This window comes from Tauraco erythrolophus, chromosome 6 (genome assembly GCF_009769465.1).
Source record: "Tauraco erythrolophus isolate bTauEry1 chromosome 6, bTauEry1.pri, whole genome shotgun sequence".
Classification (NCBI taxonomy): domain Eukaryota; kingdom Metazoa; phylum Chordata; class Aves; order Musophagiformes; family Musophagidae; genus Tauraco; species Tauraco erythrolophus.
In genome coordinates this window covers 31955828-32019829 of record NC_141470.1, presented here as the reverse complement: position 1 = coordinate 32019829, position 64002 = coordinate 31955828, and the positions used below count along the sequence as shown (strand labels likewise).

The 64002-nt window shown below is 41.0% G+C and overlaps 1 protein-coding gene across 1 annotated transcript; it reads right to left on the bottom strand.

Annotated features, from left to right (window-relative positions):
- Positions 1-7796: 7796 nt before the first annotated feature.
- Positions 7797-31551, bottom strand: MIDEAS (mitotic deacetylase associated SANT domain protein). The gene is made up of 12 exons (XM_086613501.1): positions 30094-31551; positions 24139-24459; positions 22824-23169; positions 22293-22359; positions 15473-15615; positions 14509-14612; positions 13036-13111; positions 11758-11846; positions 10450-10599; positions 10070-10246; positions 9459-9658; positions 7797-8022 (listed from the first exon to the last, which is right to left on the bottom strand). Exons 1-12 carry the CDS (start codon positions 31549-31551, stop codon positions 7797-7799), a joined length of 3357 nt encoding a protein of 1118 aa, XP_086469627.1.
- Between the last annotated feature and the right edge of the window lie 32451 nt (positions 31552-64002).

The window sequence follows — 64002 nt, the reverse complement described above, 5'->3', positions numbered from 1 at the left end:
AGAAAAGTACTACTGCTATGTGGGGAAAAAAAGGCAAATAAGTTAAATAAATGGCTAGTCTTTCTTCAGTACAAAATTACTAATTCACTTTGAATTTAAGTTCTGTTAACAGCAATATGTTATTGATTCCATTAGAGCAGGACAAGAGAAGGTTAACTGATTAATAAACTTCTGTAATAGAAGCTTTAGCTTCAATAGACAGTGTTACTGAAATGTAATTTTCAAACTCAGATATAAAGAAAAAGCTTTCTACGCCACAGTCCACAGCAGTCAGTCTCAATAATGACAAGAATAATATCCTGCAATGACTTTTGTAACCCTATCTAAAAAACATACAGGGAATTACTGCAGAATTCATCACAACACCACTAACTCAAAGCTTACTAATCATTAAAACGCTTTATAAGGTCTCTCTCAGTAGTTGAAATAACTTCCAGAAGCTTGGGCTTGGATCCATCAAATAAAAAAAGATGAAAACCAAAATGCCCAAACTTGTGAATTTTTTGATCCTCCCAAGTTTGTTTGCCTGGCTTCAGATTCGTAGTACAAAGCAGTGAACCTTTAGCACTTGTGCCAGTTGGCTTTGACAGGGAGGCAAATCCATTATTTAAAGCCTTAACAGAGTCTGGGTCTGCTCTCCGAACTGAAGATTTTGGTGTTCCCCATCTCTTTTGCCCACCAAGCAAAATACCACTTGCTCCTCCAAACGCTGTTGTGATCAACACAGGAGTAAGTTAAAGCAAGAACTTCTACACCGAGCTGAAAACGAGCATTTTAATGTCTTGGGCTGAGTCTTTCTCCGGCCAGCTTTGCCAAGAATATTGAAATGAAGATTTGTCTGCATAAGTTAACAACTGAAAAGAGAACAAGTGTGCTGCCTTAGATGCTAACTGAAATCTAGCAGGGGCCAGTCAGACGCTGATAGATGTTTCTACCATCTGCTTTAGGTAGTGAAACGTTTGCAGCTTTTAAAGACTTCATGCCTGTAGGTGTGGGAGAAGACACTTGTGTAGCCTAGTTAACAGAAAACATTTAACTATGAAACAGAAGGAACCTCTGTTTTGAGGATGGATGGAAGCATATTAATATTTAAAATCCACAGCAAGAGATCCAGCTACTGCCAGAGGAAAGGAGATGAGTGCTGTGTAACCAAAATGTTTTAAAACCCCCTTAAATTCAGGTAACAGACAAGTCCCTTTAAGACAGTATTTACTAAAACATTTTTTAAACTCTACCATTGAAAAATATGATGCAATATGATTTACAACTGAAGTCGTTTCTACAACTAGCAGACTCAACTACTAAACAGCAGGAAAACGTGAACTCATTTTTTCCAGCAGCTCTAGATTCTCTTCAGTCTCTACTTTCTGTCCCAGGCACAGCCATCCAGGAAATCAGATCTGATACAGGCCCCTCAGGTACTAAGTTATTCCATGCTGCCTTTGGTTTGCCCAGCGTCTTTGTAGTTGTTTCAGGGAGTGTCAGAATCCAGCTGGCCTTATTTACAGCCCAACGGACCTAGAACTATTCCCCATGAATTTCTAACACACTATCAAGGTCGTTACTGGCATTCTGGGAAGCGCTTGGCATGGAGCAGGACACACACCATCAACACTTCTGCAAAACAACTGGAGCTGCATCTGCCAGTCACCTTCTTGGATGTAAGACATAGAACATGTTGCAGGCTGGTGTCTTCAGGCAGAAGTTTACATTGACGAACAGCCTCGAGGATTGCTATGGAAAATACAGAGGTGGGTACGATGAGAGAGCAGATCAGATAGGACAACTCCAAACTGCTTCCTTTGCATGAATGGATCACAGTCACTATCACCCCGAAACTCCCAGCCACTCCCTCATACCATCAAAAAACTCAGTTAGGAAACTATTTTTTAAACCTCATTTAATAAAAGGTTTTTGAGATATATAGAGGATATTAAGTAAATAAGTTACATAGTACATTACAATCACATCAGCAAGATTTCCTTTAGTGTATTAATATTTTATAAAAAAAGCACACAAAAAATAAATTCAGTCCAGTCTATCACAACTGTACAGCAACAGGTAAATATATTTATATATGTACATTTTAAACATGTAACAGTCTTTTAAAAGGTGCCCTAGGCAGCAAACACACAAGAGGAAGTGTCTGCTCACTTGTTAAAATAAAAGTAATATACTTTATTATAAAGCATTTATACAGTAATTACAAAGGCTGACTGCTCCTGTACAGTACACCAAAGCTTTGACTACAAATTTAAAAACAGAACATAAAAAGAACGAACACAAAAAAGTTCATATCAAATCTGAACTACAAGGAGAAAAATACGTGTGGAGAAGCTGCAGGAAACTGGTTTTTAAAATATACATTATGTTTCTATAAAAATATATGTTGTCTTCTAATCTGAAAGAGGGTTAAGGGCTTTTTCAGGTTCAGCTGTCAGCAGCATCCTAGTCTTGGGAAGAAAAATCCTTGGACAGCTGAGGATTCAAAGTTTGTGTCTCCCTAGCATTTGACACAGGAGAGAATGAGGGCAAGGAAAGCAGCTGAGCCCAAGAGACAAATTTACATAGAAACTCACCCCCACAAAAATAAAGCATGATTTGTAGACACTGCTTCTCTGTCTCTTTAAAGCTTTATAAACTTCCAGACATACATCAGAGGATAAAACAGGGAGAAAAGTTTGTGTGGGAAAACGTGGTTTAGAATAAGGTGTCTGGCAGAGGTACTCATTGGACTAAAAGTGCCATTGTATGGAAGCAGACAAGACTGGTAAAGGCTGTAGTCCTGCCTACTCTCACTTCCTTTAAAACAGGATATGTCTACATAGGAACTTTCTAGTCCGCTGCCTGAAAGAGAATTAAGAAGTGTGTAAGTGCTGAGAGTGAGAAAGCTCACTTTTTGTGGTTTAGGAAACACTTTTCTTTGAATCAGTTTGATAAATCAGAGGGTACTTTTAGCCAATTTGGACTTCACATTACACATCTAGTATGGGATTAATAGATGTGTTACCTTTAAGCTCTAGAATGTCCATCTTTGCCCCGCCTTTAAACAGCTATATTCCTACCTGGTCCTAGCTAGCAAAATGCCAAGGTCCTGCACAGCCGATTGAAACTCTGCAGGCCTTCAACCTACAGAGTTGAGTTCTCTCAGATACTGTTACCTGTATCAGTAAATGGAAAAATATCAAATAAATTAAAATGCAGAGAAGTTGTTCTTGCAGCTAGACTGCAAAACACCTGTAGCTATATCAGATATGCATCACAAGTGCATGCATGTATGTAGTAATTATATACACGTACAATCTCACAAAACTGAGATGCTATCCCATGCAGATCACAAACCTGAAAGACTGAACGTGTCTGCAACAGGCAGACAACACAGGCAGAAGTACGTGATCAGGGCACAATGTCACCTGTCGCTGCATCTCCGCAGCGCCCAAAGCTGGCATCGAGACTCAAAGAGGTGATGGTTTTGAAATACAGCCACCTGACTACTGGGTATGTGACCACCTGAGGCCTGATCTCGCACGGTAAAAGGCAAATCTATTAGTACACATTTACAGAATTGCAGTCTATAAATCTTATATTTGTTCCCATAGAAAAGACGGCTAAAGCAAAGAGACGCCTTGTTCAAACTCAACTTAATGACTGAGCGTATACTGACTTTTTTCTAAACTAACAGCAAACCCTTATACTAAATGGGGATCAGTAAACAGGGCTTTCAATGATGGAAAATAATGAGCACAGGGTTTTAAAATGAATAAATCGACAGAACATAGCCAAGAATTTGTTTGGTGTTTTGTTTTTTGTGGGTTTTTTTTAAATCGTAATTGGACCAACATAGCCATAAATTAACACTGTGCTGCCACTGAGCACCACTCAAGTTATCTTTTCCCCTTGCTAAAAAGAATAACAGAATTAATGCCAGATTAGACAAATTCAGTTCAAATGCTTTGTCCACAGCAATTGGGGGTTGGTTGGTTTGTTTTTTAAAAAAATTTTCTGCCAACTTTTGCTAGTAAGCAGGATCTAATTCAGATGCAGGATCAATTCAACACTCCTACTGCAAGCAAGTGGGCAGCAGGTTTGGTTTTGCTTGTTTGTTTTTAAACAAGACGTTCAGAGGAGCACTGGTACTTCTTACCATGACAGAAAGGTGGCTACTAGCAATATGTAAACATGCTCAGAAATATTTCCGTTTGATGCCACTTACTTGGAACATTTACCCGATTTTGGTCAGCTGTGCTAACCCACAGCTGTAAGAGGTTATCCTCAGAAAAAGCCCTTTTCTGATTTTCTTCCACTGACAGACCTCACTGTATCAAATCTTCCTGTTCTCTTCTACTTCTACTGCAGCAGGATGTTCGAGAGGAAACAACCTGTACTGGATTCAGTGGGTAATATACACAGCATTTTTGTGCAATGGAAGAAAATCTCTGACTTGTTCTTATCAGCACCTCAATGGCTTATCCTTCATGAGAGGAAAAATTACTCTTATATCAATTTCCTAAAACAGGGAGAATCAGTGAAAGATCTGGTCTTTGGAAGACTATAATAATGTTTGCATTCAAGCATCATCATATCTGAAAGAAAGTTAAATTGGCATTGAAGCAGTTCCACGGTTTGCTCTCTAAATCTTTGCACTTCATTTCATCTGTTCAGTTGTTTGTTACCGTAATTTGCCACGTGGTATCTAAAAAACTCCTGAGGGCCATGACTAAATCTTTGCTCATTATCACCCAGGCATACTTCCAGATGCTAAAAATACCAGAGTAAACACAGGTGATACACAGAGCAGAAAAGTAAAAGGCAGAGAAATGTCCCAATTTTCTGCCCATAAGGAGAACAGCACATTTCAGCACAAACCTCTCTGCAGATTTGCCTTACCAGAGAACACGCGTAAGTTCTTCTAGTTTAACATCTTATTTTCTAGCTGGAGCTACACCTGCTAGTCCATAGTTGTCCCTTGCTTTTTTGCAAGCATCTGCTCCTGATCGCTGTCAGAAACAAGACCCGGAGCTAGACAGAGCTTTGGTTTATCCCAATAGAACAGTCTCTGTTTTTTCCTAAGGGATTACATACTGATCGATTTTGCACCGTGTTAGCAAGGACAGTGAAAACGTTTTCCTAAGACAGTTTGATTAACCTTATTTTAGTCCTCAAGTTTAATTAGATCTCATCTCCAATCAAAAAAAAAACCCAAACCAACTTCATTTTTGCCATGTTTCTCAATGTGTGCCAGTTCCACCTCCATCTCCATGTTTTTATTATGCGTCTCCAGGCCTTCCCAGTCTTTAAGTAGCTGCACACCATTCTACTGCTGCATCGCCGGTACTCCAGGCAAACACATTGATTACCACAGTGTCATGATATCTAGATTACTTTAAATCCTTTTTAGATATACTCAAAAGCCCTGCTTGTTTTTGAACTGTTGCCCTGCAGTTCTCAAGATCTGGAAACTATTGGAAACTTCCCAGAAACATACTTCAAGACTTGAAGTTTAATTGCATCATTGGATTTTACTGGAATTAATCCCAGTACTACAAGTAGACCATGAGGTCCGGCTGCTTCACCTACTGTCTGTGCTGGCATAGTGTGCTAAAGCTTCTGTTCTCTCTAAGGGCCCTAGGATAACGGTAGACAAGCATTTTTTCCAATATTTACAAAAGGAAAAAGATAACAATCAACATTGAAACTCTTAATAGGAAGACTAATTCGCTTAAGCTTCTTTTTAAAGTTTAGTAACTTTTAGTTCTTTGCAGTTTTTGCATTATTTTAAGTTCATGACATGCCATCTGCTTCCACAGCCTAGTTAGTTCAACAAGAGCCGTGCACGTCGGGACATGGAACAGTCATTCAAATGCTGAAAGGAAACTCAGTTTTGTTAGGAATGAAAAATACAACCTTGGCAGAAAATTGAACATTTAAAGGCGAAAGTGTCAACACTGAAAAAAGTGCAGTCCTTAACGATACTCTACTTATTTTGGAGGAGTAGTAACTGTTTCTGCTATTAAGAAAAAGGATTCTATCCAAAGGCATGTATATGTCAAAGCAAACATGGTACAATACACAGCTCCCAGGCTTAGAGAGTGAAGCCATCATGGTTGCATAAAACCATGGGGCAGGAAAAGATTGCCGGATGGCACGCTAGAGTTAGTTAACCTGGAATTTATCTAGCAGCTTGAAGGGTCAAGACTTAAAACCCAGCCAGTCAGGAACACTCTGTGGATCATGTACAGCAACCCCACTAGGATCCCTGCTTGGGAACGCAGGAGTTTGGAGTTGCAGCACTGGAGCAGCACACATGTGAGCTGACGCAGTGCCGGCACCCAGGAAGCTGAGGGATCAGCGCTGCTTCTAAGCACTGGCTGGAGGGAGGGAGCTGGGCAGCCAGGGTACGGGGCTGGGACTGACCAGCCGTGAAGCACAAGTGATCCAATTCTCTACACCCTTATGAAATAACGGTTAATGTACGGAACAATCCTGCACAAATCTAACATCTATGTCACCTGGACCACTTCTTCTTAACTCTCTTTCACCAGCAGGCTTTTGGTGGCTCCACTTTTCGGGCTATTAGCATGCGTCAGTTCGGAAGGAAGAGTCAGCCCTTCAGCAAAGAGCAAGGCTCATAGTGGGACCACCCAGCAGGCAGGGCTGTCCGGCCGCCAGCGTGGAAATAAGTGACAAGCTCCTCCTGCACGTACATACTGTTTGACAGGAAGTATTTGGGAAACTAGGGCCCCACTGCACAAGATCTTGCTGATGGCAATTTCAAGGAATAAATGAGGGCTGCCACAGGGAAGAGAAGGATATGTTGAGAGGTAAAAGCCATTCACAGAGGGATTTCTGCTGGAGATGAGAGTCCCGCCCTCCCACCTCTGAGGTGCACACAATCCAGCACAAAAGAAGGTCTTGGTTCATTTTCACTAAACAAACTTGCTCCCATTTATGCAAAGTCAAAACCAGCACTTTTCATTTCAAATTGCACTTGTGAAGCCCAGACTGCTTTCCATTAAGTTAATGAGAGGCAGACTATTTTGTTTTCCAAGATGAGACAACCCGCAAGGCCTGTGGCTACTCTAATCCCACAGGACATTTTTATATCCGTTGTTGCATTCTTAATGGCATAAAAGAAACCACCTCAGGCTTCCTTTTGAAAAATAAATCCTCCTCTCTGTCGTGGGTTAGGCAAGGAAGAAAAGCATCTTGCTCATCCCACTTTTCATTTTTGTGAAGCAGAAGCCAAAAGTGCACCCCATCTTTCCACAAAACCTGTTGGCTGCCTGAATATACGCTCAGAAAGGCAGTAAAGTGTAACAGGAAGGAGAACTTGCTGAGAAAGGAAACATCTAGAAATCACCAGTGTCATAGTATGTGAATACACATAGCTCAGAGCAGAGCATCATTTTCTTGCTCCAGTCTGGAAACTTTTATATCCAAAAGTCCTGTTATCATGACTCTTGACAAGCACAAAAATAAAGGTCTGGCTGACCTGAGAGAGAACTTACTTCCACTGCAGGTGACATTGTTCTATTATGTACCTCAGGTATCATTCTAAATAGAATAGAAATCTTATTTGTTTAAAAAAAAAAATCCAAGTTGAAACAAATCTTTTCATCCACCATTCTGGCTTGGTCAGTACTGGCAAGGGGAAGTGGAACATGTGGCATGAGGAAACGGCAGCGCTGAAACCGAGACCTGATGGTTCAGGTAAGAAAACTGCAAGCAAAAAAACCGAGACCACCAAGAGGGAGGTTGGGTCCAGCCTTGCTAATCCCTCCATTTCTGGTCTGCTGCTATATTTCTCCATCTTCATCCGAGCTTGCGCTGCTGCTTCCACTGCTGCTGCTCCCACTCTCGCTGCTCTCTCCCTGCTGGGCTTGGCTGTGGGCTGCTGCTGCTGCCGCCGCTGCCACTGCTGCTGCCGCCTCTCTCTCTTGCTGCTTCAGTGCAGCCGCCTTCTTTTCCTGCTCCGCGTGGCTTTTCATGTGAGCACTGCGGCTCTTCACCTTGTAGAACACCCTGCGGAAGCACACATGTACATCAGCATTGGTCTCTCCTACAGCCTCCTTCATTAATTCTCCAAAAGAGCTTCTGCTGCTCCAGCCTCAAGTTTCCGAGCTTTGGCACAGGACCTCACATTGGCATTGCAACAGAGCGTCTACGAACACTGCTTCCGACTCAGCGCATGCCGCCAGCAGTAGGCGGAGTGCTCGCAGGAGATCCTGAGCGCCCTGGAACCATTCACTTCGTTTCTTAATACAGCCATTTCCTCTTATTTCTGATGCAGCTCAAATTTTCTAAATTCATAGGGGCAGCACTGGTATCTGAAATACGCATATGCTGCTTATCTCAACAGGGCCCTGGTTTTTAGGCATTCCTCCTATGCTGCAAAAACACAATAAACATCGAGGTGAAGAATGGCCAGATGCCACTCCTGACCCTTATCCACACTGCTGGAAACACCTGAGCTTTTCCTTCTGACTTTGCACTTTTCTCATCTATTCCTCCACCTTTCACCATTAACTATTTGGATTTGGCACCAAATGCCACAAGACAGGTTTAGACACCATCAAGAACCCTAGCCTGCTTCTCCTTTGTCAGTGGTCAGGACCAAATCCCAACTGCCTGAATTCTCACAGCACTGCCTCTTCCAGTGCCACAAGCTCCCCGAGGAGACAGAGACAGGGCACCTTGGCAGGGCCAGCTAAGTCCCAGCCACAGCAGGAATCTGTCAACAACCCCAGTGACATAACTAGACAGAGACTGCATTTTCTTGCCATCCTCTAGCTTGGTGCCTTTTTTTAAATAAAAGGATAACCACTGGTATTACAAGACTCTCTAGTGTTTTAAGAGCAGGCAACTTCTGTAGGGAACTGAGTTTTCTCAACATTTATGAATCTGCTAGCAACAAACCTACAAAAACTTCTAGAACTGTGTGAGGAAAGACAAATATATTTTACAGACACAAAAGATGGTTTAACCAGACGAACTGTGTACCCACTGGCCTAATATCTCCTGCTGTAACAATGGCAGTGTCTTATGTTTCTACACCACTGTTTTTAAGTCAGTCTATACCATGTTCTTAATATGTGATCTAAAAAATACATAGAAATTACTCATTACAAAAATGTAGGCATTACAGAAGGGTAACAAAGCAGCTGTTTGAAAGTGCAGCTTAACACCAAATACTGCACAGCATTGAGATGCAGGTGGTGTATCATTCCATTTGAGGAAAAACAGTCAGCAGTAGGTAATTATCCCAGTAGTAGTATCTTAACATCAACATATGTAAAAATCTCTAATCTGCAAGTATTAGTGGAGTAATAAATCATTGACATTATTGACAGTGTTTCTGGCCTAAGCAGAGAGAAGGAAAGCTCATTTGAGAACAAGCTTCCACAGGAAATGCCCTACTGCAATTCTGCGACTATTGCTGGAAGCAGAGTTGCTCTTACCTGCCACATTTTTTACATGGAAATGTGTCTTCTGTGTTCTGAGTTTTACCAGTAGCATCTGATTTTATCTTCTGTTTCCGCCTCCTCCTCTGCACTGGAGCAGTAACAGGCTTTCGAGGCTTCACTGTTGTCTCCCTTGGCTTCCTTCCAATTCTGCCTGTGACAGTTGCCTCTTGACTCCTCATATTGGCATCGCTGGCCTTTGGAGAGAGCGGAACAGTTAAGGCAAACTGAAACTTAAACCCAGCGTCAAAAGGAAAACAATGGCTAAGCTCCTGTGCTTCGTTTGTTCCAGATCAAGGTTTTATTTAATGAGAATTCTTCAGGATATGTTCAGGACACTTCGCATCATAGTCCTATGTGTGCACCAGCCACAAAGAATTATACTGGGGTTTTTTTTTCGCCCTTACTCATCCCAGTTCTCCCACCACAGCACACGGTCTGGTTGCTAGTAATACTCTAAACTACTTCAGCCCAGTCTCTTGGTCTGAGTGAAGTTAGAGGAGGAAACATTTTTACATCTGGAACTGTCTACTTGGTATTTAGAATTCTAAACTAGGTGCCAAATGAAGGTGGCACAGAAAGCACAACATGCACAATGCAGCACTTACTATTACACCATCTTGTAGTGTCCGTTCATCTTTGAATGAAACTGTGCTCTTCTTTCTGTTATCCAACCATTCCTCTTCCTCCTCTTCTTCCTCCTCTTCCTCCTCCTCCACATGATCTTGTTCTTCACTGTAAATGTCCCTTCTGGGAGGAAGAACACGTGCAAACCTATGGGAACTCTTCACCAGAAGATAAAGGAACTGTTAATTTTGCTGTCTGTAAGTAAAAGTCATATGTGACACAGGACACAAGCTCGTTGAGTCTGGACGACTCCACACTGGTCAGATTGTTTCTGCTTTTGATTTACCAGCAAATGAGACAACACACAAAACCAGACTTCACACCACAGCCCAAAAGAGGTGAGAGAAATTTAGGAAGTTACCTTGATGTCAACTTCAGCTTCATCTTTCATAGATTTCTCATTAGCAACATCAATGTCCCCAAAGATTAAGGTCCCATTCCGACCAATTTTCACCTGTTTCTTGTATGTGTAGTAGAATTCCACACACTGAGCCACTGTTTTGGTTTTTATCTGGTGTTTAAAAACATAAAAGTCCAATTGATTACATGATTTCAAGAAGGCTTATAAATAATTACTAAAGGTGCAATAAATACACTTTGTGATTTTCTTTCCCCAGCAGTCTTCGTTCCACGACACTGCTGTTAAAGTGGTCTTTTCTGTGTCACATTCGCCTGTACGCCCAGTCCTACAGCCCATCCCCTATTGCCACTGTTATTCACGGAGAACTACAGGACCAACTTCCCAAAGAAAAGCTGGTAAATGTAAAGGTGAAAGAACCTGGCACTTTGTAAGCTTAATGCACCTCCTAGCCTCCCAAACATTCCAACTGAGCTGCTGTCAGGCTTGAGAGCAGCCTTTCAGTTTTATGGGGGAGCTTTATTTTCCAGCAGCACTTCAGAGAAGACCAGACCAGAATACCGATCCAAAAATGGAAAAGAAGGTCTGCAGCCCTTTCCCATTTTGGCCACATGCATTTCGTACACATACGGTGGTAGACAATTATCAGTACAGACCTGTGACCATCTACATATTCTCTATCAGTGATTTTTCTGAAAGTTTTGGAATATACTCTTTCTTTCTGGGCTTTAGCAACTGAAATGTCTTCTGGGATTTTTTTTTTTTTCAGAAAATATGTATGCAGCTCCTGGTTTTGCACTTTCTTTCAGTGATTCCCCCACACCACATGAAAATAGATGGGAATGATCATTTTTACTGTCATCATCACAGAAAACTGGAAAGCGAGATGCTAAAGGATGCGTCATTCACATATCCTTCTTTGGTCCTTTTCATCAGTAGCAAGGATGTGTTTCTATTTAGTTTTACAAGCCAGCCATACAAGCCACACTGGAACATTACCAGCACTCTATAAATACACCCTGTACAAGTGATATGTGCAGCGCGGACTCATGGAAGTAATGCAGTAAGTACAGGGGTTAAGTAAACAACAACAGCAAAACAAACACTATTGTTACAGATATTTAGTGAGACTTTGCTGTACCAGATGATAAAATTTCTCTGAAAATTTTTGAGTGCAGGACTTAATGCTTAATATTGAGGTTTCAGAAGAATCAAGATTGAACTCCCTGTATTAAATGCTCAATAAATGTGTAAGATTGTACCACTGCTGTCACCAAAAAAAACCCCACAAACAAATAAAAAGTAACTTACAAGCTTTTGGACCAAGAAAAAGTCCTTCTTGTAGATTGCAATGCCTTTGTTGAAAAGTTTTTTTTCAGCAACTTTCCACTTGTCTGATCCTGTAGGAAAAAAAAAAAGCTGTAACCAAAGCCCTTGCAATTTCAAATGTTTACTCTCCTACATACATTTTCGTCACGTTCACCTTAAATAAGATCAACACACACATGCAAGGGTGCAGTCTCGCATCACACCTAATCTACCCTAACTGCAGACTGCTGTTAACCCCTCCCCTCCCACTCCACTTCAGCCCTCCTCATCGCTTCCTTTGTGTTAGATCTAGTGCTCATCACACCACAGGTTAACCCAGTTCAGCTTGCTAAAACGAGACAATTAGAAGAACTAAGATGTCTTCCAACAAAACAGGAAGGTGAATAGACATCTTTGTGGTGGCCCAGTCATCAGATTTTATACAAGAGAAACGGTAGGGTAGGAGAACAGGATCTTGTCTTTCAGCAGCAATCCACTGTATTTGAAGATTTATTACATCTCAAATATTCCTACTATCCTAGCACTCTTACCTCGAATAACAAACACATTTGGGAATCTCCTTCTGCCTTATAGCTATTACCCAAGTAATATTTCCCAAGCATTATAGTAGGAGTGTGTAATAATGAAGAAATGCTATTTCTACGCCTTGTGGCGCCAGCTAGCGGATGTCTCTCTGCCCCATCACATCAGGTCTTTCAGGTGGCTAGGGTCACTCTAGATCACTAAAGTTAGTGTCATACGGCTGACTATTTTCTAATTAGGTACAAGACTACAAAGGCAGTTTACAATATTTAAATTTTGCAGAAGCATTGACAGGCACCAATAGTTGGCTGAGCTTTCTTCAGCAAGCTTGAAAACTCTTCCCATAAAACCCCTTCTTAACTCCACCCGGGAAACTCATACCAGAGAGGCTGTGGTTCTGAGGTTACCACAGTCTTTCTTGTACATACTAGCTATCTTTCTGCATTCTCTGTGGCTTAGTGTAAGGGATTACATTCCCTTTTCCCCATAAAGAAAACCAGAAGACACACATATACAAATACATACATGCATATGTTATGAGAGAGGTAGCGATTCTTACATTTTAAGTGTCTCAATTTGCACAGGCAAAGTTCCTGGCAAGTCATCACTTGACTTCCCAGACAGAAAAGTGGTCTTTTAATCTTACTGTAACGTTACAGAGTTCTCCAAAAGAGCAGAAAAGGAAAGAAAAATTCCTTTATGATCGACAGGCAGCACAAAGTTATTCTGGGAACAAACCTGTGTAGTGATAATCTGCCAGAGGGTGGGTAGGCAATCGTACTGGTGTCTTCAACAGCAGTTTGGTCAAAGCTCCCTAAAATTAACACAAATAAAATCATTGATTTAATGTTTGGGGTATTTAAAACAAAGATCAGGCAGCTGTTAATCTTCTCCTTTCTGGCAAGCTAACTGAAAAGAACCATAGCACAGTTTAACGTTTGGGACAGGGAATGTGACTCACAACTTTAAAATTGCATTCTTGAGTATCTACTGAGTCTTGGGTACCACAAGAAAATGGTAAGCTCTCTGCACCTCTTCACGTCTCTGTGAACTGACAATTTCCAACGCAACCACCATGGTATTCAGAGAGAGTTAATTCCATAGTCCATGCAACAGTTTCCTCTAGATTACTGAAGGTCTAAATTGCATGCTCACATCCAAAAAACCCTGCCCTAAATGAGGTCTGTCTTTAACATCCTAGTCATTGTGATCTTGTCTCACTTCACTAAGCAATATTTCAAAATAAAACAGAGTGGTTACGTGACTGAAAGATTCCACACACACAAAAGTCCCTCTTAAGCTGCTTTTTACTTTGCATTCCAACTGAAAGTGCTTTCGAAGTTGGCAGAAAGGAGAGAATGGAGTCATGCTTCCATTAGCAGTTTAAACCACCTCAACAGTGAGCTCCTGCTGCCAGGGGCATCCAACAGCATTCACAAAGGTGGGCTGGCTCTCGGAACTTATCTAGAAGAAACCTAACACACATACACACAAAAATTGCTTTTTATTTGTTCTCTTCTCCAGTGTAGGTCAATACAGTGTCACAAATGTCTGTGCTGTCACACTACAGGCGATGTGAAACAAGCAGCCAGGCAAAAAAGTCTGGGATGCTCCTGACCACAGAGCTGGTTTATGCCAGGTTAAATCAATCATAGAACTATAAAAGGGTGACAACCCTGTGCCGTATGCTATGCTCTGCTCTTTGATATTAACTCCTGGGGTGTCAAAGGGCATTTATGAAAGTGTATAATGTCTTACAATATTGACATAAAATTAGCAGCACAGTCATTTTATAGACATGCACAGAGAAGTTAAATGGATCTGCCAAAAGTAAGAGGAGCAAGACGCTGCACTTTACGTCTCAGCTTCAGTCCCAGCCCCTTATTTTTCCTTCCAACATGGTCATCTTCCCAGGGAGATAACATTTAAGATCCATTCAGCAGTCTCAGTTCACTTGCCCTGGTAGACTCATAGTCTGTTAAAAAGCCAAACATGTAAAACTTTGAAATGTGCAAGATAGTAAGTGAACATGGCACTGTGTAGCAGGCAGAACCCGCTTTAGGGACAGCAACACCGCCAAGGGACACTAAACAGTGGGAGCCAGATGCATAGGAAGGAGTTCGCAAGGCTCCCCCTCTCATGAAGTGACAGGTTACCTGGCCTTCATTAACATCTTTGGCCACATCAAGATAAAAAGCTGGGAAGACTCACCAGAATGCTTCCCTTCGCTTCATGTAAGAAATGCAGCGCCAGCTCCTGGTTGGTTCCAGCCCCAGGAAAAATGCTTGAACAGGCAGCAGCTAGCAGGTTTTCCACTATTTCCACAGAAGTACCAAACAAATTCAGATAAGAAGATTAAAATGGAGTTTCCTACAGGATTCACATCATTAATTAGCTCTTTTGAAGCAGAGCTAGACATAACAGAAAGTAAAACTCTCAGAAGTTGAATGTCCTTGCAAATTCATCTGGGCCAAATTTGGACACAAGAACACATTAGACCGCAAGGTCACACATTACTCTGCACGCAGGACTATTTACACATGGAGTTTCTTGCAAATCTCCTCCCTGCTTTAATGTGTTCCCATTGCCCTTCACCTCAGATTTCCTGAATTCCCTCTTTAATACATTATGAATTTCCATTTCACAATACCCTTCTTTCGCTTTCATCAGAAAAATGTCTTCCAAGCCTGCCCACTTTCTCTTCCCTTCAGGATTTATACATGCCACAGTCCATGTGCACTAACAGCGGACAGCTCCCCAAGTCTGCTACTAGCTGCCACAACTCCTGCTTCCTCATCCTGATTTCCGTCTACAACTTGCTATTTCCAAAATACTATTATGTCTAGAACATCCCTTGAAAATACAGGAGTGTGTATGGCGTTCAAATCTTAACAAATAGAAGGAAGCTGCACTGAACAATAGGCTGCTCTTTGCCTGATCAGTAACAAATGGTCCTGTTCTATCTCAATTAAAAAAACCAGTCCTATCAACTTTGCCCCCTGCCACACATAACCTGATAAACAAGTTTTACTCCTGAGGCTTTTTTCAAGGACACTCAAACACACCACTTCACTGGCAGCTCAGAGATTTGAAATTATGCCTACAGTAGATATGTAGTTATCCCTACTACAACACTGACAATTCAGTCCCATTTACTAGCCTTCCACATTCTTACCATTCTCTTGGGTGACTTTGTTGGTTTCCAGGTCACCCCACGGCTGCCACACCAGCTCTGCTTTATGTTCATCAACTGCTGCCAGAGATCTGTCCTGGAGTGATGGGATTTCTGCTTGAAAGCGAGTTCCTACATTTATTCGCCTGCAGAAAAGGTAACAAGTAACGGTCAGGCCCCCTTTTTACAATATTCAGAAAGTCTCCCTCTCTAAGAGCACTAATTACGAAGAAACGGAAATGCAGCAGGCTCTTGGATATAACATCAAGAGCTGTATGACTCAAAAGGTAAGAGGTTTTATGTCCATTACCAGTTTCTATTGTCTTATCAACAATGGCTGGAACTGTATTTAAATTAGGATGTCCTAACAACTGCTTAAAACAGTTACTAGCTTCCAATAATCATCACTTCTTGAGATGCTGTCACATGGACTTCTCCTGTGGCAAGGAGGATAGATGCATGCATAAGATAGATGAGCCTTTTTTAGTATTAACATTTTGCCAGCCCTAACTACAGAATCATAGCATCATGTAGTCTCCAGAAGTCCTTTTCAACCTATCTAGTCCAACTCCCCATTCAAAAAGCAGGATCAATCTCAAAGTTTGGTTCTTTTTGACCTTGACACAAGCTAGTATCTTCTAGAAACTATTTCTAACAACTGAAATCAAAAATATAAAACAATGAAAACTGTATTGCTCATTCTGTATCAAAATCAAACACCTTTCTTTTAACAACAATCCCATGCTTTTAGATTCTGAATTAGCGGACGGATTTTTCAAAACATGCAATCCAATGAGCACTATACTTGAAGTCAAGTGACCATCCACAGAGATTCTACTCTGTACTGGCAAACAGGATTTTGTGCATGGAAGTAGGTAAGAACCACCATTGAAAGACTGCTCTACCAGACTTGGGAGGCCTGGAGGTCTACATCAACAGGACAGCAGGCAGTGAGAGCATTATTACTCAGAGGCAAAATACACAGAGACACTGCAGTAGCTACACAAATTCATAGAATCATAGAATGGTTAGGGCTGGAAGGGACCTTCAAAGGTCATCTAGTCCAACCCCCCTGCAAGGAACAGGGATATCTCCAACTAGATCAGGTTGCTCAGGGCCTCAGCCAACCGGGCCTTGAATGTCTCCAGGGATGGAGCATCCACCACCTCTCTGGGCAACCTGTTCCAGTGTTCTACAACTCTCATGGTAAAAAATTTTTTCCTAATATCCAACCTGAATCTACCTCCCTCTATTTTAAAACCATTACCCTTGTCCTATCACAACTGGCCCTCCTGAACAGCCTCTCCCCGTCTTTCTTGTAGGCCCCCTTGAGGTACTGGAAGACCGCTATAAAGTCACCCTGGAGCCTCCTCTTCTCAAGGCTGAACAGCCCCAACTCTTTCAGCCTGTCCTCATAGGAAAGGTTCTCCAGCCCTCTTATCATCTTCGTGGCCCTCCTCTGGACCCTCTCCAACTGGTCCATGTCCTTCTTATGTTGGGGACTCCAGAACTGGACGCAATACTCCAGGTGAGGTCTCACGAGGGCAGAGTAGAGGGGCAGAATCACCTCCCTCGACCTGCTGGCCACGCTCCTCTTGATGCAGCCCAGGATGCGGTTGGCCTTCTGGGCCAATTCAGTGTAAAATATATTGGATAAGTCCAAGGACAACTTCCTAAGTAATATAGCAACTATGTATGCAATTAAGAGGCTCAGAAGAGAGAGTAAAAGAAACGCCCAAACTAAGGTAGCAAAAAGACCCTTCAGAAAACCAAGATATTTGAGAACAGCTGTGGCTCAGACCACTTAGAATGTAAGTGATTTGAGAATCTCCTATTCTCAAATAAGATAGCTGTGCTTAATGCAAAAACGTTCCTCTTTCAGATGTCACTCAACTAGCACCATACTGGTAATAGTGAACCGCACCATCCTGTATTTCAGGATGGAGAAATAAGCTCTTTTTTTTGAGAAAGCAAAGGATGGAGAAATAAGCTCTTTTTTTTTGAGAAAGTAGATCAGGCAGTTCCTCCAAGATAATTAAACTCTGGAGTTGCTTCATTAGAAAAAAGGTAAAACTGCCTGCCCAGGGCAAGGTTTGCTACAATTTTCAAGTCTTGGCTTGGTTCCCCACCCAGCATGAGGGAAATAACAATTACCAGAGAAAAAAGCATGATTTAGTACAATAAGGAATAGTAACAAAAATGAGAGAAATGCCAGCCTCCAGACTCTTCTGGTTCTTCGCTGTTCTGAAATGATACATGTATGTCTATTGGGAAAGCAAGAGTCTGGAAAAGGTGTGCAGAGGCCTTGAAACAACACATATAACCCATACAAAAATCGAGAGAGAGAGATGCAGCCTTGCAGTACTTAAAGGGGGCCTACAGGAAAGCTGGAGAGGGACTTTTTACAAGGGCGTGTAGTGATAGGACAAGGGGTAATGGCTTTATACTGAAAGAGGGTAGAGTTAGATTAGATCTAAGGAAGAACTTCTTCACTCTGAGGGTGGTGAGGCACTGGAACAGGTTGCCTAGAGAAGCTGTAGATGCTCCATCCCTGGAAGTGTTCAAGGTCAAGTTGGATGAGGCTTTGAGCAACATAGTGTAGTGGAGAGTGTCCCTGCCCATGGCAGGGGGTTTGGAACTAGATGATCTCTGAGGTCCTTTCCAACCCAAACCATTCTATGATTCTATTAGCAAATGTTTCAATAAGATGTTTAGATGTTTTGAAGTCCTAGAAGACTCTGGTATCAAAGGGAAAGAAGAGGGTATCATTTTCTCTTACGGAAGAGGAAGAAAGAAATACCTTCATTCCCTTTTTTCTGCCTAATACGTCACTTTGCTATTGTCAGTAAGCGTCTGCATCACGAGACATCATGAGTTGGAAAAGTCTGCATTCAAAACAAATGGCTGACTTTGAACACACATAAAAAGCAATTTTACAAACTATTTCTCTTTCATCTATAGCAGATCCAGATCTGCTTCCTCAAACTTGAGGTGAATGGTTTACAATTCATGTGTGTATAAACGGAGAGATGCAGAAGATAATTACCCTACACACTTTTTCTGACTTCATCTACCCATTCAGCAGCAGTTCAGCATTGACGGGGTGGGATTTCAACTTGGACAAGCAGAATCTGCTAGATCAACAGACTGATGCTAACTTCCTTCCAATAGGTGATGACAAGATGACACTCGCATGACAGATGTAGCAGGAAAGTTTTAGACAGGCTACCATACACTATCTGCCATTTTCTCAAAAACACTACCTCCAATACTTGTCAAAGGTAAAGTGATAGGGACATTATACATCTCACATCATGGCCGTGGGCAGAGAAGAACTAAGGCAATTGAAAAATGTCTCATCTCTGATGCCCATAGTTTTAACTGTTTCAGGATCTGCTTCTCAACAAGTAATTCAATTTCAAATACACATTAAAAGTGGCACCTGCATGGAGAATTAAGAACTCCAAGAAAACCTCAAAGTTTGGTTTTAAGTGTTTTACACATACAAAAGTCCATTCAAACTATAACACTAAATAATTTTCCATTTTTCCTTCACCTGTCTTGATTATCTTGGACAGAAACAGCACAATCCAGTCCAAAAATAAAAAGCAAGAGATTTCATGCAAGATTGAGAAGACCTTGCTAAAATCCAAGGCAAAACAAACACCCTGCTAAGTCCTCCTTTCAGCACGCTGTGATGGACTGAAGAATGACATCAATGTGGAGTCTTCTGCTCACTGTGATTAGTCTCACCTATTGTTACGGCATGCAGTTTCACAAGGGAGGAAAGAGTAATATAGATTCTGATCCACCCTAGAAGGGATGACTGACAGAAACTGACCCTTTGCTGTCAATTCGAAACAGATAAAGAGGTGGTTACTTCAGTGGGAAATTTGGGAGATCTTGTGTCCCAAGACACAGGCTCCTCTGGTCTCACCTGTGAGAGGGAAGAGAGAAAATTGGAAAAGCTGGAGGGAAAGAATGTGAGCTTGAAGGGCTATCAGAAGTTACTTTCATCTTGAAACTAAATTTAGAATATGGCATCCCTAAGCTAGAAAAGCTTAAGAATTAGATCTTGTATCTGCAATGTCTAAATAAAACCAGATTTCCACTGCAAGTGTTGACATGAGTAACCTGATCTAATCTGGCCTGCCCTGAGCAGGGGCTTGGACCAGATGACCTCCAGAGGTCTGTTTGAGCTATGTTACTCCATGATTCCTTTGCTGATGAAACCTAGATTTCAGTACAGGAAAAGCTCTTGCCTGTAAGCACCAACGGTGCTCCTGGGATGCTGTGGTATACAGCCGAGCGTGGTAACATCCAGAACTGAGGTTGTGAATTGGGAAGGCAATTCACAGCTGATGTACCACAGCTGTACTTGAGGCTGGCTAGCCGGGGGGTGACTTCAAGACTTTGAAGCAACTGAACTGCAAAACCAGTACGACACAAAGATCTGTGACATCAGCTGCCTATCATACTACTTCACAAACAGAAGAAATAAGCTTCGTTATCACATTTCCTATTCCAAATCTCTGCAATGAAGTGACCTTTTGAGAGGCGTTAGCAGAAGGTCTGGAAAAGCTCAAGCAATAAAGAACACAACATCGAATAATCACAAATTAGAGTCAACTTCTGACAGAGTGAAGATTACAAATCAAATTAAATATTTTTTCTTTTTTTAAAAAAAGCGCTTCCTGACATATTTCCTTTATAGAAGATATGTCTACATAACTGACCACAGCAGTGCTGCACAAACTTGCCTCAGAGCAGCAAACTGATTACTTTGAGAACACCAAATGACATCAGTTTGTTAATTTATCATGATTAAAAGTTAAACCTCTCTACCTGCGTAAGCATGTGTTCAGTAAGGCTTAAGATGATAGCAAGACAACTCTTTGCACATAACTCCCTTTTGGCAACAGGAAATAAACTTGCATTACTAAGTTACTAAGGATTGAAATTTCCAGCAACAAATTTGAAAATTTTCACATCCATCTAAAATTGCAGCTAACGTAGTTGTTAACTTCAGCAACTTAAACCAACAGACATAACAGCCAAAGACAATTGCACCATGGAGAGGTCAAAGATCAAGACGAGGGGTGGGGAGGGCAAAAAATACCTGTTCAAGAAGAGGTTCCCTCGGATTGGTATGCAATGAACCAACACAAAAAGATGAATTAAGCCATTTTCAAAACAGATTTAAAAAAAACACCAAACGTGCTTATTTCCATGAATAGGCTCAGCCTGGAAGGGACTTGCAAAGGTGACAAGAATAATCATAGAATCATAGAATCATAGAATCATAGAATGGTTAGGGCTGGAAGGGACCTTCAAAGGTCATCTAGTCCAACCCCCCTGCAAGGAACAGGGATATCTCCAACTAGATCAGGTTGCTCAGGGCCTTGTCCAACCTGGCCTTGAACGTCTCCAGGGATGGAGCATCCACCACCTCTCTGGGCAACCTGTTCCAGTGTTCTACCACTCTCATAGTAAAAAATTTTTTCCTAATATCCAACCTGAACCTACCTCCCTCTATTTTAAAACCATTACCCCTTGTCCTATCATAACTGGCCCTCCTGAACAGCCTCTCCCCATCTTTCCTGTAGGCCCCCTTGAGGTACTGGAAGACCGCTACAAGGTCACCCCGGAGCCTCCTCCAGGTTTGCTCACAATTGCAGCATTTGCTCAGGACAGCCTGCTGCCCAAAGTGCAGAAAACTCAACTTCAAACAGGAAGGCAGAATGGAAACTGGAAAACTGGCAAACGCTCCAGTTAATTTTTGAAATATAAACCATTTTGGAATAAAAAGAAGCGGCCTGGTATTTATCTGGGAAGAGTTTGAATTAAATGTCTCAAACGTTACAGGATACGCTGCAGAGTTAAAGCAGAGATTCCTGACTGCAGAGGGTCAGCAATGCAGAGCCACGTGGGTGTTTTTACGCCACACGGGTGTTTCCATGCCGTGCATCTTCATGTTTCGATTTCGCAAGAGTTCATTACCCTAGGCATAATAATGAATTGGAACTACCTCGCTGTAGTTCTACAGCACTGAACTTGAGCTGGTAACACTCCCAGAGGGTTTGCACGGGCTGAGAGAGACATTTGCTACTCTGCTTTTTTTCCTACTCTGCTCAGGCTCAGCAGGACTGGCACCAAGTCTAAGCTCATAACTTCAGTATCTCCCAACAGCGTTCCCTAGGGCTGCTTGGTCCACGTCCGCCTGAGCCTTCTCAGCACACAGCCAGCTAAAAAGACTAATGAGGCTTATTAGCTCAGGCCACACACACTGTATGCAACTGGTGGTGATGCTTTCAGACTGAGCTATCCCAGGAGGGAGCAAAGTCGCATTCATCACAGTTGTGCTGCAGGAAATACACGTCGCATGGATAACCTGCGATCTGACCAGTCCATGTGGGAGCTAACTACATCTTTCCATACTATGTCTTGGCCTTCCTCTAAATGAGCATTATTTCCCCACTCTAAACCAAACATACAGCACACACAGAAGTATTTGTATATAACAAAAAAAGACAGATTCATCTTTAGCTAACCAATAGTATGTCAGCCTAGAGACAGATGAGCAGTAACAGAAAGCAGTTAACATCACCAGAATTACAAGGTGCATTTGCCCAAACAAACATGATTTATCATATGAAGCAATAAATATTTTTTTTAATAAAGACAATATATATTTTGAGTCACTAGTAGGAATAGCTTTAATGTTTCTAAGAGATACATCAACTGTACAGGGAGCAGCTTGAAGGTTTAGGAGGAAGAAAAGCAGCATGTTTGCTACCAGGCTAAGAATCTACGGGGTACTTACGGTTCAATGCTGACTGGGGTGGCTTCTCCCACCACGGTAAGAATAGGAGGAGTAACTTCTGAACTATCTGCAAGGAAAAGAAAGAACTGCTCAGACAGCTCATCTTTGCATTTGAGACATATTCTTCACACAGCTTGTAAACCTATTAGAGCTATCCCTCTCTCAAAATAGGTACCCAAACGCTAAAAGAGTTTAGGATGACCAAGAACTTGTCTTCCAGTCGCCATCTACATCTTAGCAGCAACTACTTACTGTCCCCTCAGTTCAAGACAAGGACCATCTATTATAGAGGAATTGACTTGTCCATTCCTAAGAAGGTCAGTAGGGGGTGTTGCAGATTACTCGTGAATGCATTTTGACACGCATGCCCAGATGGAAGCAGCATTGCATTTCCTCCATCCTAGCTCCCCAGACTATTACAAAGTCCCAGTTCCACATAATCATGCTTCCTGAAGTCATGATCTTCCTCTTATTACTCCACAGTTCCTAATCATAAATTAGCCAAGAAAGGAAGGATAAAGTGGAGCTTACTTGATCTAAGCAGGGTTCTGTGAGCACTCTTAGGAGTCATTGGAGGTGGAACCGAATGACCACTTGAAGAGAGGATAGCATTAAAATATAGCCCAGATCCTTCTCTCACTGGACTAAGAATTGGTGGAGGAGTGTAAGGAGGTAGCTCAAAGTTCCTATCTGAAGGATGGTCTGCCAGACGGACAGGTGACCGTAAGTGGCTCTGATACGGAGTAATGTTAGAATAAACAGGTGGTGCAATAAAGGTGCCAGCTTTTGGTGGTATGAAGAGTGGCTCAGGTCTTGGCCGCTGCTTTGGTTTCCGGGCAAAGCCCTGTGTTTCATCCTTTGGAACAGCATCTTCATGCTATTAGAAAAAAAATTACATACTTAATTTCATTTTAAAATTTCAGGTCACTTGAAAAACTTCAATGAGATGACAGTATTCTTTCATGACAGCTCTAAATTTCGATAGGGCAGTTGGAGGCTGTCTCGACATTTAGCATAAAGGGAAAGAGGGAGGAAGAAGATGGGGAATGGAATGGACACAGGAACTATTAGGTAGCAACACTAGCTCCGAGTGCTTATGAAGTTATATTTTACAAGAACTACACATATGTCTGGTCCAACCTTTGGTTGGAAAGATAATGATCACATGGTAGCTTTAAAAGAAGACATAAAAGTACAGCAGAACCCTGTTAGACATGAAATAACAATAAGACAACAGAAGATAATAGAACAATACTGTCTTAGATGGTCAAGCATTTAAATACAGAGAAACAATCCAGACACCTGCCACTTCTCCGGTATCTGACCATTCTATTGCATTTCTGAATAGAAAAAAAAAAAAAAGCCCAAAACTCAAAACAAAAACCTCAGTCAAGAGCACTGCACTGAAGGGGAACACTCAAGTACTGATCTTCAGAACCTCAGTAAGAGATTTAAATTCCATGAGAATAAATCTTTACTTTGGATTTTATTCATATACAGACATACATGCACTGCTCACAATTTATTATCATCTATGAAAGTATGCAGAAAGCTCTTTACTTAGACAGACTAGTTCTAGTGTTATTGACCATCTGGCTTTACTCACTGTTTAGCAGTGGGGCATTGCTTGGCTGTATTAATGTTAGCTGTAGGTCATGAAAAACCAGTGATGCCCAAACATATGGCAATATTATGATGAAAAAACCCCACAGTTCCCAGACTACATCCATTCCAAGTTCATGCCTTGAGATCAAACTACTTTAATAGAAACACATATGGATAAAAAAACCTACATAATTAAATCTAACAGATCTGGCTCATCTTTGGTTTCTCAGCCTATCCATACCTGATTTGAGGTTTCCACGTTAGTATTACGATTAGATCGCCTTCGAGTGACTATCACAGAAGGCTTGTGTTCACAAGGAGCTCGATCATTTGTTTGGCCTCTCTGGAGCTTTCCATCCTCAGACTTTTCCTTTCCAAGGCTTTGCAAGTCAATTTTTCTCACTGGCACAGACACAGGAATGATAAGAGGCACGAGGCTGTTGTCCTCCCGGGCTCTTTTTGGAGCTGGTGAAGAACTGGCAAATTCCACAACACTTTTTGCAGCTGTAGGTCCTGGAGCTGCTATCAGCGCACTCGTCTTCTCTTCTGAAGTATCCATTTCCTGAGAAGAAAAATAGATTCTTTAGAAGTTCTGCAGTACTTACATAATAAATCAGACGAATCTCACTTTCAGTGTATATCAAGTTTCTCAATGCAATTTGTAAGCTGAAATGGACTTGGAAAAGTGTTACTGGAGGAAAAAGAATACTTCACAAAACTGTTACCTAAATTTTTTACATTTACTTGAAGATTGCCTGAAGTCTCAACTGCTGAAATATTTGTATGCATCATTCTTAAGTATCATTTCACTACCTATGGTTTGACATTTAATTTCAAATATTGGACTTCTGTTCCAGGAAAGACTGAACCATGATAATCTTAATTAAATCTCCTATACAAAAAACAGAGCTAGCTTTTTGCTGCATTTTTTCTGACTTACATGACAGAAGGAACTTTCCTTATTATAACTGGAGTCTTTGAAGTTTGTTATCTAACCAGGCTTGAGCCTGAAGGACTTCTGCTCAGCAGAATCAACAAGGCATAAGCCAGGGGAGGTTTAGATTGGATATTAGGAAAAATTTCTTCACTGAAAGGGTTGTCAAGCATTGGAACAGGCTGCCCAGGGAAGTGTCTGAGTCATCATCCCTGGAAGTATTTAAAAGACATGTAGTTGTGATGCTTAAGGACATGGACTCCATGATCAAGATCTCTTCAAACCTAAATTACTCTATTACTCCATAACTGCAAACTGGCACTTTTTGCATTGGTATTACAGCTTCCATGTCTCTGCTCTCTTTTACTTATGGAAACCCTAGAAAATTGAGCTCCAAGGAAACAGGAATGGAGGATGAGTTACTGAATAAATACATGGATATTGTAACACCAAATGGCTTCAGGTACAGTTATAGGTAAGTGATTTCTAGTCCTTCAAACAACTATCATCATGTTCATTCCACTCTCAATTCAAGAGCAATTGCCAGCTCACTTAGCTGAAGTACAACCTTCTAAAACATCTCTCTTCAAGGATGTGAAAGGCCTTCTTGAGCTCTGATGAAGGCAATCTAGAAGCTGTAGAAGATGCTTCTTTCGGTGCCTCAGAACTTCTCTCTAACTTAGAACTCTGTCTGGAAAGCCTTTGGATAGGATTAGGTATGCAAACTCATCCTCTGTCAGAGCCACAATCTACTGAGAAATCTACCTCAACAGCTGTGTTTTGTAGGTGGAAACTAAGGCATATTATCTCTCAGGTATGACAAGAGATCTCCAAACTCGACTTCCAAAATTTTGCAGAGATTTACTCAAGTCCAAAAAAAGAATCTATTGTGTGCCTGACAACCCTGACCATAACCTTGATTTAAAAGCAAGCATAAGCAGGTTCTGTCATAATGATTCAGACATCCCCCTAGTCATTTCACTGTGGTCATCAATCAAGAAAGCTGGCTTCACTGATGAGCAAAAGAACATGCTCCAGCTAGCCCACGAAGTGTCAACCCATGATAGCTAGGACACTAGATTGAAGTCCCACTTTGATACTATATTTATATCGAGAGAAGTGCAACTGCATTGTCACAAGATGCATCAGTCAGAGCCTGGAGCTGGTGCTCTGGCCTCTCTCCAGTCCACTCTGAAACACTAAGCCTTCAAAAAAAGCTAGGTGCCAAGCTTGTGCAAATAAAACCAATCATACCAGGAGATTTAGGACTGCCTCCTTCCAAGACCTTTTATTAGAGTGAGGCTAAGTGTGCACAGAAAGGTTTATCCCATAAGTGACACTGCAGTTTAGAAGTCTGACTGCTCCTTCACAGAGACCGGAGATATTTGCCCCCACCATGCAATGATGAAACATACAACTGAAAAGTCACAATTGGCATCAGCTGCAGCAGGAATCAATGAACTCTGAAGACCTCCCTTCACTCCTCACTGGTGATACGCACCTGTACATTCCCTTTAGACTTACCAGTTTTAGATTTGGAGGGCATGCATCATGCTGACATAAATGCCACTAGGTACCACTATCTCTAAATATCAAAGGGCTCTTGTAAATTTTTGTAGGCCTCCTCCACTACTTCAAGACAGAGAGACTAACAAGGATGCCTTTTTAAACTCATACACAGGTCACCTACTGGAAACAGATGCCTACTTCCACTAGGCCTGCCCATACCTGAAGCAGCAGCTCACATATGGCTTCATGCTGCTATACATGGGCCTCCATTCATCAGGGAAATTTATGCTGCTATCACCTTATTACTGAAGCCTAGTTAAACATCTGGGATAGCTCGGAGGTCATCTTCTAGCAGTGAGATTCATAGTAGATAGTTTTGCACCACTGTTTAGAGCAGTGCATTCATACCACATTCTTCAGATCACTGCCAAGAAAAGTCTTGATTTTAATCAGACGTTTTTTCTCCTGATGTTACTAGCACAAGCACTCTAGCATACTTTCTGGGTACCTGAGAGAATAACAGCCATCAAACAAGTAATGGCAACATGAGTATGTGAACAAGCACCAATTCTGATCAATCTACAAACCTCGGATACTTCCTGTGTGCTACACAAATCTCTGTAGGTCAAGAGACAAGAACTAATTTCCTGACTACAAGGAGGAGACTACAGCAGCTAATCACACACAAGATGTCACGCTGCTTTGTCTGTATGATCAGTAAACCATGCTCCCTTTATTTTCAAGACTGGGAGGCAATCATCAAAGGACTCTCTTCCTTGATGACAGGAGAGACGATCCCTTTGAGAGAAAAGAGGAAGGAGGAAACCTGAACAGTAGTAGAGAGAAGGCACCACTGGGAACTTAATATAAATAGTTGAGGCATCCATAAAGATGCTCTGGTTCACAACGGAACTAAGAGGGGAAATGACTGATTTTGGAATTAAGCTATTTGTTTCAGATCCCTAAATAGTTTCTCAGTTGTTTGATTACTGTCAGAAGTAAGCAGGAGTAGTTGCACAAGGGACAGGACCTTCACTTGTAGAACTGCTAGGGGAACTTCAGCTAGCTCAGCGTCTCTGTTGCAGAATTTGGGGCAGGAAGGCTGCTGGATAACTCCAGCAAGTGCAACCTGTTGCACTTCCATTTAGACTCTTCTATAAATATTGAGAGATGAACTAGTGATCTAGAGTCCTCCAGGACACCCACAGAATCCCATCAGTCATTTTGGCATTGATCCTGTCTATCCTTCAAGCAATTTCTAAAAAATTTAGAATTCACAGACAAAACCCAATTGCAATAGCTGGAAGAACTGTTCCAAGGCCACCGCAGTGATCAGACAAGAAATCACACCAGCCTTTTAGAAACACCAGTCCATACAGTACTTTCTGTCATCATTCTGCATCATCTTGCTAACAGTAAAGGCAGCTTCTCTCTGCAGTCAAACTGAAGCTTGTCCATGAAGGAGGTGAGTCCAGAACTGCAATTCTACAAATAAAACTCTTTTTTTTTTTTTCCCCCTTTTGTATGTGGCAGCTGGTGGTCTGTCAGCAGAAAGAGGCCAGGTAACTAAAACCTCTGTCTTCCTTCCATAAAGGAATATTTAAATCCAGACACCCTTAACACTACCATTTCAGATCTGAGAAAAGTGGGTTTTTTTCACTATTAAACAAATTATACCGCCTTTTTGCATATAACAGTTATATGCAAAATAAGAATATAAAACTAAGAGTTGAGAATTTGGTGCAGCTTCTAAGCAGCAGTAAGCTTACACCACCTGAAAAAGGCGGGTGCAGTATGATGGGCAGCTCTGGTGCAAAATGTCAGTTGCGACACTACATGTAGACAGATGCTCTGTCCAAAATGTTATTTTTGTATAAGGTACACACATCTACACTGGAATGTTCAAACAACTGGTTCAAATTATGAATGTAAGGATTAAGTGCTGATGAAAGAAGACGCAGACTTTTCACATAGCCTACTCTAGAGAAGGCTTCTAGGTTGTTTATAACAGAAAGCCACTGATAAGAGAAGCAGATTGCTTGTCTCCTGTAAACATGTTTTCTCTTTCACCCTCACATGATATCCAGCCCCCTTAAAGATATAAAATCCATCAGACCTCAGGTAAGAATTTTAACTTCTTTGAAAATCTCATCCTGAAAGCTTAATAGTATTCTTCTGCTAGTACTATCATGGAAGCAAACGAACCGCTTGCGTAACTGCAAAGAACAAAAGAGCAGCTGTCAAAACACTTCTCTGTTTGGTCTTTACATTATGAATCAAGCTGCAAGCAGACATGCCTTCAAATGGACAACTTCTTGCTTTGCCTTTCAGGGCCTTTTCCTAGATATTCTGTTAGCTTTTTCTTGCCACTGTACTGGTGATCAGACTGCAATGTGAATTAGAGGCCTTCCTGCAATGTAAACATACAATGGCTGGGAGAGCATGAGCAAACAGCTCACGCTGCTAACTACTACTAGTTTTATATCAAATCTGCTTGTTCAACTGGAGGTAGAGCAAAAAGGATTGAAGATAGCATCACCAGTCACTGGTCACTGCCTGCTATGCAAGGAGTGGAGCCGGCTATGGATATTTGCCTCGTTGTTTATTAGTTCAGTTCTTTCACTCAAGCAGCATATCCCTCTAAGGAAGAGATTGGAAAAACGGCTGCAGCCAGACTAGGCAAAAAATGATGACAAGAACAAGAGAGGGACTAAAATTCCCTTCCTTTTGTTGTCTGACTGGGCAGCAACTCGAGTGGCAAAACTGTGGTTAAAGTAGCTCATGCTCTAACATCCGCATTTCATCTGGCAACAAAGCTGTTGTCTCTGGCAACAAAGCTTCTGAACGAAAGTGTATCTTTACTTCTTACAAGAGGCACTCAATGAAAGATTAAGTCAAACCACAACTGAAAGAAAACCTCCAAAACTAACTCTCCAAAAAACCCCCACCCAACTCCAAAGTTCCACCCCTTGCCTTGTTAACTTTCAACCCTGTCATCTTGCCATATGGAATACATGCTGTAGAGTTTAGACTGATGGGACACCAAAACGATGAGAGTAGTGAACTACCTAATCAGCCAACGCTAAATTTCTTCCCCATCAAGCTCCACAGAAGGTCTACAGGCAGACCTTATCCTCAGGTTACCAATCTCTAAACATTCGCTGCAGGCCATTTTCAGAAACAGGATACCACATCAGCCAGGTCTTTGTTATGCCTGGTATAAGTTCTCCATGCAAGCAAGACTTCCTCAGGCTTTTAATATTTGGGAAATATTGAACAAGTAAATTGCATTATTTAATTTTTAGATAGCACAATTTAGAAACACTTCAACCACTGAAACTCAAAAACTGACAGTTAAGCAGCAATCTTTTAATGTAAAAAGAAGAGAATGTTAGATTGGTAAAAAGACACCAAGTGAACCACTTGTACCTGGCTCTCTAAATTCTTGATCAGCTTGAGGCCTAAGCTGAATGTGTCCATATTTTGAAGCCCTCAACAAAATTCACATCAAGTATTAGTGAAATAAAACTGCCCTCAGGTGGTTTCACAGCACGAGGAGAGCTCTGTTCTCCTGTACCTAGGAATTACAGTAGTTGAACTTACATGCTACCACTCCAGAGCTGTTTTTGCTGTACTACAACACTTCCTGCATCAAGATACAATCCTATCCTGTGTATACACATAAATTCCTTTCATTTCAGCCCTACTCTGTAGTCTATAACATGCTACCTTTGGTTAGGATGTATACCTTACCTTTACATCCTGAAGAGAAGCCAGCTCAACAGCTTTTTGGGCCAAAGTTAGCAAATTGGCTTCTTGAGAAACACGTCGTCTCCGTCGTGTACTCTGGATTACTCCACCTCTGACACCCTGAAAATCATTAGTTCTCTGAGTGTTTTCTTCAGCTGCTGCTGCCTGTTTCTCCTCATCTCTACCATTCTGGGCTGTGGCTTGCCTGTCTGTTTCCATCTGGCACAGCTCACTACTGACTGGGACATCCTTCTGCCCCAGGTCCGTTCTCTTGGGGTGTGAATAGCCACTTTTGTTGTGGGCCAGTGATTCAGGCAGCTGCTGTAATGGGACTTCTTGCTGATGCGTTTGCCAGTGATGCAGAAATAAATTGCTAGGTTGTTCTTCTGCTTGCTTGGAAGCCACCACTTCTCCTGCAGATGTCAGCAGGACACCTTCTTTGGAGAGTCTCCGTGACCTTCTTGGAAAGGGAATCTGGGTCTGAGGTAGCACAGTCTGTTGGTTCTGCTCTGTTAGAGCCTTGAATAGTTCCTGGTTCCTCTCTGTTTGCTGAAACTGGTGTGCCATCATGTGATGCTGAGGTGCTGCAGCTGCCACATGAGGCTGTGCTATGGAAGTAGTTTGCTGCAGACTGAAGGCTTGTGTGGCAGCCTGTTGCTGCTGCTGCTGTTGAGGATAGAAATTTTCAAACAGTTGTAGCTGGGGAAGAGCTTGCTGTTTTTGTTGAGCAGTAAATGCTGGACTGGAAGAAGGTGGGGCTTCTTGAAAGACATGTAACAATTCAGGAAGACCCTGCTTTTGGCCTTGGTGACCAAATGCAAGTTGGAAAGGCTGTAATGGCAGACTTTGATTCTGCTGCTGCTGTTTCTGCATCTGATGAAAAGAATTCATTTGAGCTTGCTGTCTAACCAGGGCTTGCTGTTCCAGCTGAGCCTTCTGGGACATCATCTGCTGGACAGCATCTCCATACAAGTCCAGCTGTGACACGAACACTCCTTTCTCTTGATTTCTTTTAAGGGCTTCTGGGTGGCCATAGAAGCCTGGAGCTCCAGCATTGGAGTGGGGTCCTTTTGGGTTGCCTCCAAAAACCATACTGTGGTTCCACATTGAAGGTGGAGACTGCCAGTGGCTGTCACCCCTCTCTGGCAACCGATTTCCCATTAGTGAATTCTGCCATTTGACAGCTGTCACTGTCTGGGACATTACCATCGATTCTCCCCTATCTTGACTGTAAACACAGTTCATCAAAGATACATTGTTGGGGGCACTTGTTAATCCTCCTGCGTGAGAAATCTCCATAGTTTGGGAGACCGGTATATTCCCACCATGACCATAGTACTGTCCTTCCTTGAGCTGCTGCTGTGGTTCCTTTGATGACACAGCTATTTCCTGCTCATTAAAATAGGTGATTCGTTTCCCAGTCCTTTTGCTTGAAGACTTCTGCTGAGCCTGAAGATTCATGGTTCAGTCTATTCTCCCAGCTGCATGCACTGTATTTACAATCCACCCATCCCTGAGGTTGAGGGAGGAAAGGCACAGAAGTCTCTCTTTTCCATTCAGTTTTAGTAATAAAGGGCAGGAAAGAAGTCCAGATGAAAGTGCATCTACTTCCTTTTTTTTCCTGTGCTTCTCCTACTTCTTTTCACTCTTATCCGTTGTGGTTCAGAGGTCAGTAGGGTCCACTTTGTTACACGACCTGAAATAGAGAAGCAATTGTAATGAATCATCAACAGACACAACCGGCATATAAACACTCGCACGATAAGCAACAATGTGTATGTCTATCCCGTTTCCCATGAAAATTAAGATCAGGATTATATGTGTAAGAAATAATAGATCTGACCTGCTGTAAGAATGTAAAACAAAACAACTTAGTTTTGCAAAACAGATATCACACTGTATTTGCATGATGCAACTCCCAATTGCACACAGACTCCTGACTAATCACTCAAACTCATCCTGAAGGTTTTTCTCCTAAACTCCCTCATCTGGCCAATTACTTCTATGTCTTCCTGTAGCCAGAATAATCTGGTTTTAATCTGAACTCAAAAACACAAAACAAAAAAACACAACTCACTGAAAGAAAAATAACACGTCAGATCAGATTTCCCAAAGACATTTAAAACACACATACATGTACATGAAGGCTACAGCCAGACATGCAGTAAGATGCTTCATTCAACGTTCTGAAGGAAAGAATCAGGCGGCAGTGGTGGCAGCCCATCATTCACCCACCTCCCCCAGTCATTACAGTTGCTTTCCAATGAAGAACTGCCCACCAAGCATCCAAGTGCTGAAGATGGGGCCTGCTCAACCTATCGCCCTCTCAGACGCTTTCTTTAACAGCTGAAAGCAACTGCTCCTGCTCAGGTCACACTCAGGGAAAAGCAGTTCAGGCAGATTGTTACAGCTGCTCCCAGACACCAGCAAATATCTGTTAGTGTGAAGCTACAAACATAACAGGACAAAGCCTTTCCGGAATGTGCAGGCTAGGACAATTCTACCCTCCTCTTCCACAGAAAAAAGCTATCCACAAACTTAGGCTTTAAAAGCCTAGTTTGCAGATTAGGGTCTAATATGTTATTATATACACTAGTATTTCTAGCAGGACACCTAAAATCTTTTAAGAAGTTTAGTTTTAAATTTAATTAAAATCTCAAACTCCTAACACTCAAGTAATTAAATGCAAGTCTCTATTACAATTTCTATTTAATATGCACTGTTTCACTTCAAATCACACTGCCAGAAAGATTTTAATAAATTGTTAAAAACCTATTCTTATTGCATCTGTTCTGCTATAAAATCAAGTTTCTCTTGCGTGGAGCAGGTAAGAATAACACGTGTCCCCTCCAATGAAACCTGCAATCTATTTATTTCTCTCTATAAAATGAAAAAATAATAAACCAAAAGCATACAGCACACTGAAGTCCTGTAACCTGAGTTTCCTCTAAACGGATATGGCTACAGTGCAGATTTTAATACTGGGGTGGGGTTGGGAGCATGATGAGGAGGAAAAGACAAAGAGCTTAAATTAAATTACGCAACTTCCACCTCAGAGGCCAAGTTGGCTTCAGTGCTACTGGAACCATGGGCCTGTGTTTCAGAGCAAAGTGACTCACTTCCTCAGGCTGATACATTGCTGTTCCCCCCATGCTCCCTCCTCCTTCACCCTGGCTACAAACGGTGGACTCTGCCACCCCGTATCATGGAGCCAGGGCGTTCCTCCCTCCTCTAAGCACAACGTCTCGGCTCGTTTTCCAGTCCTCTTTCAACGGGATGAAAATAACTCTAGGAGAAATTACAGACACATGAGATGGAAAATTCTCTCTAAACTGCAACTAGTACACAAGTGAGGATTTCATAAAGTAAGTTTTTCCTATTTCAAAATTTTATTAGGAGAGGAAAAAACATCCTATAGCAGGAAACTGGATCCCTGGTAGCAAAAACATAGAGGTGGAAAGGTTGCTATATGCCTCTCAGGAACACAAAAGTTATTCTCTCTCCTTGGTTTTTGCAGCACTGCTACAAATGTAACAGAGCTAACAGCTAAACCACAGCCTGAGGTAACACTACTAACAGTGGTTTCTGACACTATCTTACTTTCTGAAATCATCACCAGCTATTTTTCTCTTCAAAGTAGACAACCCTGTAACAGTTCTCCTTCCACTGATGCTTCTGCACACTTTGTATTGATGAGTCACATAATTCTGATAAAAAGAGCCCAAGTTTTTCTGTATATCAGAAGACATCACCCCTAGATCAAATTTAAACCTGCCGGACAACACTTAGAAGCTCTGCTGTAGATTTCCTATGCTTTAGGAAGAAGGCAAAGATAACTGCCCAAAAGCTGGCATACATCTTCAAGGGTCCTTGGTTTTAACCTTTCTAAAAAAAGAAGGGGGGGCGGGGAAAAAACACAAAAAAACCTCAAACCAACCAACCAACAAACAAACAAACAAAAAAAACAATAAAAAAAACCAAACAGCTGATGCTGTTAATAGTGTTGGCTGAGATTCTCAACTACCACACACACAACTATCCAGAAGACCTTTAGAAAGAGGGCTTTTGAGTTAGTGAGAAAGCATTGCATTAGCACAGCTCTCCAAACCTCCATTCGCATGGACTTTGGCTCTGTTTTTTCCGTTACTAGATAAGAAGCCACCAGCATTGCAAAGCCTAACTCAGACCAGTTTAGAACTGCACCTATCTAGGAAAGATATGTGACAAAGGCATTAAGATGCAAAGTTTACCAAAAAAATAAATTCAGAGATAACCTAAAGGAGGGAAAGGAGTATGTACTTGTGTGTTCCATAAAGGGAGTTCTAAAAAATATTATATGCCTTTTAGGAAAGTTATCTTGTCACTTGAGAAGACTATAGCAACGGAAGAACAACTGAAGTTACAACAGCACAAAAATCAGAATAGTGAAAATGACATTACTGGAAAGAGATTTAAGGCACTTTGAACAAAACATGCTTATTAAACATCCTAGCTCTCCCAACTGTGTGCAAAAAATAAATAAATTCTAATTAAGAGATCACCAAGAAAAAAAGGATCTGGTGCATCCAGTATTAGATGATAAAAGAAAACATCACAAAATTATCTTTTTAGAGTTTCTTTCTATATAGAAAAACTGCAGAAAAATATTTTGTAGGTCATACTAACAATAATAGTCCATAGTTTAAGCACAAGCGATAGATGTTCAAGCTGCAGCACGACTATGCTCCAGGAAAGCTCACACTTGGCAGTACTGCTGGCTCTATGACTAAGCAGGCTTCCCTCCCTGAGGTTGAAGGATGAGCTCACATTATCATCATCCTAGCCAATTACCAGCTTTGAGGGTTTTTTTGTTTTGTTTTACTTCAATTTCAGTACAAGAGTCAGCCTGCAGTAGTGCAGTAAAAGGGCAACATGTTTCCAGGCTTAAGTGTGCTTCGGAGCAGTACGCCCCTGACCATTTCTTACCTTTGAATAAAGCACAGAGCCAGTTCTGATATCATAATTCCCAGAAGATACCGTGTCTTGCCTCCAAATATACTGAAGTGTTGTGATACCTTGCATTGCTTTTACACTGCACAGAGAAAAAGCAGAACCTAGTATCAGTATATTTTGTTTTAATAACTCCAAGATTTGGCATGCAACATCATAACTTATTTTCACTTCCAGCACACAAGAACACCTCTCAACCTTTCTTCAGATGAGTATGAATGGTATGTCACTTCCTTTAATACTGTAAATATTTTGAGATTTCTAAGGAATTTATCATGTCGCAAGGTTTTCTCTTCTAGATCTAAAAAGAATGTCAAATTAGATACACGTGTACCCAATGGGCACTTACGCAGTATTTTCTGGAATGAAAAAAGCATAAGCAAAGTAACCTTTGGCACTTTACTGAGAGAAGTTACAGTTAGCATTTTTAGCTAAAAATTCTCCAGCATATCTGCACCAGAGCGTTAAGGAAAATCATGAAAATGTATAAAATATCACGTGGGCTAGACTTAGGCAAAGTCTCCTGAAGGACTGACTTAAGTATACAACAGGACTAAGGAAGAGTCTCTGCCTGCATCCAGGATACTGTTCTCAAATTAAAAAAGTCCTTTCAAAGCACATATCTGAGGAGTGCAGGGCACAGGCACTCAGAGCCACTCCACTAGGCTGGGACCAGCCCTGAGCACCCACTGGCAGATTTCACTCAACTCAAAGTAGGTTCTGCAGAATCGTTTAGATATTCCTATCCATTACAATCATCTTGTCCCAGTTTACCATTAGCCTGGACAGTTTGTTATAAACCTTTTTAATGTTTGGTTGTTTGTTTTTTTTTTTCATTAAAGCTAAAAGGTTATTTGATTTCTAGGACAAATGAAAAACAAACCATTGCAACCATTTAATATAAGATACCTTATATCTCCCTTTAAAAAACTTTTTGCCCGTATATTTGATAAGCACCCATAACTATTTCATTTTGTCAAATATTCTCTTCAATAATTATGCACATATTTTTACAATTTCAGATATCACGTTCATGACCTCACACACTGTGGTAACCTTAAACTCTACTCTTCAGCCCTCCTGTTGAGGGCTGTGCTGTCCTGTGCTTTGCTTAGTTCATTTGCTACACCACCCCTATTTGGCATGATAAGCAAGTTTAAATTTTGCACATTCCTAATCTCCTTTGAGATCATTTGCACACAAAAAAAGTGTTCCTGGGTTCTAGCTAATGTATATTTTCAGCCTTAACTGCAACAATGCTGTCACAGCTCCTTACAGGAAATCTGTCAAATTAGAGTGATCATTTCTCACTAAATCCTCCTGCTGCCAGCAACTCAAATTACTGATCTCCCCTGTAAGAAGCTCAATCACTTTTAATGATGATGAACAGATTCAAAGAACAATTTTTACATTTAAGTCAAATGCAGCAAACTACTCAATGTCCTTGTGAGACAGAGCAATGGAGCCTTCCCTCTCCAATTTGCTCATTATTATGATCAAATCCCACAGTTATGAAACGGGTAAAGAATTATGAGACATTTTACCAATGCAGAACAAAAACAGAGGAACTAACTCACTTCTGAGATCACACAACAAACTAAGCCAAAAATGAAGAACAGAATATGGGATACTAGCTACCTGTTCCATCACAAATGAGAAACTTGTTCCAACAGAAATTTGACCCTGTGAAACCACCACCTCCAACACCTATTGCAACAGTCTTGAGTAAGAACCAAGAAAGCGATGAAAACACGGGACAGCTTTTGTGTTCGGTAGAAGATTTGCAAAGCTTATTGCACAGCTTACCCATATCCTATGCTTAGCCCACTGTATATGAAAACAGCTTCAATCTCTCCCTCAAAAGCCTCTCCCACACATTCCCTTTGTCACATTTTTCTTCCAGACAGTTAGCTACATCAAAATTCCTGCAGATTGTTTGCAACCTCCCACTCACCACCTTCAGACACCTTGAACAGGAAGGATAACAGCACAGCTTTCCTACACATCACTCTGGGAGGGAACAAGTAACAAACAGAAAATAGATCATGTTTGTAAATTCTGTACAAGCAAGCACAGTAATCTATCTTCTGTAGAAAGGTAGGGGAAAGCTCAAAGCAACTGGGAAACACAACATTGTTCAAGAGAGCCAAAAACATAAATGGAGGATGATGGCTGTATGTCCCTGTCACCTTATCCCAAACAGCAGGCCATTTTCCACAGTGTCCTGGTTTCGACTGGGACAGAGTTAGTTTTTCTTTTCAGCAGCTGTGTTTTGGTTTTAGTATGGGATTTGTTAATGAGCAGAATGTTGATAGCCACTCATGTTTACAGTTGGTACTGAGACATCAAGGACTTTTCAGCTTGCCGTGTTCTTGCCAGTGTGCAGGAGCACAACAGGCTGGGGGGAAACAAGGCCGGGACAAAGGGTCCACAACTCTCCTTATGATTTGAACTTAGATTTAGGATTGAGGGCTAAATTGACCAATGAAGTATTCCACATCATGCAACGTCGTGGCCAGTTTACCAGAAAGAAGAGATTTTGCTCTTCCAGACGCTCTCGCACTTGGACACTTGGAGTGCTATCTCTCTTGCTCTTTTTTTGGGCCTCTTGCTTGTCTGGGAATGTGGTGCCAGGACTTATCTCTTTCGGAATCATTAACCGGGAAAGGACAGATGATGGTTTCTGAGTGGTGAGCAATTATGCTGTGCATCACTTGTTTGTATATATTATCATCATTATAGATATGTATATATTATTTTATATTATTAAATTGTTCTTCTCAACCCATGAGTATCCTGCTCTTTTCCCCTTTAATTCTCTTCCCCATCCCCTGGGGGTGAGGGAGGGTGAGCGAGCGGCTGCATGGTGTTTAGTTGACGGCAGGGCTAAACCATGACAGACAGACAGCTGTCTGTAGAGCGAAAGGTGTATTTTCCAGGAGTGTAGCACCACAGAAGAGTAGCAACTGAAGCCCAAAATAGACGAGCAAAAACCATCAGCTGAACAGTCTCCAGTTAAAAGAAGCTCACTACAAAACAATAAGTAGGTAACAATCATCCTCTCCAACACCTCCAAGTGAGAAGCTAATCTAGAGAACTGCATCAGATCAAAGCCCTAGAATCAATAAAGCCTGTGAAATGAGGAAGGCGTACTTGTTTGTGTAACATTACACAGCAAAACAGGAACTCTTTACAGCATGCCCATAATAAGGGCAAAGAGATCAAAAGAAAGCTGCTTCACAGACAGACAACAATGAAAGGGAAAACACAACCTCCAGGAGGCCTGACAACTTCCACTGTAGCCTGAAGGTGCCTGCCTGAGGCAAGTAAACACATACCTAAATGAGCAGTACACATCCAAAACATTCATGGCCTACTCAAATTTTCACTGATTGTCCCATTTCTATTGTGGAGGAAGACTGAAGCTATGACTGACTTCAAGGATGCCTCTGACCTGAGGACAGCATGATTAAAATTAATTTGCTACCCCTTTCACTTTCCCATTTTCAGAGCCTGGGAACTGATTAAGCTGTATTAAAACACTGTACTAACCAGAGATTCAGAAATGAAATCCATTAGCTCTGATGTGAAGCAGGGGAAGCAATGGTCATGCTGAAGGACTATCCAACAGCAAAATCAGGTAGTTTGTATTGCACCACCAGATGTGACAAACTACTGCTCCAATCGAGACCATCCCTGACATTCAGCATCGTAGGTTAATCACCTACAGCAAGCAAAATAACACCAATTACCATATTGTTTGGGAAAAAGATACATACCCAAGATGAAAATACTAACTACACCTCATGAACTAATCAAACCGTGGAGAAAGACAAATCCTAGTTAAGTAAAACATACTGGTCTATCACACTAAAGGATGTAATGAAGGAGAGGTATCGAAAAGGTGTTCTCATAGACATTATTTAATTAGGCAGCTTTATTTTCTTTTTGAATGGTCTTAAAATTCACCTAAGCATGCATTTTGAGTATATTTTGATCCACTACTTACATCCGTGGATGTGGTTTTATTTATCCCCTACCACTACCATTTTCCACATTCCATCTAAACACACAGATGCATTCTAGTATACAGAGCATTATAAAGAAGGATTTTTGGTTGTTGAATTACAGGGTCTGAAGCACCACAGATGCGCCTCAAAAGGAAGTTTTTAGATAACAGTTCTACAAGAGGGGAGTTGTTAGAGCATTCCTTGAAAATACACAACCTACATTTTGGGTCATCTTCCTCAATTCAAGCTGTAAACTCAGTACAAATATTGGAGGTTTGCTTTTCAAAGTGCACCTGGGATTTTCCACATTATTTTCACTTAAGGGGATGAGAAAGACACAAAAAGTTGTTACAAAGAAAATACCCATTAAGTGCTGATTAGTCTTATTAGTCTTATATCCTTACAACAAACAAGCCAGGCAAAACCTGGCTTACACAAACACCTCTACCATAACAAAATCACCAAGGATGAGGAAAAAAAACTATTAAAAAGGCAGACTGGAATTTTAAAACTTAGTGATTATTAAACAAAAAACAAAAGGGAAAAAACCCCCACATCACCACTCTGATTTATTTTTAAAGGAACTAACAATGTTGTTTCCACCAGTTATGGAAAAGGTACTACAGAAAATACAAGTTAGATCCTCAATTTAATTTATTCTCAAGCAAAACTTTGAATGGTATTTCCAAAATAATTGAAGTTTTGCCCAAAGCTCTTCTCATGAAAACAAAACATTCATGATTTTCACCACACTCATCTTCTGTCTTGCATAGCAACAATATGCAGTTCTTAGAGAGAACTATGAGAAAAAGACAGCTATGTAAGCTGGACTTTTGTAAACAAATATGCAGGAAAGACCATCTTTACAAATGACTTTGCAACACTTTGCAGCCTTACCCTTTAATAAAACAGGTATATGGCACATTTCCTAAATCAGTTAATGTTTATAAACTGTACTGAAGTTAGGAATATTAGTTATTATAATCAGATCATGGTATTTATCATGATGACAGAAGAGGCTTGGGCAGCCTTAGAGGGCAGAAAGAGCACAGCAGTTAAGGAGTATGAAAGGCTGCTTTCAGGCTTTGTACAGTTACCCGAAGGTACTATTCTTTCCTACTGGAAATGGGTTAACAGCTCTTCTAATTGCAAGCACTTAGGTAGCTATTTTAAGCTTTTTTGTTTGGAGCTGTCAGGGAAGGCAGTTGCTAGCAACAGAGACCAATACTCCAACGTGCAAGAATCGCAGCGGGCTCTAAGTCAGAATGGCCAAGAGTTCTCCCTGCCCTCGCGTTCACATAGCTGACATAACCACAACGCGTCCTTCCCGCCGAATGTCTCTCCCACCACAAACACACCAGCTGCAGAGTTGCATGGGTACGCCGCAGAGACAGACCAAATCTCTCTGCACTTTAGCCCTGAGAAGAAAACACATCTGAACGCACTGTTCAAAGCAAACAAAAAAAAGATTGCTGCAGGTTCAGTTGTTTCCATCTTGACCTCTCCAGCCCTCCACCACAAAACCAGACATAGCTAAGTGTCCAGCGTATGGAACACCACAGTCTGAGCACTTCACAGATTCCTTTAAGGCTTTGCAAGAGGTCTTCCCTTATTTGTAGGCTGTTACAAAGGGGAAAGTTCATAGAGATTATGATACTTTCCATTCCCAGACGTTTCTTAATGAGAGACAAACACACTCAATACCTAGACCATGGCTCTCGGCAGAGACACTCTTGATGCCATCAAGCAGGCACCATCACTTGCCCAAGGCTGGCTGGAGAATAGTGGGGAATAAAAGCACAGGCAGAAGAACCTCAGAGCATCTGGGATAAATTTCTAGCTCTGCTACAGACATGTATCTTAAGCAAGCCACTTCAGATGAGCTCATAAAATGAGAATAATACCTGAAACCCAATAATACACTGATATTCATGAAGTATTTTGAGGTCGTAACAGCTAGATGGGGATCTTCCATAAAGAGCTTAAAAGTCTAATTTGAGACATGATGCAACAGGGTAGTGATAACCCAGGGCCGGGGGTGGGGGGAGGGGCACGCAAAAAAATGAAGGAAAAAGGTCATGTAAATAATAACATAGTAGTTCTTTGTCATATGCCTCTCTGCCTCACTTGACCCAGAGATACATTTTTATTTTTCAGCAGTTATCTAAGCTGAAGCAGTGCTGATCTTGGTTTGCCCACACCCACGCACTTGCAGCGAGACAGATGCCAGTACTGACTGAGCTAATCTATTACAAAACTGCTCAAGCAGTCAGTCTTTAACAGCACTGATGGGACTTTAGTTCAGATTTTTAGAATTGTGTCTTTTAAGAAGTCTTGTGGTCACTGTTGAATACAAAAAGGTCTTTTTTATTGTGCTGGTCTGCGACAAGGTACAGTAAGCTCTCAGCCACGATTAGGGCTGTCAGGCACTACAACAATGCAGCTAAGAAGAAACGCACGCTCGTTAACACTGAGAGAGGAGGAACACCGAAAGACACGGGCAAGCAGGATCATCACATGGTAGAAACCAGCAAGGTTTAAGGAATCCAGGGGCCCCGCAAGCAATCCTATTTCTTAATCTTTAATTAAGGAATCTGAGCACTCTCCGGGCCCCCAGATTCAGGGCTGCCTGCCAGTTACCTGCCAGACACCTGCCCAATCTCCTTTTAGCAGCAGGGATTTCAGCTGAGGAAAGAAAGAGCAGAAGGTTGGCACCAATACTGGATCAAATACAAAGTGAGCCTCTTCCACTTCTGCAGTAATAATTTTTCTTAATATAAAGCACTTTCACAATTGAGCAAAGTAACATCAGATTCAAACTTACTCGGAGCAAAGTCAGAAGCTTCCTAAAGATTCAGCTCAACAAGACTACTTGAAAACAAACCATTCATCGTGCATTTTATAATTCAAAAGAAAAACTGTCATTCAATAACAGTGTGAGGAAGAGTGCCCTATTAAAAACCCTTACAAAACTATTTTAAATTGAGCAAAAGACTCTATTCTTAGTAAAACACAAAATTAAGGTTGCAATGATCAATATGACAGAAAAAACTACAGCTTACATATTAATCCACCTGCACATGGAGTTCTGTGAGCGTTAAGCAGATGAGAAGTATAACATGCTTTCATATTTCCTCCTGCACTTGAAACAGTTCGTTCTTCCGAGTCCTGGAACTATATAAACACATTCTAAGTCAAGTCATAACATTTTGGGTCAATAATCCCACATGACACTTTGAATAGCTGTATTTTCTAAAGATACAAACTATGTAATTGCTATTAACAGGAACAGTAAGTCCTTCCCAATTGTGAAAAAATAGGCCAGAAATAATTGGAAAGTCACACAGCAACTTACTAGAAAAGCCGATAAGAGGATCAGTGCTAAACACTTGACCATCTCCAAAAGCAATCACTAAGCATTAAAAAATAAAAATAAAATCCCTTACATAATATTGTTTTCACTCTCTGAATGAAAGACTAATGAACTAATCATCACTTTAGGTGCATGGATTCCATTAACCTGACCCTCTCACACTTAAGAAAAATAAATTGAGATTGATGCTCCTTTACAATTCATAACACATCTAGTGGATTCTAAAGGATTTTTCCACACCAGCTAGTTGCAGTCAACAGCTCGATGCCCAAGTGGAGACCAGTGACGAGTAGTGTTCCTCAGGGATCAATATTGGCGCCTGTGCTGTTTAACATCTTTGTTGATGACATGGACAGTGGGATCGAGCGCACCCTCACTCAGCAACTCTGCTGACAACACCAAGCTGTGTGATGCGGTTTACGTGCTGGAGGGAAGGGATGTCATCCAGAGGGACTCTTGGCAGGTTTGAGAGGCAGGCCTGTGCGAACCTAAGGAAGTTCAACATGGCCAAGTGCAAGGTCCTGCACATGGGTCGGGGTAATTCCAAGCACAAATACAGGCTGGACAGAGAATGGATTGAGAGCAGCCCTGAGGAGGAGGACTTGGGGGTGCTGGTTGATGAGAAGCTCAACATGACTCAGCACTGTGCACTGGCAGCCCAGAGAGCCAACCGTATCCTGGGCTGCATCCAAAGAAGCGTGGCCAGCAGGTCAAGGGAGGTGATTCTGCCCTTCTACTCTGCTCTCATGAGACCCCACCTGCAGTACTGCATTCAGCTCTGGAGTCCCCAACACAAGAAGGACGTGGAGCTGTTGGAGCGAGTCCGAAGGAGGGCCACAAAGATGATCCGAGGGCTGAAGCACCTTTTCTATGAAGACAGGCTGAGAAAGTTGGTGATGTTCAGCCCGGAGAAGAAAGGGAGAGCTTCCAGTACCTAAAGGGGATCTACAAGAAAGCTGGAGAGAGACTTTTTATAAGGGCATGTAGCGATAGGACAAGGGGCAATGGATTTAAACTGAAAGAGGGCAGATTTAGATTAGAGATAAGGAAGAAATTTTTTTGCAATGAGGGTGGTGAGGCACTGGCACAGGTTGCCCAGAGAAGCTGTGGATGCCTCATCCCTGGAAGCGTTCAAGGCCAGGCTGGATGAGGCTTTGAGCAACCTGGTGTAGTGGAAGGTGTCCCTTGCCCATGGCAGGGGGGCTGGAACTAGATGACCTTTAACATCCATTCCAACCAAAAGGATTCTATGATTTTATGATTCTACATAGCACTCTCTTATTTCAAATAGTTCACTAGTTCGACTTATGTTCCACAGCTCCCAATGACTTCGCTATTTTCAACACATCTCCAAACAATAAGGATAAATGACCAGTGTCCCATCAGTAGGCTGACATTCATTACACAGTTTTCCTTTATTTGAGAGAGATCTACAAATCAACTGAGGCAGAAGAGCATTCTACTAGTTGCTACACTAAAGACAAATTTCATTTGAGGAAAGTATTTGAAGGAACTTGCCCACAAACAAACTTGATGTTACTGGAATACTTAACGTTTATGTAACACTTTGCAACAGTTAAAGCAATATATTAACACCAATTCATCCAAGCTCAGAACATGTGTCATGTGCAACATTCTATATTTTTAACAGGTAAACAGAGAGAAAGTTGCTTGTTTTGCACTAAAGAGTGAATGGGTAGTCAACAAGAGATTATTCTTCTGGAATTCCTTGATCTCAGTTTTGCACACTGTTGAATCCTTCATACTCTGCAGATACAGACTACATTTGCAAGATGTCAGGTAAAGCATGTTCATTTTGAAAAGACACACTAAAATTCAGAAACTGGTATAGAACACTATTTCTTAAAATACCACGCAGAACTCTTCTCACCTTCATGTAAATGTTAAGGCTATTCTGATATAAAAACCACAATTGTTTCTAAAACACATAAATGGGTTCACCTGCCCATTAATTATATCATTATAACATTAATATATATATGGCAGTGCCATACTAGAGATCTCTAACCAATACTTGACAGATGCAGTGTTCTACGATGCCTTTGAACGGTCCACAAGCTTTGCCTGGAATCACGGGCTAAGGGGAAGGGCCCTTCCACTTGCATGAAGTGTACTGGTCAGGGATTTTGTATTTTGTTTTGGTTTGGTTTTTTTTTAAGAAAACAACAAGACTAGTCAGGTGTACTCCTCTCATTGTCCATGGCTTCATTTCTTGCACTGTAGCACAGAACCTGAATTACAGCAATTTCTATTTTACACAGTTGCATGACCTCATAATCATAGCATAACAGCACTATATGGTCTTTAATGAACTTACTGCGGCAACATCTTTTAAGGGAGGGAACTACTATTATTCCCTTTTTATTGAAGAAGACTAAGTCAGAAAGGGAGACTATGACGTGACTTGTCTATGACAGAGCAGGGAACCCAACTCAGTGTCAAGCTAGTGCACTACCCTTTCAGTCATCTTTACTCTTTCACTCGGTTTGAAATCCGATCCTAAGGATGGCTAAAGTGTAAATGAAACCTCCCTGAAACATTTCTTCCTATTTCAGCATGCCCATGAGACTGTATGCCACACATAGTAATAAACTCAAGATAAGCACAGAGCAGACAATGCAGGTCTAATGTGGATCTAAAAATATATTTCTAGCTCTTATTAGACTTGTCACCTATAAGGCATACATGCGTAGTGATACACTAGCTGCAGTAGCATCCAGGGGACACGCAGAGCAATCCAGGAAGACTAGGCAGACTTATTCAAGTGCAAACATAATGCTGTTATTAATTTTGTCTAGGGATTAGGTAACAATGCCGAATAACTTAATCAAATTCCGTCCCTGCATGCAATTACAAATTCAAATGAAGATAGGAGGGATGGAATATACTAATTTACAGCTATAAGGATCAGCTTTGATACCTGTTTTCATCTGTTTACATCATTTATGGTCACCATAAGCAACAAAAAAAGCACACTTTGGAATCAGAGGTAAAAAAGTAAAAGAAGGAGAGCTCTTAAATCCTGTAAAACAGTGCTTTTAGCAATTAGTGTGACATGTATATTCCTATCATCTTTGCAACCTCCGTCCCAACAACTACTCCAAGGGAAAAGAATTTTTGTTCTTTTCCCACAACTGCAACCTCTGAGGCACCACAAATAAGAAACAGCTTTCAAGCCCACAAGAAACGGATGCTTTGGAGTTGCACGTATTCAGAGCCCACCCATGCAGGGACAAGATTCCACCTCTTGAACTCTCCGACTGAATTTTCTGTTTAACCCTGTCTCCACTCAAGTTAAGAGCAAAACTCGTACTGATTTTTAGCAGGAACATGGCAGCAATGGTAGCAGTTGGTCTGCAGGAACAAGGACTCTTTCAGCAGACTGTGGAAGGGGCTCTGCCACTGTCACCACTGGCCCTTCTGAGGCCCCGGAGGTGGGGGGGTACCACGGTCCTTGGCCCTGGCTTTGCTGTGCAGCCGCGAACATCACATTTCTGTCATTTAATAGGGGAAGGGAGAGGCAGAGTCATCACACATTTGGTTGTGAAACACAAAGAAGTGTCACAGAAAAAATAAAATAGGGGCTAGAGTTTTTTAAATGCAAACAGTAGAGATGAAACTGCAAGTCTTGTTTTTCCCCTTTCCATAAAAAGCTATGTATTTATAGCAGCCGCTTACCAAAAAAAACCCAAACAAACAAAAAAACCCACACAAAACACAGAAAAACAAACCCTTGAGAGTTACCCATGAGGAATGCTAAGTCACAGTATTACTTAGAAAGAACAAGTACTAATTTGTACATAACCGTGATGAAATTCGCCTATTACAGTAGAGTAAGTTGTTAAGTCAATTCTGTTCCTAACTCTCCCACCACTTATATTTGTGGCTTTGTTCTCTCTCTTCCTCAGAAAAAACCTTGAACACTCAGTACAAAAGGTTCCCTTGCAGACAAAACCTGCCAAATCAGAGTCATGAAAGCACTCTCAGAGCAACAGAACTGAACAAAAAAGCTGAAGAAAATTCACACTCATTGCTACCTGCACTCAAGACCATCAGGAAAAAAAGTTCAGACAAAAGAATGGCTTCTACATGTACATAGCTCCTGCATGCAGCAGGCTAAGTTTGTACTATTGCAGCCATTTCTAAACTTACAGCTTTGCTTAAGCAAGGTTTCCACATTCTTCAGGTATTTTCAAGCTCACTTTCTGCAAGACGTGTGACTCTGATGTTGGCATAAAGCTTCACAGTAGCATCTGCACAAACAGGGATTCCCCTGAGCAGCAGTTTCAGAGGCCCAGGGCTCAAGAATTTACCACTTCCAATTTTAGATTGAGCTCAAGTACAATGGTTGTTTTCCATTCATGTCACAACACGCAGGAAGCTAACACGTAAGAAAAAGGTGAGATGATGAAAAAACTAGCAGGAAAAAGAAAATACCTCCTTTCTGAAGCCAGATGTGTATTGGTCCCTGCAGATGCACTTCCTCTTGCGCCTACATACACAGTGCAATTTGTCCATTTTCTAGAATAGGATGCTTTCCACTTAAATACACTTCAGTTTCACAAAGCTATGTGGCAGGACAAGCTGTTTCAAAAGACATGAACCACTCATCTAATTAAGCAACTATAACAACTTCTTAGTATGCCTTTTTTAAAAAAAAAAAAAAAACAAACACACAACAGAACAACCTAGCTTCTCACAATTGTTAATTTAATATAATATTTTGATGTTGTTTACCATTTTAGTTATCCTTCTCAGCTCCCTTCCTTGAAGAAATAAAAAATTTTCCCAAACATTTAACTTGTTAATATATATCTTTTAATTTTATGCACAGATATTTGCATGGTGAAGAGGAATTAACACTTTTTGGATACGGAAAGGATATTGTGTGCCAAATTTCTCAGTATCATTGGAGGAACTGCTTACGGTTTCAGAGACTGAATTCTCAAAAATCAACCAAAAAAATTCATACACGTACCTCCCCCTAACATTCAGTAGACATTGGATTTAAAGGTTCAGGTTTTTCACAGCAGCAGTTGGAAAAAGAAACACCTGTCAGTTGCTCAACTCTCAGTATCACTTCACTAGCTCTCTAGTCAAATTCTAAAATAAGCAAATCTGCAACTCTGATGTTAAAAAAGGAAATCGCTTACCGCTCTCCAACTTTTCAAGCTTTTTATACCTTAAGCAACTGACACTTATGGTGATCTTTGAATAAAGAGTTTGAAATAAAATCCATAGCAATAGAGGTATTTTGCTTACCTAGCTGCAACACTAAAAATCTCCTCAGCCAAATATGGACACATTCTTTTCCTGTTCGTTGTGGAGAACTAACTCTTCAGTAACAAAATCTACCCACTGCGTGTTTCTTGCTAATCTGTGTACTTACAACAGCCTCTTCTCTTCAGAGCAACTTAGCTGCTTCACTAAACCAGCCTAGGACAAATTTCCACAGTCATTCTGGGGAGGGATGAGGGGAGGTGTATACTTGCAAATGGTTAACACTTCTCCCTCTTCTCCCTCCAAGCAAATTGCACACGCAGGCAAAAAGACAAGGGAAATAATTAACCTTCCAACTCCTAAATTTTGGCTTTAATTCCCTAAAGTAGCTTCATGCACAAAATCGACATGTGGAAAGAATAATGAGCAGTGACCAGTTTGCTGAGGGTTATGGAAAACTGGCCTGTGGAGCACAGCGAGCTCTCGCCAAAGATCTGCTGCAGTCTCTTCTGCCGCACAGACCTCAGCAAACGTGCACCACAAAAGCAGCATCATGTCCTTCCCAGGCATTCTGGAAAACCTCAGTGTTTAAAAGCAATCACTGACCACCTCTTCCCTCCCACACTAAAGCTTAGCAATCTTTTTTTTTTTTTAAAGAAAAAAAAAGACAGATATACAATTGCAAACGTATGCACTAACTTAAAGTCACTTTTTAGTCTTAAGGCATGCAATTCCATCACATGGTCCTAAGGCCTCCTCTAGATACTGGCACCATTTCTGTCAGGAGATACAATCCATTTATTTCAAGACACAGAAGGGTGTTGTTTTAATCTACAAGTTTGCTTTCAGTTTGAAGCTGCCTTTTTAAAGTAAAATCCCATCAGTATCAAGTCCCTCTTCATTAAAGTATCTTAGCATTTGAAGATAAAGTGATGAACAATACTTCATTAAAGCATTCATTAAAGAAATCCCTCGTTCACTAAAGAAAAAAAAAATAAATCCTCACATGACCTTATGCCAGATCCACTATTTTAGCATCATAATCACTTCCTGAAGAAGCAGCAGCTCTGATAAGTGCTGTCTGCCTATAATTTTAGCTCCATACTTTGCTCTACTTATTATCAAATATTTTAGCAAGTGTATCTGTAATTACTAAATATCTTCAGTCTTTAAAAAAAAAAAAGTCTTACTTTTCTATCCAAAATGAAATCTGTATTTTGGAGGTGGCAAGACACTGGGTTTCCCCCTTGCAGGGGAAGGCTATCCTCCCCTGTTCTCTCTGAGCATACAGACATCCACTATATTAGTAACTCTGCTATCCAGTCCACTCACACTGCTGTAAGAGCTGCTCCCCAACACTTTTGTAGGCATCTGGGGACCAACACATTGTAAAGTACATTGCTGTTGTAGCTCATGGCCTGTATCACCCCCCAGCTCCTTTAGTTTTTCAAACTCCCTAAGATGCCTATGTCACTGCTACTAGGCAGGAGTAGTGTTCTCCAACCACTGCTGCGAGAAGCTAGTGCAAGCACAAATTTCCATTTATAGCTCTCTACTAAAAAGTTTTTGTTCTCTTGTTCAGGCCAACACTGGCCTCAGTATGATTACAATCCATCTGTGCATATATCTGGTAGAAAAGATATTTCCTCTTACAGAGGGTTATATTTATTTAGCCATAGTACAGCTGCTCCAAAGCCACTTGAAGTCTAAAAGAAGAAACAGTATCTCTCAAAGGGTTTGTGTCCACCCTGCAGCTGAGCTCACTGGCCTCAAGAGTCAAGAAGCGCCGGCTGCCCTCGGAAACCAGGCACCTGGCAACTCCCCCACCCCTCACAGGCAGCCTGGCATGCCACGACCTGTGGCTGAGGCTGCTGTGACATCCAAGCCCCTATATCCATTAATTTAGGGCCCCTCCAGGCACACACCCCTGCAAAGGCAGGTGAGGCAACAGACATCTGCAGCACAAGCACGGAGTCCTGCACCCTGTCCAGCAGTTCACATAAAGGAGTTCCAGAATACATTCACTTTGCTTAGGTCTTGGCTGAAGATTTTTCAATTTTTTTTTTTTTTTAATATACAGCCCCTTCTGTTGTTTGTAGTACTTGTTCTGCATTTCCATGAGCAATGAATATACACAGCTTCAACTTCTGCATTAGAAGGAAAGCAAGCTCCCTAAAATGATAAAATACCTTAAAAAGAGCCTACCTACATTACAGTGTTCAGATCTTGCTTACAGGGAAGGTTTGTTTTGTTTTGAATTTTAAAACAAACATACACTGCTACCCACAACCCCCAAGAAAAACCCTAGAACACAGTATCTCTCTCATATGCTTTAATTCTCAACTTCCAAGAGATGCAATGTTTTCAATGAAATCAAGGCCATAACATAATTGCAGCCCGGTGTTCTCCCTTACACTAGCATCCAATTCATATTTGGATATTTTGTTTGGCAGGAAGAGATTAATGCTATCTGCAAAGCACATTTTGTTTGAAGTCACTACAGTAAGTACCATCTGTCATCATTAATCAGCTGTATTCTATCTGGGCTATACTTTATATCTATACTGCATGTATACATGCATACATTTACATGAGTACATACACTGCAGGTAAGAACTATTCTAAATGGAAGAAGTTCTTCATAAGCAGTTTACTCTAATTTTTTTTTTTTAAATGCTGCTTTATCCCCACAAACAAGCACTACACAAATAATCTGATTAAATTATGAAGGCTCCAGTACACTAATAATGTCTCTGCAGTCATTGAGGAATTGTAAAAACACTCCCTTGTTTAAATTTTGAAACAACACCAGTTGCTTTGCTTTCAAGAAGTTCTTGTAAGGGATGCATCAAGGACTTCGGAGTTTTTTCACCCCCAAAAATTAAATTGGTTTGAGGACCTTCTCAGTTATCAACAAACTGTTAAGTAACATGGAAGTACAACTGTATTTTTTATCTTTAACTAACAAGTTGTTAGTAATCATTAAACCTATATTTACGGTGATCTACAAAGGACGGGGAAAAAAAAAATTTCAGCTGGAAGTATTTTAATTTTTAAAAGTTACTGTGATGAGGAAGCTTTCATTCTTCAAAATAGGAACAGCTGGACAATTACAGATTTATTAAAATAAAGTTGAAAATTAACACTGAGGGTACTGAAAAAAGAACTCATACTGTTCAAAACTAATATCTAATATACACTTCATAAAAAAAAATCTTAAAAAATAAATTAACATCCCTGCCTTTGATTAAGATGAGAGACTGAGATCCAAGACAATTTTTTCCAGCAATTGTATTTAATAATAGTAAGAGACTGTTGCTGATCAGATAAGGTGACAGTTGACATTGTTCCACACACATATTAGTTTTCCAGATCTTCCTTATAAAAAAAAAAAAAAAAACACAAAACCACCACAAACCAACAAACAAAAAACAAACCAGCACACCAAAAACCTTCTAGTTAAAAAAAGGGATGGGGGAGAAGTCACCTTTAAAGCAAAATTATCTCCATGAGTCAATCAGCATGCCAAGTACTAGCCTTTGTTTTATTGCTTCATCTGTTGGCATTTTTTAAATTTTGTTTGCATAACACACAAAAACCAAATCAGTGTTCTTTCCCTTCAAAGTGATCCGTAAGTCATCTGTTCTTAAAATTCAGCATTTGTGAGAAATCCTGCAACAGTGGTGCGAGACTACAAGCGAATTGTATGAATGAATAAAGGGATATGGAATCATTAAAAGTAAAGTAACTTATTTCCAGCAATGAAGTAGTTTTCAACTAAACCGAGAAGTTTAGTTGAGAATTTCTAATGGTGTAAGAGCACGGAATACTGAAAGCCAAAAGAAAGTCAATTTTCTTCCAGAACGAACTCCCTAGTTACTCCATGCAACCTTGTATCAGCTCTCCACATCAGGACTGTAGTAGTAGCTACAAGGAACACACTACAAGAAAGCTCTCTTGTTCTTACTTTCTTGTGCACAATGCTAAGTGGCAACAGTGTTGTGCAAATCGGTTACACGCAGAAAACTTGTAATAGGAAGGGGAGATTCTGCGAGACTTTGCGGTTGTTACTGTCCGGTTTTGATCCTGTTTGCTGGGTCTCTCTAGCCACATAGTGCAAAAGCAGTAGCAGTCTCAGCAAAATACAGCTGTGCTTTCGTACATAAATACAACTTTCTGCTCCTTACTTGTTAGCAACCTAGTATCACCTGTGTGCAAGACAGCTCTGTCTTTTCTACGTTGCAGCATTTTGTGCCCAGGAACAGAACTGAACCCAAGCTATAGCTATTGCCAATGGAGCGTATAATTTATAATTATAAAGGGTTACAAACAAGCAATCTACCATCAAATCTTTTTTTTTTTCCCCTTTTTTCAAACAACAAAACTGCATACTCTTCAAATCTGTTCTATGATGCATTAAGCAATTTTGTGTTCAGGGTAGTATTACATTTTCATTAATATATGTCATCACTATGCAAAAATGTTCAGTGGGAAAGCAAAGAGTTAAAATCCCCATTATAGTTGCCACAAAGAAATAGTAGCTAGTAACATGACAAAATACTCACCAAGTTTCCTGCATTCGAAGTCATTACACTTTTCCCCTTCAGACAGGGTCACTATGTCCTGCCAATTCATGAGCTCCCAAAAATAAACTAGTTGAGTAACTAAAGATATCAATAGATTTTCACATTCCCTCCATGCATCTAAACTGTATGGCTCAGATGTTTACTTGTAAACAGCCAGACATCCTACACATAATCTAGAGCACTTTCCCAAGCAAATTCTGTCACTTATAACAACTCAGTTACAGCTGTCGCGAAACACAGAATATCCTTCCACCTCCAAACTGTACTTCTCTCTCATAAATCAAGTCACTCGGAACTGTTCTCTGAAAATACTTTTTAGCACCCAGCAAAATTGAGTAGTTCTGTTCATCTTCACAATAAAAAAAAAAAACACGCAAACATAATACAGCAGCTGACAGATGTACAACCACCTGGGAAAAATGCCCTGGAACGATGCTCCAAGGGTTCCACTCCACTTTTGTTTCTTCCATTTTTAACCTTTTCAACAACACTGCCAAAATTACCCAGTTGAGAAACAGAAAAGCATGAAACAACTCTGCATAAGGGCCAGACTGAAATCACCTAAGTACGCGGAACCATTAAGATGATAATTTTCTTCACTGACAATCTGATTTAAAGCTGAGGAAGTGACTTGGCTAGGGAAACTCTGCTCAATCTGCTCCACACAGAAATCGGTGCCTTGTTTCTAGGGTGCAATCCAGAAGCCTCAGTTCCACGTCTCAGATTTCCAGAACAAACATGAAGGGATTAAGAATCTCGCAGAGAACCGAACTCAGCTTTTTAATGAGAACGTCGAGGAAAAAGCCATACAAGAGGGCCCACAGAAGATGTATCATATAGGCAAACACGTATCTGCATTTGAATTAAAAAAGTCGCTATTTTACCTAAGGCTTAAGTGCCTCTGTCTGCTGGTGGTCCACAGAGGCTGCCAATAACTATTTCTGAACAACAAAGCCAGCTCCTTTCAAACACAGTAGGTGTGAGAGGGTGTGACCTCCTGTACAAAGCCTGCTGACAAAACACTCACTCAGCCATGCGAATTCAGAGTCACTTATCACACCTTCCTTTAACGGAGCTCCCATCAATCAGCTCCCCCCCCCCCACCCCGGATGGGTGAAAATCTCTAGTCTCACTCTTGACATTTCATAGATTTCATAGATTTCTAGGTTGGAAAAGACCTTAGAGATCATCCAGTCCAACCGTCCCTATTCTCCCATTCAACCATATCCCTAAGTAATTCATCCACCCTTTTCTTAAACACATCCAGGGATGGGGACTCAACCACCTCCCTGGGCAGCCTATTCCAGTGGCTGACAACCCTTTCAGAGAAGAAATTCTTTCTAACATCCAACCTGAACCTCCCCTGACTAAGCTTATACCCATTTCCTCTTGTTCTATCACCCATCACTAATGTAAAGAGCCCTTCTCCCACCTCCCCACCATCCCTTCTCAAGTATTTGTAGGCCGTATTGTGACATTACTGTTAGGTCAGAGTACAGTTCTGTAGCCTCTTTGAAGGCAATTACCTCACCTTAAAAATGAGGATGATAACAAGGCACAAACAATGCAAAGTACCTGTCAGCAGTCAGATTGCAAGAAAGGGAGAAGGCTGGAAACAGTTTTATTTTATGTCCTATGGCACCAGAAAACACTTCCTCCCTCTATAGCATTTTGTTGCTCTCTCTTTCAAGTCTGTCTGTCCTTGGTCCTAGTCATCCCACAGCTAACAGTTTGTAAGCGTAGACTCATATATTAGATGCAGGAAATTCCATGACTGGAAGACCTACTGGTCTTCTGTGCCTTCCTCTAAGCTCTAGGTACCTGCTCCTTCTTGCTGACCAGTATAAGCAGCTTGTTGTGTCTACGTACCAATAAAAGGCTCAATGGAAATCATAAACAGAAACACTCTTCCCCCCAGAACATTGACACCAGTTAACTCGGAGACAGAACACTAAAAGCACTTCAGGCTAATAAAAGAGATTAAGAACGAGATTTTACTTAAGATGTTAAAGGCTAAACAAAGCCATCGACTTCTTGGTAAGAGTATGATAGTGACTTCTCAAACATTTTAACTCAATAAGTTAGAAAGGTCCCCCTAACTTCAGTTTCTAGGCCGTATTTCTGAAACAGACCTCCATAAGAGCTGCTGGAACAGACCCAGTCACAGCATTACAATTTCCGCAAGCAAATCAGACCCTCAAATTTACTTTTCTGAGAAGGGACACCTATAGATGGTTTAGACCTCTAAAGGTCTAAGTGTAGCCTGCACCTTTATTACATACTATTCAAACTAAAATGGTAAAAACTTGCAGTAAAACCATATTGGCTCAGAATATGAAAGAAACAGAGTAACACTGTCGACTTACCTGTACCATCTAGCCTTACAACTACAGAGCAGGTGCAGTCTTTTTCACTGACAATCATGTAAAGAGCAGAAGCAAACCACCTTATGCAGATTTGAACTATTCTCACAAATGCCCTTCAGTAGGTTTCTGCTCCAATTTTTGACAAGAGACTATGGAAAACCACATTTTTCTGTTCCTTAAGAAATTATCTTTCCGTATTACGCACCAAAGATTTGCTGCAAACATCAGTGCTATTTCTGCTCTTTAGCTGTGTAACACGTGAACCAGTTCAAATACTGAGTTTTCTTGTTTGCTTTTGTCATGCAGTCCTTCAAGTATGCTATTATGGTAGTAGATGGACTGGAGTGAGTGTTCACAATCTGAGATCCAAATCCAATTATAGTTTAAATACAAATACCTTTCATGAAGGAAGCATTAAAAGCTTCTAAATCTAAGTATCTTCCTACCTTGGTACTTTTTCATTTTGTGTGTGCATGAGAACGTATGTTTGCTTTGAGATTGTCTTTTAAAAACAAGACATTTTGCTCTTTCATCTAAAACTCATTCTTCCACAAACATCGACAGTAACTTCACAGTACTGTAACAACAGAATATTGCTGGTCAGGATTGGAACAGATTATCGACCTAGATTTATCACCACTGAGGAAGAATAGCCACCACTGCTATTTAACATCAACTCCAAATATCAAATACACTGTCCCTTTAACTAAATATCCAAGTACACATGTTCAAGCCATTGTTGATGTTGACAAGTATTTGGGCCACTGCCTTTGGTGTCATACTTGCCTAATGATACCTCTGACAGAGGTCGCCTCTGGGGAAAATCCATAAACTTGTTAAAAAGCAGCAGTGCAACCTGAAGTCTAGTGAAAGGTCTCTAACCTTGCTCTATCACCTCCATGTTGGAGAGATGCCTTGCTTCTTTATGACCAGTGTGCTCAAGTTTCTTTTGTCTCCTGTGCTTTAAAATTTAGCAAATATATGCTTATGTCATTCTTAGACCAACAAACAAAACCCTGCATCTTGGCATATATGTGTGCACAGGCAGGCTAGCTCATTTTAAAATGCCAGGAGAGATAACCTGAATGAGGAAACTGAATCTTCCAGTGTGCAATTTGTATCAATAGTAATTATTATTATTTAAGAGCTCCTCCAGCTGTAGAGAAAAACTTTACAAATCAAGGATTCAAATCTGCATTTTATTTCTTTTGCTAACAAAGCTCTCAGCATTTTAATTTCCTCTGCAAATGTAAGGTAACTAGATCTATATTGCAAATGAAAAACCTCCGATCGGTTTTGTTCATTTTTTAAAGAAAACAACATCAGCATTTACTTCAATGAAGCTTCTTGCAAGGCAGCTCATTAATCATTGCTAACCAGTGTAAATCCTAAGCACAGTATCATGTATAATAAACTTTCTAGCTTTTTAACACCTCAATACTTCGAATGTTTATTCTTTGCATCTCAAATTCAAAATCAAAATAGTGGTAATAGCAAAATAAGTCAGCTAGTACCATACCCGAAATATTTCATTTGTGCCAAAGAAAGCAGAACATTAAAACAAAACAAAGTCAAATAAAAAAAAAACCCAGAAAACAAAAACCAAAGGAGTCAAAGTAGTTCTCATACTTCAATAGGAAAGAAGAAGCATCTTAAATATATTTTGCATTCTTGCATGTATTTAGAAAATCATGGTAACAAACTAGTTCAATATCAAAATTAAATCAGAAAAAACGAAGTCTGTAATCAAATGCAACATTTTGCACAATTATTTACTTGGAGTAACACTCTTGATGCACAAAAGACTTCCCAAATATTCGAGGAAGGCAGCTTAAACTCTTAATAAGAATGCTCTATGGTACAGTAATACTTTTTAATTCCTAGCTTTCATTTATAGTATATTCGTTTACTACTCCCCAGGCATCTCAACATCCCTTAAAACTTCTTCATTTAAACATACACTTTTGTAGAAAGACTACATTATTTACTTGTAATATACACTTGAACAATATTTATATTCTCTAAAAATTTGAAAATATAATAGCTTTCCAATAAAAAATCCAAATAAATGTACCATTTTAACTCAATATAATAAAGACTATATTATAAATATTCTCAATATTTAGCATGTCTCATGCAGCATAACATCCAGAGCTTGGCAAAAAAAGATTCTAAGACAATAATTCAACTCAGAATTTTCTAAGTCACAAAATCAAACTAAACTGTAGGGGCAGACTTCCCTGCCAGTTTCACATACACAAGTATTTGGCATCCTAAATTGACATCGTTGGAATCTCCTAAAGCACTCAGAATGCCTTACAGCTGTGGCTCGCTCTCCTCTCACCAGGAATTTGGCAGTACTGGGATTTTGCTCTCAGATGGTATAAAACCAAATTCAGAATAGGAAAATACTTTGCTAAATTCCTCTCCACTCAAGTGTAGTAATTTCCCACAAACACAGCAAACTCTCTTTTCAGGAAGTGCTTGAAAGAGTTAACAATACATTATGTAGGAAGAAATAAAGCCTGAAGATAAGACAGTTTAATAGCAAACAATCCAGTAAAATCCCAAGAGTACTTTTAAGGTATGGCACTTTGTTTTACTTTACTTTTCAATGTGTCTAAAGGATCAAGAATCTGAACATTATATTCAGATATTATGAAACTGCAAGAATAGTTGACTTGCATTACTAAAAAACTCTTAACAATAATGCAATTTATGACAGATTACTTGAGACAGATGCAGAAGTTCAAAAAGAGATGCTCAAGGAATCATTACACGATTAAGTTGAGTTTGAAACCATGCAACATCCTCAAGCAACCCCAGATCCAAATGGAAATGAAGTTTTACCCTATGAACTACACCATAACAAGGCAATTTGGAAGTTGTTCATAACTCTGGAACTAGTTTCCACTTTAGACTTCATTACAATGCACACAGCAGACGAGATGACAAGCAGTTCTGCAGGCCTACTGCCTCACAACATGTAGGTTCAGAGAACAGATTCTAGTCTACCCATGTGGAAGGGATGCAGCTGATCCAGTAGCTAGAAATCAAGCACATAACACTGTACCACAACCAGTCTGCAAAGCCAAAACAGTATTTTGGAAAGTATTCTCAGTTATAAGCCCTGGATAAAAAAGACAAGAACAATTCTTGCCATCTCAATTCATGCATGTTTTGTTGAGTACAACTCTTGAAATACCAAAACCAATATTATTAAAACCAATAAATTCCAATAAAACTCAAAACCTAGCATGATATTCAAGCTTGAAATAATAGTACAAACAGTTAAACAAAAAAACTTCAAAAAGTTTTTTAAAAGATAAACAAAACTTCACAAACAGTACTCTAGCATCACAAGAAAAAGAAACATTTGTTCTCAAGGAAACTGAGTTACTGTATGAGAAACTTAAGGGCGTGTAACAGAATAGTGTGTGTACACATAAATATACATACACATGTAATTTGTCTTCCCAAAATAAGTGACAAGAGGATACAGTAATATGTATTATTATACTAGAAATTCTCCTATCAGTTAGCTGTGATGGGAAAGCCAAGCAACTGAGAACCAATTTTCATGTGAGAAGATAATATACCTCAAGGAAGAAATAAAACATCAATACTGACTTGATTCTACTTCTATCTCTTTACATCCCAACACTAAACATGTAATGAATCAGTAACAAATTTAGTAGAAAAGATCAGAACTGTTTCTTAGTTTACTACTTCAGTCATTAATAGCATTTAACTTGTTTCAGTCTTCACCAATACTTAAGTCAAACCATACAGAACAACTTCAAAATTAATTTTCAAAAACTAAAGACTAAAAAAGTGTTATTCCATATTTTGCAGTAAGCCTTTCAAGATGCCTTTAAAAAAAAACACATTAAAAAAAAATCAACCCCACTGAACACTTTGCCACTCCTCCAAATTTAGCTTTTCCCAGTTTTTAACTTCTTGATCAACACCAGCTGTCAATGCAACAAGAGGCATTTATGTAATTTACTTGTACATAAAAAGAACATTCATTTTTCAGAGATATAAATTTCAAAGAATACCTGTACATCTTCCATGTGAATGGATTAATGAATTATATTAATTCAGGCTTGGTGCTCAGATGGCTGTCAGTAGCACAAAACATGATAAAAAGCACCAACACAGCCAGAAAGGCCAAGAATTAATTAAATTACCGAGATTTAGCTCTCCATCCTTGTTCAATCATTTGCTCCTGACTACCTGAACCTTGGCTGCATTCAAAATGCATACATCCACATTTTTCCCTAGGGCGAAGGGTATAGCTTTTTCTCGTAACATTCTGTGTATTTTTCAGGCGCTAGAGTTGATCAGCAGAGCACTTGAGAAGGGCTACAGTTGGAGACCATTCAGAAACAGAAGTCACGCAAAACGTTGTGAAGTGCTTATTGAGCAGCCTCACGCTGGAAACACATGCCATTTGTACACTGGGAGCTGCTGTAGCTGCCAAGGAGCTTCCACAAGGAATGTGAGTTGCTGGTATGCAACTACAAAAATTTAAATTATTACTTGAGCAACCACCTCCTTCAGGCACCTACGTATCACATGACAAGGATTTCTTGGTTTGTATGTTCAAATCACATTCGAGAACATGTGATTCAAAGCACGAACAACTCCTGTCTGACAGACAGCTCTCTGCCACACTCTTCCAATTATTAGGGGAGGTCCTAACAACGATATTTCCTTGAATTAGCAGTACACCCCTCCTATTTACAAATTGTTCAGTGACAAGTCTTCCATTTGGAGCTGACTCATGAGCCTTGCCTTGTCTGTGTCAGAATTTGCTAGGGTTTTGGACATGTGTTGCAAAACCTCACCACTGGAGCTCCTGCCTCCCCCTCTACCCCCCACCCCCGTTTCATATGATGTACACTCAGAGAAAAGTGGTTTATTTCTCCTTTTATGTCACTTGGAATATAACTAGCTGCACTGGAGACAATATGCATATTTACTACATTTAATTTTAGCATAAACTGTAATTTACTGCAACCAATACTAAGATTTTATGCAATGCCTCACAAAAAGAAAAAAAAATATTTTTTTCTAAGAAAAGCTGAAACAACAAAAACAAATCCGCTCATCTCCCTAATACAAGTCCCTTCAACATCCTCATTCCACTATTTGATCAGTAGGTTAAATAAGTGACTGCTAAACATTTATCCTGAGCTCGAGGGAAAACCAGGTCAGTTTCTTGAGTAGAAACTCCTCAAGAATTTCTAAGTTTACAGAAAATACATCCACCTTTGGCAACAGGACCACGGACTGGACAGACCCCTATTCTGATTCTTGGTAGTCACTCTCGTCTCCTTACAGGGCTGAACATGTCACCCCACCCCACCCCCCGACTGCTGCTGCTACCACCAGCACCAAGGTGGCCATTTCCAAAGAAAGGCTGCAGGTCCTCCATCAGGAGCACCTCAAGGGATTGCCTGGCAGCTTGACAAAACAGCGTCATGGGAGGGATATCACGCTTGAAAATATCTCCCACAGTTCTGCAGCTGCCACTTACAGGTGACAACAAGAGTGAAAATGCAAAAGCATAAATTAACATCTGGAATGAGTACGTAGGCTCTCGAAAGGCTTGTACTGTGCTACAGCCCTCATCATTTCATATCACCGCTACTCTCATGCACCTGGACAAGTTAAAGGCTGGCAGGGCTACGTCTCCCTTCTGCTAACATGCACACGGTGTATGTCTATGACTAATGCCACCGAGTACCACAGGGCGACTCACCGACATGAAAGTTACTTACTCCTTTGTGTACAAGCCCAAAGAATCCTGGCCTAAAACATTTTCTCCCACCACGTAGGCTGTGAAAAGCAAAAGACTTAGCATAAGGAATGACTATATTGTATCATTACCACACATGATTCAAGGAATCTTTAAGCACTGTTTCTGGTTTTCCGCAGAAGTAATTTTGCCATTAAAACATCCAGTATAACACAGATCGACAAGTCAGTCAAGACCTGAAGAACAATTCAAAGAAAAACCTACAAATAGAACACCATAGTAAAGCACACATTAACATATCTTTTCTTATTTTGTATTAAAATGCAGTGCTCCAATAAACTTACAGAAGGATCACTATGAAAGTTTGTCAAGTGACAGGCCTACTGCTGTGGTTAATTAGCCACTTGTTAAAAAACAAACAGACAAACTTCTTCAGCACATCACTATGTTCTCCATCAACAAAGCTACATACGTTTTACATGAAGCATTTAGTTGACAATCTGAGGAAACTATCAGTAATAAGATGATCTGTGAGTTCAACTAAAACATGTTCTAGTTCAACACCAAGAAATTTTAAAGCAGCTTTCCATTTTTGTAGTACTTTCCATTACAGTGCTCAAAACACTTTACAAGCCTTCACAGCATTTATTAAGACATCAGCAATGCTGGTTAAAGATAACATTTCTAGAAAACTGTCTCTAATCTTAGAAAGGCCAATTTCTGAGTATGAGATCTAAAATCTTTTGGATCTGATATTTTATGAATTCCAAGTACTTCCAAAACTAAACTGATAAAAATTACAGGTAACTAGCATCTCTGAAAAACAAATCTTAGGTACATTAAGTCATATCCACAAGAACTTTGGCATAATTCTGATTGTCTTTCAAAGTCTTAGTTAAAAGACTTGCTAATAGAGTATCAGTGGTACGCTCTCAATGCCTTGTCCTATCCCTCAGCCAACACTGCCTGCAAGATGCAACTCTTAACTAAAGCTGAAACAGCATGTTTGAAACTTAAGCCTAGTCTAGCACTCTGTTCAACCTCTCATTTTTTGTGGTCTGACACAGAAACTCTCCCCAACGCTCTTCTCTCCATTTCCAAGCAAGCTAGCTCAAGGGCAGTTACTTATTTTAACACAGGTGTTTTTCCCACACAAGAAATTAGACCAGAGCAAGAATTACATTAAACCTGCAGAACCGTTAGCAAACCTGCTTGATTTTCACCTTCTGCATAATCACTTTAGAAACATGAACCCACAAATTCAACAAGCTTTCAATTTCTTCTGTGATTTCAGAGACTACTGGTGGCATTTCTGCCGGCTGTTGCAGGTCTGTGACTTCTACGATCAGCCTCGCTCCACTTCTCCTTTCCTCCCCCTTCTAATTCTTCGGTGAAGTCAAAAAGAAATGTGAACTCATTCTCTTTTTAGCGTTTGCAATGCAAAACCGGATTTTGTTCGGTACAGAAATCTTGCACAATAGCCTGTGTATACGTATTCGCTCCAACAATGCTGTCCTATGCAATCATTCTGTAATTACAGAGAGTCATAAAGCTGCTGCTGTTGCTGCTTGGAACTGCAGTCTCGCCCTCTAAACAACCTAATATCAGTCTCCGCATTAGGACATTTCTTTTCTCTCTTCCCCTCCCTTAACTGCTTACTCCAGCATAGACGGCCTTTACGCTGCACTCAAAACACAGTCAGGACGAAACCGAATTACTATAAAAAGCTGTTTTAAAGAGGATGCCAAGTAAATCTCTGCTGAGCAAAGTGAATATTTCTCTAATTCTGCAGGCTGCAACCACAGAAGACTTTACAAACCAAAAATAAATCCTGCTTACGCCTGTTAAAAAAAAACAAAAAAAAAAACAAAAAAAAAAAAAAAAACCAAACAAAAAAACACCAACTCCGTAAGTATTATATAAGACTCTCACATACGCGCGTGGGTGTGTTGTCAGCTTTTACTGGTAAACTGCAAAGAATCAGTCCTTCGCAGTTGCTGCCAGAGAAAGAGCTGTACATCTGAGAGCACGAGATTTTCAGAAATTATCTAATAAATTCCTCCCCACCCACCGCATAAACCCCGGCAGAGAAACCCAACCTTTGCGAGCCGAGCCAAGCCGAGGCAGCCGAAGCACGGCGTGCTGCGTGCTCCGCCGCGCTCCCCCGCAGCGCCCGCAGGCCGCGGACCTGCCCCGGCTCCGGCCCGCAGCGAGCAAAACCCAAAAGAAAACCCCCAAAACCACCCGACCTCAACACAGCCCCCCTAAAACACCGTCCGCAGGCGGCTCACCCGGGCACAGACACATCCTTAACGCGCTGCTGCAGCCAGGCAGCAGCCAAGCAAGCCCTCCGCAGCTCTCCTAACGATTCACAGCAAAGCAGCAGGAAACAGTCCAGCAGCCGAGCCTGGCCCCTCGCAGCAGGCGGGCCGGGAGTGCCCCGGCCCCGGCCCCGGCCCCGCAGAGCTGAGCGGCCCAGGCGCGGAGCCAGCCGCCTCCGGCCCCTCTACAGGCACTTTTTCTCCTCATCCTGCACCCGGTACCCAGAAACAAAGTAATCCCCCCCACCGCACAACCACCACCACCACCCCCCCCCCCCCAAAAAAAAAAAAAAAAAAAAGCCCTAGGAAAGACACCCCCCTCTCCAAAATGGCAGGAAAACGGAAGCAAATCGTGCGGGAAAAAAAAAAAAATAAACCCGCGGAAAACAGGAGAGGGAAGAAAACGTGCTTGCTCACCTGCGAAGCGAGGCACGGCTGCGGCGGGGGGACGCGGAGCGGCAATTAGCAAAGGAAGGGAGGAAAAGAAGAAGGAGGGAAGGAAAAAAAATAAAAACCACACGAAACTTTGTTTCTTTCTCTCCGGGACTCAGGGAAAGCGTCACTTCCTAGTGCAGTAAGCGGGGAGGCTCCCGGGCCCGGGCTCCTCAACTCCTCCTCCTCCCGCCTTCCTCCTTCGCTCCCCCCCCGGCTGCAGCCGCAGCGAGCAGCCCCGCCGCGGCGCAGCTCCCTGCCGATCCTCAGCGTCCCATCCTGGCACCGGCCTGGGTCGTCCCCCCCACCTTTGCCCTTTTTTACAGATCTTGGCTTGACATCCCGTGCTTGGCTTTGGCTGCAGTCTGCAGGGAAGGAGGGGAAATCCCCGACCAGTAAGGGGCGGGGAGAGAGTTTGCAGCACGGATTTGGAAGCCGAGCCCCGCAGAATACCGCCGTGCTCAACACCTGGCAAAACTCGCCGGTTTGATGCCCCGTGTTCAGCGCCAGCCTCCCTAGCGCGATCGGGCTTCGTGGCCCTTCTCTCTAAAGAAAAACAAACGAACTAAAAGCCTTTTATTTTTAAGGAACCACTTGTGCCAGAGGAAAACACGGTTTTCGGTTAACAGTTTTTTCTGAAGAAAAAGTGGAAAAACAGAGAAGGGTGAAATGATTTGTACCTAATACAAATCTACAAGTCACCTCTATGCTGTTGGCTGTTTTACTAAACACCTGAAATTTACTTTCACGAGAAAACTGAAATGAACTTACTTTCTTACTTTCACAAGAACGCACACTGCTGAGGTTTCTAAAACGTTCAGCTCGTC

Bases quoted from the DNA above. Each gene is read 5' to 3' on its own strand.
- MIDEAS (XM_086613501.1), bottom strand. From the start codon at position 31,551: ATGAATCTTCAGGCTCAGCAGAAGTCTTCAAGCAAAAGGACTGGGAAA. The intron at 22,360-22,823 runs GTAAGCTCCACT...TTTTCCTTGCAG, and splicing joins CAGAACCCTGCTTAGATCAA to ATAGTTCAGAAGTTACTCCT. The intron at 10,600-11,757 runs GTAAGTTACTTT...TTTAAACACCAG, and splicing joins TTTTCTTGGTCCAAAAGCTT to ATAAAAACCAAAACAGTGGC.